The following is a 72,089-nucleotide window of genomic DNA, read 5'->3' as shown; positions in this document are numbered from 1 at the left end:
AATGCTATACATTCTACCAGTATCATGAATATCTAAAGAATTTTTCTAGATTTGGAATACTTCTTCTATTTTTAAAAACATACTTTCGATGTTGGAGAATTCATGACAAAATTGGGCAGGATAATGTCAAACCCTCTTAACTGCATTGATTTGGAAAATCTCCCAATGTTATTTTCGTAAGTATAGATTTATCAAATAAAAATACCTTGATTAGGTATGAGTAAAACTTGGAAACCTCTATTTGACATTCATAAAAACCATCTTAAGAACCGATTCCTTTCTCAGGTTTTTGTTGAGGTTCACAATTACAAAAGCTTGAAACTTGTCCTCCCGCTGAGATTAAATGCTATTTCTAAACGGAACACAAGAAGAATCACATATCTCGTGATCTCATGTTCTATTTAATGAGGGATTTTGTAATTGCTCAAGAACAATTGTAAGCTTCCGTAAAGAATGAAAAATGGCTTGAATCAACTCTTTTGAAGTTGATCGTTGAGGTGAACCTCTTGAAGAGAAGATTCAATCTTCTAAAAGAAAAGAGAAGACAGAAGAACCTGATTTCTGAAGAATATTCAGTAAACAATAAGAACACCACTAGAGATTAAGTTATTTGGTGTATAGATATCAGTTTTTGATTTCTTTCAATAATTGTATAAGGTCTATTTTGAATAAAACTATCTATTTATTTATGAATAAGATTATTATTCTATAATTTTTATTGTGATAGTTTTCGATTACATATCCTGTGCTTGAATGCTTTATATTATTGCTATGTATGTTACGGGATGTTTGATTTCGGTTTTCATAATCTTAATATTCGATCTCATATTGTGTGAGCCCTTATGGTTTGGGTGACTTTTTGGTTTAACAGGATTAAGTTCTAGCCCATGTTGGTAGGCTTTATCAAAGGATCATAAGGGGTTCTGATTGAAACTAATATGTGAAAAAGTCACAATTGTTGAATCATTTGGTTGAGCATAAAAGCATATGAGTTTCGGGGTTTCAACTTTTGCATCGCATTAGTTAAAACTGCTTTTCAACCTTTCTCTGGTAAAGGTTGGTCCTTGTTGTTGTTCTTTTGTCTTGCCAGAGGATGACAACACAATAGGGGGAGAGTTCTATGTGAACTTGCGCTTAATGATATATCTTTCTGGGGAGAAGAGGATGCGGAACTTGAGGTAACGAATTTGTTAGTTAATTTTTTGCCTGTTTATGAAAAGCCCGACTTTATTGCATATATTTATTGCTTTTGCTTAACAAAATTTCAGTACAATTGATGTTTATTCCATTATTTGTGTATGGATGTGTGTGTGATTCAGTTGTTTCCGGTTAAGAAAAACTATTGTTATCTTGCTTTATGGTTTGGTATCAATTGTTTAGGCTTACGAAATTTCGGTGCAATTGCGGTACTTTAATGTCTATGTTTGTTTCAATTGCTTCCGGTTGAGGTAAATAATTATGCAAGTTGATTTATTTGATTTGTATGAATTGTTTATGGATTAACAAAAAGGTTTTCGGGATCAATTGTTTAGTCCAGTTCGATTCCGGATAAGAGAAACTAAGTTGATTCTGATCTTAGTTAGACTTATCAAAGTGGAGGTTTCGGTTATTCAAGTCTAATCGAATGCCTTAACAAGAAATGCTAGTTAACTAACCTAGTACTTGTCTTGTTTAAAAGTGAAAGGCCTAAGTTATTATTTGAATAATTAGAACCTGATGAGAAAAATAGAGTTAATTCTGATCTTTATTTTGGTCTTATCGAACAAGCGATTGTATATGTACATTCGGTTTAGCAAAAGAACTAAGGTGCTTAGTCAATTTTTGATTTGCTAAACTATTGAGGAAAATTGCTTCGGACAATTGTTTCCGTGGTAACATATCAAAACAAAATTACTTTGTAATTTCGGTTTTGATATTGGTTATCGAAAATGGCGTGTGGAACCCTCATGCTTAACTCTTATAGGTTGCAAGTATTTTAATATTTGTAAGATCCTTTCGGTTTGTCTTTTATTTTCTCGTACCTTTGCCATTTACAAAAAGGGGGAGAAATATATGGAGTAAACAAGTGATTTGGTATCACTAAGGAAAGGACAATGATGCTTAAACATTATATCTAATGAAAGAGTAAAGCATAGACTAAGGGGGTAACATATCATATTGATACTTGTGGTTATCTTAACTACAAAGGGAATAACAAAGACATGCGGATTGAAAATCTACCTATCTTACCTTTAGGGGGAGTATTAGCTTTGTTATTTTAATGTCAACATCGACATTTATGGATTGAATGTATACAGGTTATTGTGTTGTTGAAACTTGGAATCAAGCGTATGTGTAATGAATTCTTGTAATTTGTTTATCCATATGATGTAAGAGTTTTGTCACTAAAATTGACAAAGGCGGAGATTGTTAGAGCATAGCTCAGTTGAACCTACCAAGCATTGGTATGTCAAGTTTGCTTGTCATATTTTAGTGAAACAAAACTCATTTAAAGAGTTGCTTGATTATATACTAGAGTCAACTTCGTATAGGTTAGCTAGAAAGTTACTAGTATGTGCGACTTACAAGTATTACGTGAAGACTTGAAGAATGTGGAGACGTAAAGCGCTACATCGGCGACATCATCCTTCCGCTTGAGGTTAGTAATATTTGACTTGAATTGTTTCATTCCTAATGTATCTTTCAAGTCGTGCATATTGAAAACACAACTGCGAAGCTCTGAATGATTATACCCTAGTTAGACATAGTATTAAGGAATTACAATACGAAGTATAACGTATATCTTTTGAACTTCGTACATAAGACATCGACATAATCGTATGAATGTTGTTGTGATTATGTATGGGTATGGGTGAAGATTTCGTCCTAGGAAACAATGTTTTAGATTCGTTTAAAGGAAGTACAATTCATAAACTTGTTTTATGAATCGAAAGGGAAATCGCTAGGTTTATTGGTATTGTTATTCATTGCAAATCTTTGGATTACCAACATGTGTGTTTAATATAACCGCTCATAACTTGTTTATGTATCTTGGTAAAACTATTCACAATGCCTAACTTTTGTAGTGGTATGACTTTTATTAGTGAAACCGGTCTTAAGTAATCACCTGAGATGGTATGATCGATACGTTGTAATTGGTATGACCAACTCTAGACATTAGGGAACCGATCCTAGTAAGAGGTGCAACCGATCACAAGCATTGGGAATCAATCCTTGTAAGATGTAGAACAAGTCTTAGTAATTGGTAACTGATCCTATGACTTGTGAAACCGAATACAAGTTAAATACCATAAATATGTGGTAACCGATCATAGTACCTAGTCAACCAATTTTTGGAAAGCTAGTGTGACCGATCCTAGTACCCACATGGAGGTAGAACCGAAACTTGTTTTGGTAGAACAGTGAAACCCAGTAATCGTGATTTGATAGGATAATCAATCACATAGTTCTTGGAAGTCAGATGAACCAATTCTAAACTTGTTTGGAAGTGTGGAAAATCGGTTCCAAGATTGTAAATATGAAAAAGGATTTACAAAGTAAAGATATCGACATACTTTGGAAATGTGCAATAACTCTTATCTTTTATTGTTCAAAGATATTCCTTAATAGCTAAAAGACAATTCCAGATCGAAATCAATTGAGAATCTTTTAATTAAGGTTTTTAGTTTTATATGCTTTTAATTTCCAGCAATTAAATGCATATCTTTAGAAAATAAAAATTAGTAATGTGCATTTACTAATTGGAGATTTTCTACTGAGATTTCGGTCAATATTTGGACAGTGCATTTCCAGGAATTATGAAAAACGTTTTTGCCTTTATTGCATATCTTTGAGAGTATTCGGTTTTGAAAATTCCTTGGTGTCCAAACTTCCTTGGTCTATAAATATTCAAGTTTGCATTTCTAGTAAACTAATCCTCAGAGCCAGCAAAACTACCTAGTTGTGTTGTTACTGGTGGAGCCGTCTATTCGGAGAGGAAATTACCCTAATTAGGCGAAATCTCTTACCACCACTCATTTTAAAGACTTATTTAGGATTGGGAAGCTTTACGAGTACCGTTGGTGGGAAACTAGATAATTGCAGTTTATTATTAGTTTTCGATTGATTTGATTGACTAACAGTGGTTGAACTTTGATTGCACCTAGTTTGTTTATGCTTGAGAATATTCTCTTATGCTATAAGATTCACTCAAACTAGATCGAAGTATCGACGGGGATCTTTAGACTGTTTGTAGATCTAAAGACGTCTTGTGATAATCCATTGTTAACAGACTCAGTTCTGTGTGTGATTGATCACAAGAGATTCAAGTCGTGTGTGTGCATGTGTTTATTGAAGATCTAAGAAGATTTGAAGACAAAGAAGATTTCTTATTTGAGTTCATAATCTTTGGTGTGCACAAAAGATTATGATCGGCTGGGGATCCAACTATAATCGGTTTATCTTTGTGATAACCTTGATTGATTAGTTGAGTAGATCGACATCAATACATTTCTTTGTGATTAACAGTATTGATTGCATAGTCTAGACAATTACTTTGGTAATTGTTAAGAGATTGATCTAAGAACCTGACAAAGGAGTTTATTGGGATAAACATAAGAGCCTTTTGTCAAACTCATATCACGTTGTTTGAAAAGAGTTATTACCGAACAGATTTGTTGTTCCTTTAATGTTTGGAATACGAACCAAAGGAATTGTTCCAAGTGCGTGATTTATTACAAGTTGGAGGCGCAGGGATACGAGGGAACTAGGTGAACTATAGGTTTATTTGCTTGGTCTCAACTATACGAAGTTGGTTTAGATTTTTTATAGCGGCTTAATTCTGAGAGTATTCAATTCTGGGCTAGGTCCCGGGGTTTTTCTGCATTTGCGGTTTCCTCGTTAACAAAATCTTGATATGCCATTTACTTTTAATTTCCGCATCATAATTTTTTTATTATAATTAAAGTAAATTTCACTTTGTACGTTAACAAGGCACTTGATATTGATCCCATTGGTTTCGGTTATTACCGTACCTTTTATCAAGTGATCACTTTGTTGTTGTATTATCTCGATTTCATATCCATAGATAATAACACAAAGTGTATTGGTTTTCTCCACTTGCCTTTGACATTTAATTCACGAGTTAGGCCAGTTCGGACTAATCCTATATCAAGTGGACACTGTGTTGAAATATTCCTTGAGTGATTGTTGCTCCAAGAGGTTTATACACAGTAGGTCTTGTATAGGTTGTGAACAAAATAAAAGACTGTGGTATGTTTGGGTACCCTCGTCTGTTTAGACAACAATACTATGGTGATATGTATCACTCCCCCATAGTCAATACTTTATCTCACATGAAAACCACTCCCCCTTACGTAATGATCCGAAAACCATATGTATTTGTAGTGTGAACTACACTTTAATTCTCCCCATTTTTGACAATAAAATTGGCAAAGGTACGAAAACTAGTGGGATCCTAATGAAATTTCCATAGAGACACTTCATGACCAATAGAAAGTACATATCAACTTTTTAGATGCAATCATATAGTCGCAACTAAATGCATTCATCAAGGAGTTTATAAAGATACAAGATAACCCCTATAATATTCCACAACCGCACTCCCCACAAAGATTTGGCAATTAAGCACAAGTTAAATTAAGAACTCTCCCCCATAAAATGTCATTCCCGAAAGAACAACAAGAGCGACCTTACTTTCACAACAAAAGAAGGATTTCTTTGGACATTAACAAATCACATGAAACATGAATTTGTATCCAAAAATCTCAATTAAATTAACCATAAGAGAACCTATTATTAATTTAATCGTAAATGATCACATAAGAGAACTTATGGAGCCGCACAATATTTTAATAAAAATATGGATCAGGGAAGATCAATACTGCGTAATAAACAAAGATTCATTCTATTCTTTATCACTATTTGCACAATGACATAATAGACTTAATCTTTGTAAACAAAAGTTCATCCATTCTTCCTTCAATATTTGCATAATGACATAAAAGGCTTAACTTTTGTTTGTCAAAAGTCCATTCAATCTTTTATCAGTACATGCATACCGACATATGAAAGACTTAACTTTTGACCACATATGGGACAATCATAGTTCACGGACGCAAACACACATATCTCATAGCAAATTGCAATATATGAAACCATAAAAATTAAATCTGCAAAATCATCTTCCAAATAAACTTTAGAATTTAAATAAATAAATCTAAAAACATTGCAAGATGAAAACTTCACAATAATGGCTATTCCAAACCCTAGTTATCCTTCTTAAAAACAAGAATGAATTCTCATAAGAAGTTTCCTAGACAAAAACAAAACAACTCTTAGAGAACATAAATCGAAAAGCATTAAGCATGGCCAGCAACCAGAGATTGAACATGGACGAGCTCATTTGTTGCTTTCTTCAGTTTTTTTTTCAGAAATTCAAGATTCCTTGTTGCAATTCCAAGTTGTTCACGTACGACCTCAAAAATCTCGAAGAAGATTTCCTACCAGTTGTGATGACATCTGAACTGGTAGTCTGTTTTCATGATCAACAACATGATAGCAGGTTATGGAAACAGGGTTCTCGTTAAATTCGATAGTCTTGCCATTCTCAACTTTGTCTTCCTTGTTGCATCCATCCATTGTGCACACAAAAATTCAGGTGAACTTTTTGACGTTTCGAAACGTGTATGTATCAAGGAGGAGCATGATACATATATTCCGTGCGGGTCAGGTGTACGTGCACTTGTGGTTACAAACTTGGTACACGACCAAGAGAGTAGTGGAGCCAAATTTAGAAGAAGTCTTGAAGAACTCAAGGACCCACTCTAAATAGATTGATGACATTCTTAGTTCAAAAGAACATAAAATAATTGTTGATAAACAACAAATGATTGGACAAGATAAGGCAATCAACAAGGAATTATTCTCAAGAGTGGACGATCAAAAACAATATTTTTTTCTCTCTCCTAAATTTTTTTGCTCTCTGGCGACTTTTTTAGGGTTTTTCTTTTTTTTCTTTCACTTTCACTTTTCTTGATCATGTCACGGTGATTCAAGATGGGGGATCAATCTGATCCATCCCAAAACAAGATGTTAACTTATGCAAATCGGTTAAAACACAAACAACATCTACCTACTACCTCAGTTGATTTGAGTACTTTACCAAACCCTACTAGGAAAGATGGCAAGCCTGCAGTTGTCTTACCTGAGGCGTTTTATTTGGAAGGATGCGAAACTTGGCAGTTCAGCCTTATTGGATGTTTGGATTTCAAGGGAATTAATTTCAATGACGTAAAGAAAACCCTAGAGCAACAATGACAGCTAGGTGATGGCCGAGTTCAGTTTGTTCCTGAATAGGGGTTTCTTTATAATCAAATTGAAATCTCAGGAAGATAAAAACAAGATTTTTGAAGCTGAATCATGGATGGTTGATGAACAAAATTAAGTTTAATGAAGTGGTACGCTAGTTTTGATGCTAACAGATAGATAACTTCTCACGCTACAGTATGGGTAAAGTTCCCTGGTTTACCTATGGAATTTTGGATCGAAAAAACATTGCTTGCTTTGGCAAAGTCTTTGGGTACTCCCATAGTGGTTGATAAACGGACATTGGCACATGAATATAGTTACTTTGTTTCGGTTCTGATTGACATCAATTTTGCTGAGCATGATACGGACTCAATTCATGTCACAGTGGGAGGGCTGGATTTTTGGCAAGCTATTGATTTACCTAAAAAGCCTAAGTTTTGTTCGAAGTGTAAGATCGTTGGTCATACTGATTCAGAATGCAAGCGCAAGCAAAAGAACAACAATAATTCTGGGCAGATACAGATTGAAGCTAATGTTCCAAAAGATACGCAGGTTAACAATAAGGTTAATGAAGGTGACTCTATCACTAACGATGTGAATGTTTGGCATGAAGCAAAACGTAAGAAAGGGAAGACAGCTCCAATAATTCATGTCATCCCTGAACCTGTCCGTAGTTTATCAAAGAATTCTGGCATACCAGGTCTGCATGCTGTTGTGCATGGCCAGCATGCGACTGTGCATGGCCGGAAGGATAATAATACTCTGGGGAATTCTATTGTGGAGGAAGGCGAGATTACATCAGAGAGTGGTCAAGTGTCTGTTGAGGAACAGATACAAGATGAATTAACACAATATGAAGCTGTATTTCGTTCTGCTCATGTTGAATTGGCAAGAACTAAACATAAGGCAGCAGCGTATGCAGCGTTAGTTTCTGGTGCTACAGGAAGTATGCCCAATCCTAAGTCAGTCGTGAATTCTGGAGCGAGGGATAGTAGGAATTTATTGACTGATAAGATTGATGTTAATTCTTCTAACACTCCTTTAACTGATGCTCTTTATGTTCGTGAAAGCATTGTTTCACCAAATCAGTTTGACGTGCTTAATGCGGAACTTGGTTTAATTGATGATGCAGATTTGGAAGATGGCTCTATTCCTTTTTTTGACGTTGTAGCTGGTAAGTGGACATCAAAAACTCCAGTTATACTTCACGAAACAATGTTCCTAGTGCTTCTCGAAATACTGGGATTGCAACTGTTAATTCTAAATCTGATCACAACTTGGATAAGGGAGGTAGGGCAGCGCCTTCTAAACCTAAGTCTGGTGATGGGGTTCTTAAAAAAGCTAATAGCAGGTCTGCGCAGCGAGTTAAGTTACCAAACACAAACCCAGTTATTTCCCAATGAGAGTCCTTTTTTGGAATATAAATGGGATTGTGCGAGATGAAGCACAATGTAAACTAAGAGAGTTAGTTAAGGAGCATAAACTTGATATCATAGGCATTGCTGAGCCTAGGGTGTCAGTTTCTTCATGATCTATTAGACGTTTTTTGTTGGATGGTTTTAATAATACAATAATTCATAGTTCTACGCAGAGTACAATTGGTAATCTGTGGGTTTTGTGGTCGCGAGATATTGATGAGCCAGTTGTTATAAATACTTCGCGACAGGCTATTACAATTGGTGTAGATGGTGTTATGATTTCTCTTGTTCATGCTAGCTCTGTGCAAGCTACTAGGAGGAACCTTTGGAGACAACTTAATATGGGTGATCAATAGATTCCTTGGTTGGTCATAGGTGATTTTAATTGTGTTATTCACAATGAGGAAAAGAAGGATGGTGTGCTTCCTAGAACAGTTGTGGTGAATGAATTTGGGGATTGGATGGATGATAATGATTTGTTTGAAGCTGATTTTTTGGGGTGCAAATTTACTTGGTCTAATATACAAACCGGTGCAAGAAGAATTATTAGCAAGTTGGACAGGGGAGTGATGAATCAATTTTGGTTAAACCGTTTTGAGAATTGGCGGTGTAAATCTCTTCCAAGGGAAGTTTCCGATCATTCTCCTCTCATTGGATACCCTTTTATTAACACTAGACCGCGAAGGGATCCTTTTCCTGTTCAAAAGATGTGGTTCTTACATGCTGATTTTTTGAGGATGGTGCGAGATAGTTGGAATGAGCCTTTGGTAGGCTCTCCAGCCTATATTTATCCTCAAAAATTGAAACGTCTTAAAGTGGATATGAAGTTGTGGAATCAAAATATGTTTGGCAATGTCAATATGCGCTTAAAACAGGCTCAACTTCGTCTTAAAGGAGCAATTCGGGTTACTGATGAAGACCTTACAGATTTGCATAAACTGAATTTGATGAAGGATGCTCAAGTTGAGGTCAACGAGATTCGTATGCAATATGCTACTATGTTAAAACAAAAATCCAGAAATAAATGGTTGGTGGAAGGAGCTAGCAATACAAATTTATTTCATAATAGCATTCGTATAAGGCGTAGTAACAATACTATTTCGGAGTTGGTTGATTCTAATGGGGTTACGTAGACTGATTGTGACCAGATTAGAGATCTTATGGTTGGTTATTTTGAGAACAAATTTAATGGGGATGAGTCAGTTCCGGTGGATTCTCTTTTTAACATTGAGCATGATATTCTTTATCATGATGAGAGAAATAGAATGGATCAATTACCTACCTTTGATGAGATTCATGCAGCTGTTTTTGGTTTGGATGTGGATAGTGCTCCTGGTCCAGACGGTTTCGCTGGTTTTTTCTATAGACATTGCTGGGAGATCATTCAGGAGGATTTGGTACGTGCAATTCTTTTTTGTTGGACAAATAAATTTATTCCTCATGGTGTTAATTCTAGTTTGCTGCTCCTTTTGCCTAAGGATAGGGGAGCAAATACTCTTCGTAACTTTAGGCCTATTGGTCTTAGTAATTCTTTTTTAAGATCTTTACTAAGATTCTGGCTACAAGGTTGGGGAGTGTTTTAGACAAATTAGTTTCTGAAGAGCAGGTGGCGTTTATGAAAGGTAGAAATATTCATGAGAATATTAGTCTTTCTTCATAAATGTTAATGAAATTCAAATCAAAAGCAAAGAAGTTAAAGTGGGTCTAAAATTAAATATTACGCAAGCCTTTGATACAGTGAGTTGGACCTTTGTTATGGATGTTTTTAGAAGATATGATTTTTCGTATTATTGGTGCAATTGGATTCTTCAGATTTTGCAATCACCTAGAATTTTTGTTCTTGTGAATGGTAGCCTTGAAGGTTTTTTCAACATTGATAGAGGTATTCGTCAAGGTGATCCTTTATCTCCTTTTATCTTTGTTTTAATTGAGGATGTTTTTAGCAGAAATATCACAAAATTGTTCTGTGAGGGTAATATGACAGCCATGGTCACTAGAAAAGGTATTTCTCCTACCCATTTATTTTTTGCGGATGATATTATGATTTTCTGCAAAGGTAACATGAAAAGTTTGAGAAGCTTGATGGCTCTTTTGAGTTCTTATCAAAGGGCTTCAGGTCAAACTGTTAGCCGGGAAAAGAGTAAACTTTATTATGGAGGAGGTTCTTTGAATAGGAGGACAACGATTTCTGATTTTTTGGGCATGAACGTTACTTCTTTTCCTGATCGGTATTTAGGAGTTAAGGTAATGCCAGGTGCGGTCAAATATCATCATATCAGCAATGTTGTAGACAAGATTAAGGAGCAATTAGCGGGCTGGAAGGGCAGTATGCTTTCTTTTCAAGATAGAGTGGTGCTTGTCAAGTCAGTTATTGCTAGTTATTCAATTCATAATATGGTTGTGTACAAATGGCCTTGTAAATTCATTCATCAATGTGAGGTTGTTATTCGTAACTTCTTGTGGTCAGGAGATTCTACGGTAAGTAAATATTTTATGGTGGCTTATGACAAGGTTTGTGCTCCTTATTCAGAAGGGGGACTTGGTATCACTCAAATGAGCGTAATGAATAAGGCCATGCTTATGAAGTTGTGTTGGAAGATTTGTAACTCCAAAAAGGTCTGGGCTAGATTTCTAAGTGCTAAATTCTTTACTAAGAATGGGCATTTGGTGCATTATACAAAATCTTCTATTTTTCCGGGTTTTCGTTGGGTTTATTCTGAAGTGGCTTTTAATTCAAAGGTGTTGATAGGTGATGGCAGGTCAACGTCTTTGTATTTTGATTCATTGTGGGGAGATACTTCTATTGCAGATATTTTGGGTCCAGATGACTTGGACAGGCAAGCTAGGGTCGCTGATATGATTGTGGACGTTGATTGGGTGTTCAAGGATCAAGCTTTGAATACGTTTTTGGCAGATGGAGTTGTTGTGGAGGACCTGCCAGTGCCGATGGGCGGTGAGGATTACACGGTTTGGACATTAGAAAATAAGGGGAAATTCACGGTGAGTTCGGCCAAAGAACTCATTTGTATGAGGCAGCCTAGCCTTGTTGGTGCTAACTTGTTATGGCGTCCAGCTATTCATCCTTCTCTTGCTGCGAGAAATTGGAAACTGCTACGTGGTGCTTGTGCTACTCTTGACAAGGTACGAAGTAGATTTAAATATCAAGTAGTTAATAAATGTTGCTTATGTAACAGAGAAGAGGAGACCTTGGATCATATTCTTTGGTCTTGTGATTTTACTGCTAAAGCATGGTTGTGGATTGCATATGTTTTTGGTATTTTCCCTCATCAAAATCTCATTACTTCTTATAAAGAAGCAAAGGGTAAGATCCGTATGTTTAAGGATTTATGGTTGCTGGCTATTTTGGTTGGTAGATCAGAGTTATGGATGACAAGGAATGGTTTTATCTATGGTAATCAAAAGGTCAATTGGAATTTCTTTCATAAGAAGGTTTTCAATCAAATCCATGATTACTCAAGGCGGTTGAAGGGGTTCATGTTTAACAACCAAGATGATTTGCGTGTTCTTGCCTACTTTAGAGTACAATATAGAAGAGTGAAGATTTATGATCCTAAGGAGTGCTATTGGTTTCCTCCGTTGGTTAATGAATTGCAATTATGTTGTGATGGTGCGTCTAGAGGGAATCCGGGAAGAGCTGGTGCAGGTGTGGTGGTTCGTGATTCCGATGCTAATGTTTTAGGAGCTATGAGTGTTGGTTTTGGAGTTCGTACTAATTATTTGGCGGAGCTCTTTTGTATTATAGTTGCCTTGGAGTGGGCGACTAAATTTGGGGTTGGTGATATTTGTATTCGTACAAATTCCATGGGAGTCGTGCAGGCCTATAGTAGTGATACTTTGGCAATTCCGTGGTTTCTTAGACAAAGGTGGATTGTGGTAAGAGCTAGATACAACAGAATTCGTTTTGTTCACACTTATAGAGAGACTAATTTTTCAGCGGATGTGATGGCCAAAAGAGGTTGTTTGTTAGAAGATGGTGAAGGAATTAGTTATGATAACAAACCAGACTTTATTCGTTCGGTTAAATTGCCAAATGTAATTTATTTCAGATTTGATTAATTTTTCTTTGTAAGTTTGCAAGTTTTTGGGGTGTTGTGCCTCTTTTCTTAAAAACTTAGTTGTAATACTCTTGCTATTTATTAATACATTTTGGATTTACCAAAAAAAATGGACGATCAAAAACATTACATCATGTAAAGTACTGGATCAAGGCTCAACAGTTTTATGATCATCATTACGCAAAGAGAAAAAAAACAGAAAAAAATAACAACGACTACTTTCTTAAGACAAAATATCTTCTTGAGAATTATGAGCATCCTTCCACAATTACAAGAAGGATGTTATATTGAGTAGTCAAGTTGTATTTTGATGAGCATTTTGCTCATCAAGAATATTGATTTCTTCTCTCTTTCCTTCATGAATATTTTCAGAAAAATCACTAGGATTATTTGATAGAGATTTAAACAGAGGAGAACAAGGGATACCTGAACCTGCTGCTTTCCTTGCCTTCTTAATACTCTGTTTGAGTCTGTTTATGCCGGTCTTGAGCTCTGAGACTCGATTATTGATATAAATGAAGTCTAGAGTAGACACTTTGGGTTCAAGGCCTTCTTCAGAGAGAGTAAAGGAACTTGAACCTTTTTTCTTTCTCATGTGCCTTTTTCATAGTAATTTAAGGAGTCAGTTGCCCATCTGACGTTCTTCCTACTACAATTAGGCGTTTTTAGTCTCAAAATCATAATCAAGAAATGACCCATCACAACATTTCTCTTGATTCCATATAATGCCTTTTACTCCAGCAAGATGAGACACAAGTTTAATTACTTCTTTAGACATCCATGCAAGAATGTTATGAATTTTTTCATTCCTCAGACGAAAACAACATCTTCGTTCAAGGTGTCCTTTATTTCCGCAATAAAAGCAGTTAAAGGAACTGTTCTTGACTGTTCTCATGCGAGTAGATTTCGAAGGTGCACAATCCTTGTTCCTAGGAACGTCAGCTGCTGGAAAAGGTTTTTCACATCCAGAGTTGTCATTAGCACTAACAAAATTGATCTTACTAGTACTTGGAGCGTATATTCTTTATAGCCCAGACCATGTGTGTCACGATGTTCTTTACATGATCCAAGCATAGAAGATAATTTTGTAGAGCTAGAATTGAATCTTTTCAGATTCTCTTCCAGTGATTTTACCTTATCAAGGGAAGCAGCGAGTTCAGTCTCCAAAAAAAATTCTCTAGCGAGAAGACTAGGTTCTCTGTCATTAAAACATTTTTGTTGAGAGTCATATCTTGTTGCAGATTTTGCAAGTCTTTCTTTCAACACAAAGAGATTTCGAAGAAGATTATCACATTCAGACCTTTTTGAGCGAACATCTTCTTCTCGATCTTTAACGGTAGATTGTAAGAGTTTACATCCACAATCATAACCTTTAAAGAGTTTTCTCAGCTTTCTGTTTTCTTGACAGAAAGGTGCCAAATATTTACTCAAGTAAGATGTTGACTTCTTTTCTTTCAAAGCATGGTCAAAGAGCTTGATATATTGAGAGGCTTCCTCACAATACTTTGTCCTTCTTATGAATCACTCTCATCTGAAAGATCATCCTTCATCAATAGATTTTTCCCAGTTGTAGGCAGATTCAGTCAAAGGACCAGAAACAGGAGATTTCTTAGATGTTTCAGGATTTTGAAACACATCAGAGTAACTCTGAACTGGTTCTGCGTTATCAGAGATATTACTGTCGTCCATAGAGTCAGATCGCTACAAACACAAACTTATAAGGTCTTAAACGTGTTTGCCTTCTCTGATACCAATTGAAAAAGTGGGGGTACAACAACCTCACCCAATATTTCGCTTAGCAATCTGTATGGACTAACTCCAATATACTTTTAAGAGAATCAACTAGACAATCAGACTCAATCTTAATAAAAAGTATATCAAAGAGTTATATATCAATTTCTCGATTGAATCCTCACTCAAACAAATAGAAATTTGCGAGCCTGATAGAATACAAGAAAAATAACTTGAACGATACCAAAGACCAATGTTCAAGGATCAATCAATTTCAATCAACAACCAAAGGTTAGATTTACCAATTGATCGATTCAACGCACAACCTGTGATATTTCAATTATATAACAAAATATAATGCGGAAAAGAAATAACACAGACACCAGAAGTTTTGTTAACGAGGAAACCGCAAATGCAGAAAAATCCCGGGACCTAGTCCAGATTGAACACACAGTGTATTAAGCCGCTACAAACACTAGCCTACTACAAACTAACTTCGGTGTGGACTTTAGTTGAACCCCAATCAATCTCACACTGATCCAACGTACAATTGCGCTCCTTACGTCTCTGATCCCAGCAAGATACTACATACTTGATTGCCTTAGCTGATCTCACCCACAACTAAGAGTTGCAACGACCCTAAGTCGAAGACTTTAATAAATAAATCTGTCGCACACAGAAAAGTCTACGTAATAGATAAATCTGTCTCCCATAGAAATTCCTACAAGTTGTGTTCCGTCTTTTGATAAATCAAGGTGAACAGAAACCAATTGATATACCGGACTTATATTCCCGAAGAACAGCCTAGAAATATCAATCACCTCACAATAATCTTAATCGACTGGCGAAACAAGATATTGTGGAATCACAAACGATCAGACGAAGATGTTTGTGACTACTTTTCTATCTTGTATATCGGAGAAATTAATCTCAAGCCAATCTTACGATTGTACTCAAATACGATAGAAACAACAAGATCAGATTATGCAACTACAGAGAAAATAGTTGGGTTTGGCTTCACAATCCCAATGAAGTCTTCAAGTCGTTAACCTACAGGGTCTCGAGAGAAACCTAAGGTTAAAGGAGAATCGAATCTATCTTATACAACTAGTATCACACAGGAGGTATGGGGATTAGGTTTCCCAGTTGCTAGAGTTCTCCTTTATATAGTATCCAAATAAGGGTTCTTAATCTAAGTTACCTTGGTAACAAAGCATTCAATATTCACCGTTAGATGAAAACCTGATTAGATTCAAGCTAATATCTTTGAACCGTTAGATCGAACTTAGCTTGTTATACACAAATGAAATGTAACTTCATTTAGGTTGAGTGACCGTACCTAAACGTGTATACTTAGTTGGTTCAACAATAGTTGAACAATGGTTAGCCATATGAGCACTTTCATACCAACCTTATTCATCTTCACCATAACTAGTGCAAATGACTCAAAAGAACTAGTTAGAGAGTTGTTCAATTGCTTAGATCTCATAGAAGTATACAAGACACAATCGAAAAAAAAACAATTTTGATTCACGGTAATCCATTCATGAACATTATAGCCACGGTTTGAAAAAATTGCATTCCTTAATTTATAAATGTCTTGGTTCACGAATAAACCGTTTTTAGAAAATAACCCACTTAAGTATGCATACCGGTACGCATACTTAAGTACCCGGATTGAGCTTGTTTTTGGTTCACAAACTCCAGCAGAAATTCACGGGATGTGAACTTCCGACAATACGCGTACAGGTAAGCAGATTTAGTTCCGGACATCCTAAACCAGTAAAGTACGCATACTTTGGTTCAAGGATTTTGGACTTACACAAGTATGAGTTCACATACAATGTTTATATCCATTCATGGTTAATATTCTAAACTCTCATTTCAATCATTGAAACTTTATTAGAGGATGTTATGTAGTTGTTATTCACAAACTATTTTTCATCAAAGTAATTTTCAAGTTATTGAAATGATCAACATGACTTTCGTCACGAGTAAAGATGAACTTGGCCAAAGCGAAAGCTTACCAACATACATTTCGAGAAATAGATAAGCGAGATAAACTCGGCTCGAAATAGCAAATGTGTATAATAAAATTCTATATAGCAATACGACTTTTGTCTCAATATAGGAGATAGAATAGGTAGACTTTTGAGTGATAGATAAGTTCAAGTCTCCACATACCTTTTTGTCGATGAAGTTCCACCAGTTCCTTAAGTAGTTCTTCATATTTGCATGATGAACGTCGTGGATTATAGAGCTCAACTACACTTACTATCCTAGTCCGAGACTTATCTATAAGTAGACTAGAAATCGAGACTTATAGTTTTGGCAACTAAACTTGACAAACAAGCTTGAGAACGCTCGCGAGTTCGACCGAGAAGTGCTCTATCATCCTTGAACTCAGTGGTAAGCCCATGGCCCTTTGCTAAATGGGGCATTGACATTGTGGGACCACTACATGTCGGACCTGGACAAATAAAGTACTTGATAATAGCATCGGACTACTTCACCAAGTGGGTTGAAGATGCAGCCTTAAGGCATATTCGGGATAGAGATGTATTTCGGTTCATCTTCCAGCATATCATCCGTCGCTTCGGAATTCCAACATCCATTGTGTCGGATAACGGGAAACAACTACAAGGAAATAATATAGATATGTTGTTCAACACTTACCAAATCAGGAAGAGTAAAGCTACACCTATTTACCCGCAGAGTAATGGGGAAGCTGAGATCACCAACAAGATGATAGCAGACAACCTGAAAAACAAATTGGACAGAAAATATGGCCAGTGGTGTGAAGAATTACACAACGTCCTATGGGCCTATCAAACAACCCGAAGGGAGGCAACATGTCTCTCACCCTTCATGCTTATATATGGAACTGAAGCAATTCTCTCGACTGAAGCGATGATACCCACTACAAGAACTGAAGCATGGAGACGAAATCTATCCTTGGATCTGATCCTTGATAAACTCGATGACTTGGGAGAAACAAGAGAAATGGCTCTATAAAAGATGGAAAACTACCAAAGACGACTACAACGTGAATACAACAAAACAATCTGACCGAGATAATTTCACCCGGGGCATTTGGTGTTGAAAGAACTACCCAAGTATGAGCAAGATAAGAAAGGTGGGAAACTGGCAACCAAATGGGGTGGGACATGCATTATTGTATCAAAAGTCAGAGAGGGTGCATACAAGATACTAAAAACCGACGGTACTCCGGAAGAGCGACCATGGAACGCTCAGCATTTGAAGCTATACCACCCATGAGGGGTGGAAGTGCGGGTATGATACTTCGTCATTTAAATCCTTTAATCATCCATGAGAGATAGATATGGAAAAATTACACAAGCGACTAATGGTCATTCGAACTTGGGGCGATGACAATGTGCAAGTGCCGAGGTGACTTGCAATCGAATGGTCGTTTCGAACTCGGGGCGATGGCAATGTGCAAGTGTCGAGGCGACTTACACTCGACAGACTATTCGAACTTGGGGCGATGGCAGTGTGCAAGTGCCTAGGTAGTCTAAGGGTTCTGGTGGTTGGAAACCAACAACCAAAGGTTACCAAGGCATGAGTTCCTAGTAACCGAGCGACCTAGAAACATCTACAGGTCGCTCCCATTCCAAGTGACCAGATTAACTTGATCCAAGGTAGCCAATCGATGGCATGCCAAAGATGATCAGGACGTAGGATCTAGAAAAGACCTTATACACCCCCATTGGACAAAAGTACCAATGATGAGATACCTCAATCGTGACATGGTATTGGGCCCGATGACCCTCCCTGTTGATTGTGTTCGACAGACACGGAATTTATATTAACATATAATTGAAATTATGATTGCAGAAAATCAAAGTGCTAAAGGTTATGAATGACCACGCATAAAAATAAAAACATGAAATTTTGTCGAAAACTATAGGTTCCCATGAAGAGGGCCTAGTCGGTGACGCAACACCCTAAGAAATAAACGATCCGAAATTTAAAGGTGTTCAAACGAAGTAAAAGTTACAGCCCGATAAGGGAGAAAATAGTGGCACAACACTACAAAAGACAGAAGTTATTCTTTGGGATTAGCCGAGCCCGAGCCAGAACTCTTCACAGTGAGCTTAGACTTCTTCACGCTTATGAACTCCTTCACACCTTCCTTGATCTTCTCAGCGATCTCCTTCTCGTGCTTCATCTTCTCTTCATCTAGTTGGCGAGTTAACTCAGTAGCAGCATCACTAAACTTGGCATTCAGGAGAACTTCATTCCATTTTAGATGGACAACCTGCTCCTCCAAAGCTTGTACCTTTCCTTGATCGGCTGCAGAAAACAGAAACACGAAACAATTATAACCCGAGAGAAGATATGACAGAATAACGCAAACACAAAGCAAAGCATGCTAAAGAACATGAAAGCGTGGATAAAAACAATTTTAAAGTCTCCTCTAAATTTAAAAGGGTAGTCTCATATATCTTGAGAACCATCTCATCATACTTCTGTTCGTTAAATTCATTTGAAAGGAAATGTTTCTTATGTTCACTCGAATACGCCTTATGACGATCATGGGCTATTTGAAGACCCTATAATTGAAGCCGAGTCCATTCTAAATCTCGGTTCATATGATCAAACTCATGAACTTTATCCCCCAATTGTTGAACAGTAACCTCGGCCTCATCTTTCAGGGGAAAGACGGTTCCGATCGGAGTGAAGATCCTTATTCTGCAGACGTAGTGAATTGCACTGACCCTCTAAATTCTCAGCCAGAAGAAGTCTATCAGTAACAACCCTTTGCAATCGGAACAACTCGGCGCGGAGGTTGTCTATCTATTCAGACACATACCCAAATATTTGATAGCGAAGCTCCTCAATTTCAAAGGACTAACAGTCGAGTTTATCATCTTTATTATAAATCTTCTGCTGAAGCGTAGCAACATGACCTTCTTCAGCCTTCAATTTCATGGACATACGACGATATTCGGAGGCAGAATCCTTTTCTAAGCTAGATATTTCAGATAGAAGACAATACTAGACTCAGGATATTGGCACTACAACATCAATAAATAACAAAAGAGTGAGACAAATACCTTGGGCTTCATTTAGCTTCCTCTCGAGTTCCCGAGATCACTCTTGCTCTCCTTGTAGTTGGGTCCAAAGACGGGTCATTTCCTGCAGCTCTTTCTGACGATTAGCAGCCTCGAGAATTCTCTGGTTCTCGTCCTAGAAAACACATCGGGTTAGGAGACAAATTGGGAAGAAATGAACATCTAGCTGGGGCAGTATAACTTATAACAAGATTGAGAGACTCCCTCATAGCAGGACCATACAGGGGCCCGACATTCAACATCTCGGTCACAGAGAGAGAACTAAAGCTAGAAGAGGCTAGAGCACCAAGTGAATCGCAAGAAGCGCCAGAGAATGTGAATACAGATCCCCCGGCTACGCCCTAGTTTGGAGCATTCCTCTCGATATTCTCCATCACCTCGTCTCCCCGAGAGGATTGACCGTTCCCATCGCTAGAAGGAATCTCGGGTTCTCTCTGCTCTTCTTCTCCACCACCCGATCCCTCAACCTCAGTATCCAAGCCTAAGAACTCATCGTTCTCACTATCATCATCCGACATTACCACAATCAAGTTGTAATATGGAAGAGAAGTCCCCTTGCCCGAAGAACATACCTTAGACGATTGGGGCAGAGACACGTTCTTCCTTGAGGCATCCTTACCACCCTTAGCTCCTTTACCACCTTTCTCGGATTGATCACATACAACGGCATATGGGATGTCAGAATTCTTCTTCTTGACCAATTCTTTTGGTATAAATTATGATAATGGAAGACGATCATCCGCATCCTCACCAACTTTCTCGGAATAGTCTCCTATAACATCCTCATCAGTCTTTGATTTCTGCAAAAACAACATCGTCAGACCCATTAAAGGCAACAAATAGGGGAAAGTACGCGTACTGAGAAACGAGCAGTTATATTTGTTACCTTCACCGGCTCTTCCTCAGGCCTGTTGCTAGAACCTCTCTTCCGAGTATCTTGAGACTTGGATTGAGTACCCTGAGTCTTAATCTACAAAAAAGAAAAGTGTTTGAAAAACATAATCACCCGGTACTTCATCACCCGATATAAAAGAACTGGAGAAGACCCGAAGCGATCAACGTAAGATAAGAGAAAATCACATACATGGTCCACATTGACCAATCAAAAACTGATAACGCTCGGTAGGAAAGAACTGAGGAGGAAGTTTTCCACTCAAGTTGGGATCCCGAATAACCAAGGAAACTCGATCCCAAGCAGAATCACTAGTATGACGAGCATGTTTGTTGGTGTTACTACCGCCCTCGGAATATTCATCCAACATTAACATTTCGAACCCACTGGTCGGAATCTTGAGGCGATGAGGATTGGCAGCAAAACTGGCAAGATTACCAAGAGAGGCAGTGCCGCTTCGGTAATTGGCGATAAAACTGGCAGAGGTATACTTACTCGTGTGAGAAGGATCGTATGTAGACCAGGGGGTGTTGGAGCATTCACCCCTCCCTCGCTTATCCCACTCGGCCATAAGGCGAAACGTGTTACTATTCCATTGGCCCAAGGCCCGAGGAGGTTGGATCTGAGACAGAACTTCATAGATGATCGGTCATCTCGGGTCATAGAGAGGAAAACGTAGCCCGAGTTCAAGTTGGCCCCTGGTAATAATAGTCGCTTCGGGAGAATGGCCGAACTCATCAAACTTCTCTTCTTTAGAAGACCTTTCTGGCCCGATATAAGCTGAAGATCATAGTCATTGAGATTGTAATCGTCCTTCAGTTGATCAATAAACTGAGCATAAGTAAGGTTCTTGTTGGATCTCTTATCAACCCTATACGCAAAAATAGAAGAATCATCAGAAAAGATCGAATCAAGACCACGATAATCGTGGAGGGAGGGACTATCAACAGAAAATAATGAATCTACGGGAATGTTATCTTCATCAAAAATTGTGTAACTTACGCACCTTTTCTCTGTCATGGATGGAGATTGTGAAGCCATTGAAGACAGTTGCAGAATAGGAGTGGGATGATGGTGGTGTTGGTGATGACGAAGGAGGTGAGAAGCAAAGATGGCGACGGTAGCAGAATAAAAGCAGTAAAAAAGCAAAGTAACAATGAAGAATTGAAAGGTGGGAAGAACGATTAAGGAAGGAGCAGAGTTGCAGAGATGGAGTAACAGAGAATGTTGGGCTTCAAATAGAGACGGGAATAAATAATGAAGTAAATAATCTAAGGGTTTATGATTTATCTCTTTATAGCCACGGCAGTTACAACCGGCGGAGGAGGTAGCAGGTAATAAAGATGAGATCGTGGGGACATGGCAGCGGTTAGGGAAGGCGAAGAAGTTTTCTTCCCATCGTGTTAAGCACACGAGTGGAAAGAACGGGCATAAATGTAGTAGCAATTAGTTGGCAGATGAAGGAATCACAATCTTGAGCTATGATGTATCGAAGAAGATAACAATGCGAAGCACGGAATCACTCTATCGGATCCGGTACAGTAAAAGAGAGTATCTGTTGTATGTGGAGCAGAAGACAACACGTGTAAATTAAAAGGCGTATTCAATGATCGGGTTTGAATCGAGATATAAGGCATTAAATGCACCGACAGAGCACGCGTAAAAGCAAAAGGGTCACGTCATGACAGGCTCGGGTATAGAGGATGATAGATTCAGATCGAGCAGAGTATTTTTTTTTTGGTAAGTCCAAAATTGTATTAATAAATGGTGAGAAAATACAAAAGATAGTTCTTAAGAAAATAGGCAAATAGCCCCAAAAACTTAAGAACTATTTAAACCGAAAATAAGGTACATTTGGAATTTCAATAGCAGTAAGGAAATTTGGCCTATTATCAAAATTCCAACCCTCTCCATCTTCAAGAAAACAACCCCTTTTTGCCATAGCATCCGCTGCAAAATTCGCTTCACGATATGTGTGAACAAAACGAACATTATTGTAACGGATCGGGCAGAGTAGCAATATCGGATTAATGGATATCGGGACCATTGTTATTATGTGAAGGAGAACTTAAGTCGAGAAGAGATAAATCGGGAGACTTATTCTTCAGAAGAGCATAGAGTCGGGAATTGAGTATCGGAAGAAGATATTGGTGATTACCCGAAAAGACCATCAAGACGGATAGAATGTGACTCACACTATAATCTCGTTGTATGAACATCTTAGCCTATAAATATAGACCCTTGTGATGAGAGAAAGGGCAGGTGATTTGTAAGTGAGTAAGGAGATAGACTAAATATTGTTGAGAGCTATCATCATTGTAACTTGAAAGAAGTAATAAGATCATCCTTTCACCCCCTTGGACGTAGGTAATCATGCCGAACCATGTACATCTTGTGTTATTATAAGTCTCTTTATTTGCTTATCTTTCTATCTCTTCATCTTGAATGTTAGATGTAGGATGTATAACTTCTTACAACTACACCGGTAAAAAAGGTGTAATCAAGGAAATTAACGCACTGATATGTATTTTTTCAGATATCAAACATGTTTTCTAACTGCGGGTGTGAGGTCTTTCTTGAGTTCCTCGCTGAAAAAGACACTCTACACTAATGTGAGTAATGTAGTGAAATAATCGCAAAAAAACGCAAAAGTTTGGAAGGATCTCGTACATACACTATAAAATAGATGTGCAATTTTTTATCATGCAACTCTAAGTCTAAACTTGCCAAGTACTTTAAATTCGATTATGTAAAGTATTACAATCAACACATCAAGGGTTGTTTGGCATGTTAACAATGGGGACAATTGGATGATGCATGTGTTGATTTTGTTGTTGTTGTTCAATTTGGTAAAAGAAGCTTGAGCAATCTAAAAGGAACATTATTTTTTAGGTTTACAAGAATAATATTATTGTGTGATGAAGAAAAATGGGCTTATAACGAGTGTGGACATCACACTCATTAACTCACAACCAACATGAATGTCATCCATGTTCATTTTTATCATCATGTTGGGGCGATGTATATATAATAGGTCCTAATACACATTTTTTACCACGCACTGTATTTTTGGATTCACAAGGTCATCGTTTAGGACAGTAAATTTTTCCGAGGCTAGCTAACCGCCCTATCTGAAACATAAAAGTACCAACTAAATTCGTGTATGTCCTAGAAAATATTTTTGCTTTTAATGTATGGTATATGTTTTCAAACTAACTTGCACAACATTTTTTGTGATAATTTTTTAGTTTTGTTACAAACGTGTCATAACACCAAAAAACTTCTAATATAAAAATGTGGAAATTGCGTAACACCAAAAGTTAGTTGAAACAAAATCAGACTAAAATATAATCCTTCGACTAACTTGAAAAGACGAGGGTACCCAAATATACCTCAAACTAAAAAAATTCCACCTATAAGTCCTTTCTCCGAAAGTGATTGTCTATGGACGGAGTCGAGACAATATAACAAATCGGTTCACACTTCGTGTGATCGTCTATGGATACGAGATCGAGACAATACAACAATGAAGTATGTTTACTTGATAAAAGGTTCGGACTTAACCAAACACAATAGGATTACTTATCAAGTAAATAGGTGTTAGATCATTGCTCGGTCGAACTCGCATGCGTTACTATCTCAAGCATATTTGTCAATGTTAGTGATCAAAACCATAAGTCTTGATTTCTAGTCTACTATAGCTAAGTCTCGGACTAGGATAGAAAGTGTAGTTGAGCTCAAGAACTCCATGGCAATCATCATACAAGACGAAGGACTACTCAAGGAACCGGTGGATCTTCATCGACTAAAAGGTATGTGGAGACTTGAACTTATCTATCACTCAAAAGTCTATCTACTCTATCTCCTATTTTGAGACAAAAGTCATTTTGCTGTATAGACTTTGATTATACACATTTGCTATTTTGAGCCGAGTTTATCTCGCATATCTATTTCTCGAAATATGTGTTAGTAAGCTTTTGCTTTGGCCAAGTTCATCTTTACCTAGTGACGAAAGTCATGTTACGTTTCAATCACTTTGAAAATTGCTTTGACGAAAAATGATTTGTGAATAACAATTTTATAACGTCCTCTAAGAATGTTTCAATGATTGAAATGAGAGTTTAGATTATACAACCAATGATGGATATAAGCATTGTGTGGCAACACATATATGTATAAGTCCTTTTCCTTGAACCGAAGTTTGTGAACTTTGTTGATCAAAAAAACCGTAACAAGAGCCGTGAACTCAATCCGTGAACTCAGTCTGCGAACCCAGTCCACGAACTGGCGGAAGTTCTCGACCCGATAAAATCTGCTGGAGTTTGAGAACTCCTTCCGGGAACTTAAGTCCGCGAACTAAGTCTGATAACTTAAGCTGGTTATGTCTAAAGACGATTGTTTGTGAAATTTTTATATTAACTAAGGAATGCTAAATGCAAACCGTGGCTATATAGTTCATGAAATGATTCGAGTGAATCAAATCGTTTTTGCTTCGATTGTGTCTTATGTAGTTACATAAGATTTCCTTGCAACTGAACAACTCTCTAACTAGTTCATTTGAGTCATTTGAACTAGTTATGGTGAAGAAGAACATGGTTGATATGAAAGTGCTCATATGGATAACCTTTGGTTAACTATTGTGGAACCAACAAATATTCATGTTTGGATACGATTACATAAACCCAAAATAGTACATTTCATTTGTGTGTAACAAGCTAAGTTTTCGATCCAACGGTTGAAAGATATTAGCTTGAATCTAATCAGGTTTTCATCTAACAGTGAATATTGAATGCTTTGTTACTGATGTGATCTCAATAATGTTGTAGTAATAGGTTCGTTGAGGCTTGTGAAAGCAAAAGATTCTAGACTTAATAAAACTTAAAAGTAAAGAAAACTTAGATCAAATTTGATTTCAAGATATTAGGAATAACGAAGACATTGATTCCACTATTACACATGAATAAATTATGGTAAATAATCCAAAACTCTAATTATCTTTTAAGTCCCTTATTTCTTAATTCACATATAATCAGGCAAATTTTCAGATATTAATTGTATCCCCTAAGCATAGATTATCTAAACAAAGTATAATCTATCTAATTGAATCACAACAAATGAAGAAAATTATGCAAACAACTAAAAACTCTGCGAAAGCAGTGATTGAGTGAATTATAAATTATAAATTAGAGAAAATAAATAATTACCAATTATTCATGCGTAAATAGCTTCCTCATTGCCTTGGTTGCGAGAGAATTAGCACATCATCATGTTGGAAACACGCTCGAAATTCATTTATGCTCAAAAATGGTTTACAAATGATGAATAAGGGAGAAATAATGAAATACCGGGTTTGTAACAATTATATTTGTTATAAACCGAATTGTTACAAAGTACGATAAAAGGTAACTGTCACAGACACTGTAGTTATACGACCCTCGATTGATTGTCGTTGTCACTGTTGAAGAACGACAATTTCTGTGCGTCTAAAGTTCTTCATTGCACCAGCAGAAAAGAATTTTCCTGCAAGTGATTATCTCGACTCTGTGATGCTCTGTAATCTCCCCAAACTCCCCCCATTCCTAAAACTCCTCAGAACTATATATAACCTCTCATGCACAAGAAATATCCTCCATAACTCCAAATAATTCTCCATTACTCGGAAGTAAAGAGAAAATAATATTCTGATATTTTCTTCCCTGAATTAACAATTCACGCGCTGACATGATGCATAAACACTCCAAACATGATAGTACACGTTGTAGGATTGATTCAACACGCTTCAGACACAAATAATCTTTCCAAATAACAAGAAATCCCGTGAATATCTCTCGCCTGAACGTGTTACCCTGTTTTCTTCTCGCGGAATATCCAGCCAAACTGAATCGAACCGAAGGCCTTTACCAAGCCTGTTAGACTAGTTCAAGTCATCCCAATGAATATCAGCCATTGAATCTCCTTCTAGCACACTAAAAAGTCCAACCCTAATTCTGCCTGCGTCTGAATTATTTTCCCGCCAATTTTGAAATTCAAAATGCAGATGATGACCTCCCCCTAACAGAGAGGGGGTGCGAATAGCAGTTGGCCAACTGAGGTGCCCCTTAGTAATTGAGGTACCCTTAACCAAAATGAGAGTCTGCATAGCACATGTCCTCCGGGGGTGCTCCGCATAATTTTTCGAGCCGAATTTTCCAACAATATTTATTTCCAAAAAATACCTACAAACACACAAAATACCATAATAAGGACGAAAATGAGTACTAACAATACGAAACATTAAGGACAAATTAGACACATAAATGTGTCTATCAAATACCCCCAAACTTATTATTTGCTAGTCCTCGAGCAAAACTAATAAAAAATAAAACCGATTTAATCTCGGGAGGGTTTACCAGAGGTGTACCCACAAAACCATGACTTCTAATTGGTCACAAGTATCCAAAGAGCTATGAGGACATACAAATTCTCAACCTATCTCCAAGTAACTAGAATGCCGGAGAAATTAAAGGTGCCAGCTCTAAAGCTGACTAAAGAAAAGGGGAGACACATCCGCAACACTGCTAGATAAAGAGATATCCGCTACGCAGCTAGATAAACATTGTAAGATGCGTCCGCTGATTTACAGCTGGATAAGATTAGGAGAGAGATAAAGATGAGAGGGACATCTTCTACACAGCTGGACTAATTACGTGTGATGAGTTGAACCAGTGCTGGAAATATCTTGTGCCAGATGGAAAGCGTACTAACAAAGCAACCAAATGTATCTTTCTTCGACTCTCTCATAGTGCTCAGTAGAAACAACGTCTTCTTCGGTCTTCAACTGTTGATGATAAACTAACGAAACACATAGAACCTTGACAATTAAATTAACTCTTCTCTTCGATTTCTTGCTTGACTTAAAAATTTCTACTTCCCTTATGGCCTTATTGAACAAAAAACTAATTATAGAACAAAAAGAACGTAATGATTTTTTTTTCTTTTTTTTTCCTTCATTTTTTTTTCCTTCATTTTTTATTATTATTTTTTTATTATTATTTTTTTTGGCATAAAAATTACAAGACAAAAATTTACATGGCCATGAGAGAAGGAATTTAAAAACTTGGATTTTCGCAACTTGTGATGTCTTGGTATCATGAATTCCAACAACTTATATCATTTTCTCTTATAACTTCTTGTAACTAAGTCTTCAACTTTGATTTTTGAATTATTCTTTTCTATTGTTGCTTCTAAACCTCAACCGTCTTCAACTTTCTTCATAGATTTTGATGTCGCTCCGCTTGTTGATGATGATAAGTTTCTACTGAGAGAGAGTCGTAATCCAGTAACTAAGACTACATTGTGAGGTTGCTTTGTCTTTCTGGCATTTCCTGACCTACTTGCCTTTCCATCATGGATGGTTAGGTCCATCACGGTTACCCTCTAAAAGGAACAAGTTTTCTCCTGAATTTCAAAGATCTCAATGTCTTTTTCTCTAATGTCTCAAAAGATTGTTATCTCTAGCATTCCAATTTCTATCTTTTCGGTGAGAAACAATATGTAAACTTAGCTACCGGATTCTATGTGACGCTAAAAGTTTCAAAAATGCGACTAAAAAGTTCTTCCCCACCCCCAAACTTAAATCTAACATTGTCCTCAATGTTCTAAAGATGAAATTAAAAGCATGAACAAGGAGAAACTGTTACCAATTGAAGCAAAATAGATAAGGAAAGATATTACCGCGTCGCATGAATATTGGGTTACCTCCCAAGAAGTGCTAAGTTTAAAGTCTTCAGCCAGACTAAGAAAGGATTAGTCACCTTATAGAATCATAAAGTAATAGCCAGAATAACTGCGGATCACCAAAACCAAATAGGGTATCACAAGTAAAAGGAATCTGCAACATGCCAAGAAAATTAACGGATAAAGTAGCCCTTGTCTAGTTTCTTGTTTAAGACAACTACATCTAGCTGTGGTTCAGGTTCAGGTTCTATAACTGGGTCTAGATAAAATATTTTCATGGACTGCATTTCCTCGTAGCTAAGGTCCGATTCAGGTATTAGAGTCTGTAAAAACTCAAGTAAAAACTTGGAAGCACATAATAATAACCTAAATAATTGCGAATCCTTTAAGTCAATCAGTTTTGACTCACACAATTGACCACGATGAAAGTAGTGGTCTTCCTTAAACAAATGTGTCGACCCTAATCTCCTAAAGTAATTAGGTTTAGTCTCAAAACTTAATAATTGACACATCCGAAACTTATACGTTCCCACAATTGGTTGAAAAATATTTGGTGGGAAAACAAAGTTAATTTGGGTACTATCGCCTGGGTAAACCACATCAACCAGAGGATGGGTTTCTAACAACTGAACTTCTTCCTGGACATTATTAGGTTCGAGAGATCTAGTATGAAGGTAATCTGGCACAATGGTTGAGGCACATATATCAATTCCCAAGTGAGGTACCTTTCTAAGAGTTAAAGCACATGGAGAATGATAATCACCCCCAAAATTAGAGTTTTCAGTGTCTCTAGAAAGACTAGTCACAACTTCCCTAATTTCTAGGTCATCGGATTCCTGGAAATGGTCAATTGATTCTTCTAAGTCAGGTTCATCCTCACTCATCTCTACGAGTTCACTTTCTTTGTCTAAAACTATTGTTTCTAAATAGCTAGACTCAAAATAAACTCGTTCCTCTAAACCTTCGTTGGCTTCGTGAAAAGGAAATACTACATCGTCTAAAATGGGGGTATTTCTAGTCAAATCCTCATCCTTTTGAATATGTGAATAACTATTAAATTATTTGGATTTGTACTAGAAACAACACTATCATTATAAAGCTCAATCGGAGTAACAAATTCCTGATCACTATGCCTACATATTTTATGCTCGTTAATACTATCCTCATCATAATCATCATTATAATAACATGAAAATGATCGAACCCCATTTAAATAAGTAGTATTACCAATTCTAACCTCGTCATCTTGATTATGTGAATAAAAACTATCCTTATTTTCAAGGGTGGTATTGGGAACACTATATTGGTATTTAAGACTATCTTGAGCAAATTTTTCTACAATCCTATTTGTACTCTTAGTAAATTGCTTGAGGGACTCTTCTAGAGACATCTTAGTTGACTGCTCTACGGACTCTTCTGGGAGCGGAATATTATAAGTCTCTTTCATAAATAATTGAAATTTCTGTGTTGACTCATTGAAACTCTTGAGAGACTCTTCTAGAGAAATAGAAGGATTGTTTTGCTCGTATGACCTGTGGGTATGTGGATAGGAATTGGGCTCACAATGGTATGGACCATAACCTTCAAAAGTTTCGCGTTCCCAATCACAATTCACACTATGGTCATAAAAATAAAAAAAATATATTATGACCAGCTGTGTAGCGGGTCTCTCTTTCTCTCTTATTATATGACCAGCTGTGTAGCGGGTCTTATTCTGTTTTGCTCGAGGACTAGCAAAATGTAAGTGTGGGGGAATTTGATAAGCACGCAAGTGCGACGCATTTTCACCCATAACTATATTATCTAGGCCTCATTTTATTACTAATAAAGTTGTTTTATGTCTTTTCAAGGAAATAAGCTCTTATGGAGAAAGTTGCTCGAAAAGTGGTTTTTGCACCCCGGAGGACACTTGCTAAACGGACCCCACCTTAATTACTAAGGGGCATCCACTTACTATTCGCACCCCATCAGAGGATAAGGGGAGGTCATCTTCAACAATTCAAATTCCAGGTTTTGGCGGGAAACTGGTCTCAGTGAAGAACAGATTAGGGTTCGGATTTTAGTCGAGTTTTAGAGAGATTAAATCCCTGCATTTTGTTGGGCTGCGTTCATTAAGACTAAAGAGGGTTTATATATGCAATGGATTCGATCAGTGTTGGCTGAAGAATCATGTTGGAGCAAAACAGGAAGATAAATATTCACGGGCAGTTTCAGGAAAATTTTGGATACGGATTTCAGGGTTGTTCGGGAAAGATTCAATCGCTGGATTCAGTTTTGTTGGACCTGGTAACACTAAACAGGATTGGTATAGGCATCGCATTCGAAAGAATTGGGATGGATAATTCAAATCAAATTGTTGCAGTGACTGGAAAAGTTAGGGTTCATGTTTTGGAGTTGTTAGAGGGAGACTCGATCGCTCAGATTAATTGGGTTTGTTCTTAATGTATAATCAGGGTTGGAGATAGCCTTTGATTCTACCAGAATTGGCTAGTATTTTTTTTTTTTTTTGTAGACCCGCTACACAGCTGGTCATAAAATGCATGAAAATTCCTGAAAAAGAAAAATAAAACGTTAACCACTCCCCCACACTTAAACATTACATTGTCCTTAATGTAATTGAGTCATCCAATGCAAAACTTAAGATGGGAAATCCATAAGATGCAAAAAAAAAGTAAACGAAAATATAAAAATAAAAATACACCTACTGGAATTTGCAAAAAGAATCCCCATAACCTAATAACCTGAAAACTTGGGGATCGACCCAAAATACAGTATTTACAGACGACAGCTTCACACTTATGTCATGAAAACGCTGAAACTATCAAAAACCAAGATTTACCCCTAAACCAAGTTTTTACTGCACAAGGAAGTGCGTAAAGAACAAAATATGGGGATTCTATTGAGAGTGGGGAATTATCAATCGACTCATGCACTGTATCAGGAATAGGCAAGTCCTCTGGGTATTTACATGCAAAGTACTCCAATAAAATTTTAGAAGCACACAATTTTAACCCTAAATTAGGTAACTTTTGGAAGTCTAGGGGTCTAGAAACAACCTCTAAGTTTTTATCTTGTGAGATAGATTCATCTATGGAATTAGGCAAATCATCTACACAACCATCAATAGGGTCATCTACAAATTTTGTCTGGAACAGAGAGTCACTACTAGACTAATCATCATCATCATTAAATAATTTTTGGCATTCCAGAATTCTCAATCTTTGTTCCAAACTAGGTGGTGTGTATTTGTAATACTTGTCATATATCATTAGTGGAGATTCTTCACTTACCTCATGTGGAGCAGAAACTCCATACCATTGCCTGCGCTTATATTCATCAAGCGTCATCTCAGATGAAGTTTCCTGATAATTTGACTTTCCACGCTTATATTCCGCCAGCGTCATCGTAGGTGACGTCTCCTCAGAAGAAGGCATCATCCTCAAAAAGTTCCTGAAAAGAAATACAAAAACAAACGCATAAAAAGGAAAAAAAAATCTAAAAGAAAAAGAAATACTATACAAAATAAAAAATAAACCTAAAAATTAATCTAAAAGCAAATCCGCGTCGGCAGCGCCAAAATGATGTGATCTCAATAATGTTATAGTAATAGGTTCGTTGAGGCTTGTGAAAGCAAAAGATTCTACACTTAATAAAACTTAAAACTAAAGAAAACTTAGATCAAAATTTGATTTCAAGATATTAGGAGTAACCAAGACACTGATTCCACTATTACACATGAATAAATTATGGTAAGTAATCCAAAACTCTAATTACCTTTTAAGTCCCTTATTTCTTAATTCACATATAATCAGGCAAATTCTCAAATATTAATTGTATCCCCTACGCATAGATTATCTAAACAAAGTATAACCTATCTAATTGAATCACAACAAATGAAGAAAATTATGCAAACAATTAAAAACTCTGCAAAAGAGTGATTGAGTGAATTATAAATTATAAATTAGAGAAAATAAATAATTACAAATTATTCATGCGTAAATAGCTTCCTCATTTCCTTGGTTGCGAGAGAATTAGCACATCATCATGTTGGAAACACGCTCGAAATTCATTTATGCTCAAAAATGGTTTACAAATGATGAATAAGGGAGAAATAATGAAAAACCGGGTTTGTAATAATTATATTTGTTACAAACCAAACTGTTACAAAGTACGATAAAAGGTAACTGTCACAGACACTGTAGTTATACGACCCTCGATTGATTGTCGTTGTCACTGTTGAAGAACGACAATTTCTGTGCGTCTAAAGTTCTTCATTGCACCAGCAGAAAAGAATTTTCCTGCAAGTGATTATCTCGACTCTGTGATGCTCTGTAATCTCCCCAAACTCCCCCCCCCATTCCTAAAACTCCTCAGAACTATATATATCCTCTCATGCACAAGAAATATCCTCCATAACTCCAAATAATTCTCCATTACTCGGAAGTAAAGAGAAAATAATATTCTGATATTTTCTTCCCTGAATTAAAAATTCACGCGCTGACATGATGCATAAACACTCCAAACATGATAGTACATGTTGTAGGATTGATTCAACACGCTTCAGACACAAATAATCTTTCCAAATAACAAGAAATCCCGTGAATATCTCTCGCCTGAACGTGTTACCCTGTTTTCTTCTCGCGGAATATCCAGCCAAACTGGGTCGAACCGAAGGCCTTTACCAAGCCTGTTAAGCTAGTTCAAGTCATACCAATGAATATCAGCCATTGAATCTCCTTCTATCACACTAAAAAGTCCAACCCTAATTCTGCCTGCGTCTGAATTATTTTCCCGCCAATTTTGAAATTCAAAATGCAGATGATGACCTCCCCCTAACAGAGAGGGGGTGCGAATATCAGTTGGCCAACTGAGGTGCCCCTTAGTAATTGAGGTACCCCTTAGCCAAAATGAGAGTCCGCATATCACATGTCCTCCGGGGGTGCTCCGCATAATTTTTCGAGCCGAATTTTCCAACAATATTTATTTCCAAAAAATACCTATAAACACACAAAACACCATAATAAGGACGAAAACGAGTACAAATAATACGAAACATTGAGGACAAATTAGACACATAAATGCGTCTATCAGTTACCAAGCTAACATTGATTGCAAACCCTGATTTGAAAGACTATATAATAGAGAACTCTATCAACTGGGAAACCTAATCCCCACACCTCTTGTGTGATACTAGTTGTATTATCTAGAGTCGATTCTCCTTTAACCTTTGGTTTCTTCTTAAAAAAGAGGTTAACGACTTAAAGACTTCATTGGGATTGTGAAGCCAGACCGATACTACTTTCTCGTAGTTGTGTGATCTGATCTTGCTGATTATATCGTTTTGAGTACAATCATAACGATTGGCTTGAGATCTTTATCTCCGATAGGCAAGATAGAAAAGTAGTCACAAACATCTTCGTCTCATCGTTTGTGATTCCACAATATCTTCTTTCGCCGCATTGATTAAGATTATTGTGAGGTGATTGATAATACTAGGTTGTTCTTCGGGAATATAAGTCCGGGTTAACAATTGGTTCATGTTCACCTTGATTTATCAAAAAACGGAAAAAAACTTGTAGGTTTATCTGTGGGAGACAGATTTATCTATTTAGTGGACTTTTCTGTGTGATACAAATTTTTTTTAATAAAGTCTTTGACTTTGGGTCGTAGCAACTCTTAGTTGTGGGTGAGATCAGCTAAGGTAACCAAGTGCATAGTATCCTGCTGGGATCAGAGACGTAAGGAGCGCAACTGTACCTTGAATCAGTGTGAGATTGATTGGGGTTCAACTACAGTCCAGACCGAAGTTAGTTTGTAGTAGGCTAGTGTCTGTAGCGGCTTAATACAGTGTGGTGTTCAATCTGGACTAGGTCCCGTGGTTTTTCTGCATTTGCGGTTTCCTCGTTAACAAAATTCTGGTGACTGTGTTATTTCTATTCCGCATTATATTTTGTTATATAATTGAAATATCACAGGTTGTGCGTTTGAATCAATCAATTGGAAATCCGACCTTTGGTTGTTTATTGAAATTGATTGATCCTTGAACATTGGTCTTTGGTACCGTGCAAGAGATTTCTCTTGTACTCATTTAGACTCGCAGATTTCTATTTGCTTGAGAAAGAATTGAATCAAGAAAGAGAGATATAACTCTTTGATATACTTTTTATAGATTGAGTCTTGTTGATTCTCTTAAAAGTATATTGGAGTTTGTCCATACAGATTGCTAAGCGAAATATTGGGTGTGGTTGGTGTACCCCCGCTTTTTTAATTGGTATCAGAGCAGGCAAACACATTTAAAGACCTTATCAGTCTGTGTTTGTAAGCGATCTGACTCTATGGACAAGAGTACTATCTCTGATAAACCCGTCACCAGAAATAAAAGTTCTGTCTCGTCTATTTCTCTTAAAGAGAAAGATTCTTCAATCTCAAATATAGACGAACCCTGTGTTCAAACTAGACAGACATGCTCCGACATGTGTTTTTCCGATTTCCCTTCAAAAGAGTCTTTCTCTCTAATTGAACGAGAAACAACTAAAGAGTGTGAACTTATGTTAAATTATGTCAAAGTTCAAGATGATCGGTTGAAACAACATGTCAAAATTCTTCTTGGAGAAATAAGAGACTATAATTCCAAAAACTCTGAAGCTTTGCCTTTATCTCTTCTTAAGGAATGTCTTGAAAGGGATATCTTGGAAATTAAACATCGCTTCAACAAGCTCTCAATTCAAGGATGTTTCAGAAAGTTCTCTATACCTTCGTCATTAACTACTACTGTGACCGAGGAAGATCCAGAAGAAAAATCAGTTTCTTCTTCTTGTGTAAAAGACGTGCCTATACCCTCTTGTCAAAAATGGTGCACATCACATGAAAAGAGGAAATCCTCACAGAGTGTTAAGATAGTATTTTCTAACGTTCAGAAAGTATGTCCTTTTTATGTTTCAAGAGGACCGGTCAGGAAAATGAGAAACTCTAGGTTGAGTAACAATTCCCTTGTTCATCTTCAACCCACCTTTGACGTAATATTCAAAAAGAAAACTGACTTTCATATGTCTAAACCAATTGGTTTCAGTACTCATCATGTGTATCCTACCAGGAAAGTCAGTTCTATGAGTGCTTTAAATGCTCTGACTCAGAACAAATGTCTCAACAATTTAAGAGAAGATCAGAATCTTTCCATCTTAAAAAGGGGAGTTAATGATACATTTGATGTGAACAAGATATCAGGAAAAAGCCGAATTCCTTCATGTAAGAATCAATTCTCTGAGTCATAAATCTGTAAGGATGAATTTTATGATTATCATTCACATCATAATGGTTTTCCTCCAACAGTTCGTAAGGAAAAGGATAACCAAGAGCAATGTCCATTTAATGAGCCAATGGCTCATGCTTGTGTTAAATAATCACAAGGTTGAAATCTCACTTGTGAAATCCTAATTGAGTGAGAATTGATTAGGTATACTTTAGTAAAGCGTCACTGATTATCTAGCTAATCTCTTATCGTTCTTAGATGGATCATTATGTAGCACCTTTACATAAGTATTTGTTGTAAGTCTGTCCTTGTTTTTCGTTTTTCTCTGGGCTCTGTTTTGAAAAATAAAAGCATGGACTTTTTCAATCAACAAAGTACTGTTTCCAAACATTCCTTTTGGAAGAAGTTTATGGACCCCCTTCTTACTGGTACACGTACGGTTTTTGGGTTCTCTCACGAACCAATCCTGTAAACCCTAGGTCTCTCGAAACTTGTTTATATACCCACCCTATTGAGTTGAATTTTTTTCACTCTAGGCTTTCTGTTGACAATGACTTCTCCTTCCTGCTCTTGGGATTTACTTGAAGACTGTTAATAATGCGGTATATTTCGAATTCGATAAAGAGAAGGGAACCTTTTTTGAAGTTAAAGGATCTTTTCCTCAATCTCCTGATTCCTATTCGGATATTGAGGAGGTTGAAGGGATTTCGTCTGAAGTAATTCTTGACTTCCTCAAAAACTTTGAGGATGCAAAACTGCAGCTTGTTGATATAATGAAGTGTCTTGATGTGGTAAGAACTGAGTTGAAAAAGGTTAATTCTGACCTTGTTCTCATGAACACCCGTATTAAAGAACTTCCCAATAAGGATATTCTCTCAAATGTTACAGAGGATGCTATCGTTCACAAGCTTCAAGACCTCAAAACTCATGAGGATTCTGAACCGTCTATTTGACTACAGTTCGTGTCCGGCTTTGACATAGGAGTCTGACTTTGTTTTAGCTTGTTATTTTTCTAGTAAATCTTCTATTTTCTTGTTTTGTTTAGAAGAATAACTAGAGTTTGGAATAGCCATTATTGTGATTACACATAGCTATGTCCAACGTTTTCATCTTCATGTTTTTAGATTTATTTGGTTTAAATTCTAAAATTGTTTGGAAGATGATTTTTGCAGTATTAATCTTTATGGTTTTATATATTGCAATTTGTTATGGGATGTATGTGTTTGCGTCCGTGAACCGTGATTGTCCCATACCTTGTCGAAATTTAAGTCCTTTATATGTCGATATGCATGTGTTGATAAAAGAAGGAATGGACTTTTGACAAATACAAAAGTTAAGCTTATTATGTCAATTATTGATGGAAGATAGGTTAAAATCTTTTGTTTTCAAGGATTATGTCTATTGTATGTCATTGTGCAAATGGTGATGGAAAATAGAATGAATCCTTGCTTATTCCACGGTATAAGGTCGATCTCCGATCCACAATTTTTGTGTACATACTGTGTTGTTCCATAAGGTATCTTATGTTGAGCACAATCGACTGAGTTATTTTTAACTTAGTTGTTGCTCCGTGAGGTACTTTATGTCGAGCATGTTCAACTAAATTAATCATTCTCATTTGGTTATTTAGTTGTTGCTCCGTAAGTTCTCTTATGTCGAGCATGACCAATTAAATTGATTACGTTTTGTGGTTAATTTGGTTGTGTATTCCGATTAGATTAATTATGGGTTCTCTTGTGATTAATCTAATTGTTTATTTTTGAGTCTCCATAAGTTCACTTATGTTGAGCATTTCCGATTAAATTAATCATGGGTTCTCTTGTGGTTAATTTAATTGAGTATTTTGGATTCAAATTCATACTTGTATGTGATTTGTTATGTCCAAAGAAATCCTTCTTTTCGTTTGAAATTAAGGTCGCTCTTGTTGTTCTTTCGGGAATGACATATTATGGGGGAGAGTTCTTAATTGAACTTGTGTTTAATTTCCAAACCTTTGTGGGGAGTGCGGCTGTGGAATATTATAGGGGTTATCTTGTATCTTTATAAACTCCTTGATGAATGCATTTAGCTTCGGCTATATGATTGCATCTAAATAAGATGATATGTACTTTCTTTTGGTCATGAAATGTCTCTTTCGAAATTTCATTAGGATCCCGTTTTCGTACCTTTGCCAATTTTATTGACAAAAAGGGGGAGAATTAATATGTAGTTCACACAACAAATACATATGGTTTTCGGATCATTATGTAAGGGGGAGTGGTTTCCATGTGAGATGGAGTATTTACTAAGGGGTAGTGATACATATCACCATTGTATTGTTGTCGAAGTTGTGATGCAATTGAACTTTGATACTCTATAATAATACTATGACACTGTATAACAATGATTGAGAACTCTTGTTTTCTCGTTGTTATAGCTACGGATTTTCAACAACGATGATGCTGAACTTACAACCTTTGGGATCATTGGAGTACTTGGAAGTGACGAATATTTCGAGTAATGTTGAAGATTAGGCATGTGGAATAGGAGCTACAAAAGTTAATTCATTTATTTTTGTATTCCATATGTATTGATAGTTTTGTCACTAAAATTGACAAAGGGGGAGATTATTAGAGCATTGCTCGGTTGAACTCGCATGTGTTGCTATCTCAAGCACGTTTGTCAATGTTAGTGATCAAAACTATAAGTATTGATTTCTAGTCTACTATAGCTAAGTCTTGGACTAGGATAGAAAGTGTAGTTGAGCTCAAGAACTCCATGGCAATCATCATAGAAGACGAAGGACTACTCAAGGAACTGGTGAATCTTCATCGACTAAAAGGTATGTGGAGACCTGAACTTATCTACCACTCAAAAGTCTATCTACTCTATCTCCTATTTTGAGACAAAAGTCGTTTTGCTATATAGACTTTGATTATACACATTTGCTATTTCGAGCCGAGTTTATCTCGCCTATCTATTTCTCGAAATATGTGTTGGTAAGCTTTTGCTTTGGCCAAGTTCATCTTTACCTAGTGACGAAAGTCATGTTGCATTTCAATCACTTTGAAAATTGCTTTGACGAAAAATGGTTTGTGAATAACAACTATATAACGTCCTCTAAGAATGTTTCAATGATTGAAATGAGAGTTTAGATTATATAACCAATGATGGATATAAGCATTGTGCGGCAACACATATATGTATAAGTCCTTTTTCCTTGAACCAAATTTTGCGAACTTTGTTGATCAAGAGAACCGGAACAAGAGCCGTGAACTCAGTCTGCAAACCCAGTCCGCGAACTGGCGAAATTTCTCGACCCGAGAAAATCTGCTTGAGTTTGAGAACTCCTTCCGGGAACTTAAGTCTGCGAACTTAAGATGGTTATATTAACTAAGGAATGCTAAATGCAAACTGTGGCTATATAGTTCATGAACTGATTCGAGCGAATCAAATTGTTTTTGCTTTGATTGTGTCTTATGTAGTTACATATGATTTCCTTGCAATTGAACAACTCTCTAACTAGTTCATTTGAGTCATTTGAACTAGTTATGGTGAAGAAGAACATGGTTGATATGAAACTGCTCATATGGCTAACCTTTGGTTAACTATTGTTGAACCAACAAATATTCATGTTTGGGTACGGTTACATAACCCCAAAATAGTACATTTTATTTGTGTATAACAAGCTAAGTTTTTGATCCAACGGTTGAAAGATATTAACTTGAATCTAATCAGGTTTTTATCTAAGGGTGAATATTGAATGCTTTGTTACCAAGCTAACATTGATTGCAAACCCTGATTTGAAAGACTATATAAGGGGGAACTCTAGCAACTGAGAAACATAATCCCCACACCTCCTGTGTGATACTAGTTGTACTAGCTAGAGTCGATTCTCCTTTAAACTTTGGTTTCTTCTTAAAAACCAGGTTAACGACTTAAAGACTTCATTGGGATTGTGAAGCCAGACCGATACTACTTTCTCGTAGTTGTGTGATCTGATCTTGCTGATTCTATCGTTTTGAGTACAATCATAATTATTGGCTTGAGATCTTTATCTCTGATAGGCAAGATATAAAAGTAGTCACAAACATCTTCTTCTCATCGTTTGTGATTCCACGATATCTTCTTTCGCCGCGTCGATTAAGATTTTTTTGAGGTGATTGATAATACTAGGCTGTTTTTCGGGAATATAAGTCTGGGTTATCAATTGGTTCCTGTTCACCTTGATTTATCAAAAGATGGAAAAAAACTTGTAAGTTTATCTGTGGGAGACAGATTTATCAATTATGTAGACTTTTCTGTGTGATACAGATTTGTTTATTAAAGTATTCGACTTTGGGTCATATCAACTCTTAGTTGTGGGTTAGATCAGCTAAGGGAATCAAGTATGTAGTATCCTGCTGAGATCAGAGACGTAAGAGCGCAAATGTACCTTGAATCAGTGTGAGATTGATTGGGGTTCAACTACAGCCTAAACTGAAGTTAGTTTATAGTAGGACAGTGTCTGTAGCGGCTTAATACAGGGTTTTCTGCATTTGCGTTTTCCTCGTTAATAAAATTCTGGTGTCTGTGTTATTTCTATTCCGCATTATATTTTGTTATATAATTGAAATATCACAGGTTGTGCGTTTGAATCAATCAATTGGAAATCCGACCTTTGGTTGTTGATTGAAATTGATTGATCCTTGAACATTGGTCTTTGGTACCGTTCAAGTGATTTCTCTTGTACTCATTTAGACTCGCAGATTTCTATTTTCTTGAGAAAGAATTGAATCAAGAAAGAGAGATATAACTCTTTGATATACTTTTTATAGATTGAGTCTTGTTAATTCTCTTAAAAGTATATTGGAGTTTGTCCATACAGATTGCTAAGCAAAATATTGGGTGTGGTTGGTGTACCCCCACTTTTTCAATAGGAATTAACGTTTGTGTAATTTACTTTAAATTATAATAACAATAATTACAATTGCCGAAAATAAAAGTAAATGACACAGCAAGATTTTGTTAACGAGGAAATCATAAATGCTGAAAACTCCCAGGACCTTGTCCAGAATTGAATACTCTCAGGATTAAGCCGCTATACAAAATCAAATCAACTTCGTATAGTTGAGACCAAGCAACTAAACCTATAGTTCACCTAGTTCCGTCTGTATTCCCACGCCTTCGACCTGTAATAAGTCACGTACTTGGAACAATTCCTTTGGTTCGTATTCCAAACAGTAAAGGAACAACAAATCTGTTTGGTATCAACTCTCTTCGACAAAGTGATATGAGTTCGACAAAGGCTCTTCTATTTATCTCAATAAACTCCTTCGTCAGGTTCTTAGATCTATCTTATTTATCAACCACCGAAGTAATTGTTAAGATTTTGGAATCAATACTTTTAATCACAAAGAATTGTATTGATGCCGATCTACACAACTAATCAATCTAATCTACCACAAGGATAAACCGATTATAGTTGGATCCTCTTTTACCGAAATAAGTATTGTGCATACCAAAGATTATGAATCCCAAATCAGAAATCTTCAAAGTCTTCTTTGTCTTTAAATCTTCTTAGATCTTCAATAAACACCTGCACACAATCAACTTGAATCTCTTGTGGTCAATCACGCACAGAATGGAGTCTGTTAACAATGGAAGATCTCCGTCGAAACTTCGATCTAGTTTGAGTGAATCTTATATCAGAAGAGAAGATTTTCAAGCATAAACAGACTAGGTGCAATCAAAGTTCAACCACTGTTAGTCAATCAAATCAATCGAAAACAAAAGATAAACCGCAATTATCTAGTTTCCCACCAACGGTACTAATAGAGCTACTTAATCCCAAAGAATACTTTATACTGAGCGGCCGTAAGAGATTTCGCTTAATTAGGTTACTCTCCTCTCCGAATAGGAGGCTTCACCAGTAGCAACACAACTGAGATAGTTCTTGCTGTACGAGGATTAGTTTGCTCGAAATGCAAACTTTCATATTTATAGACCAAGGAAGTTTGGACACCAATCCAAAACCTAAAATATTCTCAAGATATGCAATATATTCCAGATTAAGTTTCCATAATTCTTGGAAATGCTCTGTCCAAAATAATGACCGAAAATCTCTTGGAAAATCTCCAACTAGTAAATGCAAATTACTAATTTTCATTTTACGAAAATAAAATTAAAAACCTTAAATAAAAGATTCTCAATTTATTTTATTCGATCTGGGATTCTCTTCCTTTAGCTATTAAGGAATAACTTTGAACAATTAAAGATAAGCGTTACTTCACATGTTCAAAGTATGTCGATATCCTTACTTTGTAAGTGCTCTTTCATACTTCCAATCTTGAAACCGATTTGTCACACTTCCAAACAAGTTTAGAATTGGTTCATATGAATTTCAAGAACTACGTGATTGATCAAGAACACTCAATCACAAATGATGGGTTTCACGGTTCTACCAAAACAAGTTTCGGTTCTACCTCCATGTCAGTATTGTGCATAGTTACACTAGCTTTCCAAAATTCGGTTGACTAGGTACTAGGATCGGTTCCCCACATATATATGGTATCTAACTTGTACTTGCTGCACATGTCCATAGGATCGGTTCCCCTTTGCCTAAAAATGTGTTGCACATGTTCATAGGATCGGTTCCCCTTTCTGCTAAAAACTTGTTGCACCTCATACAAGGATCGATTCCCCTTTGTGATAGGTTGCACCTCTTACTAGGATCGATTTCTCTTTACCCAGAGTCGGTCATACCAATAACACAAAATCGATCATACCATCTCAGGTGATTATCTAAGATCGTTTTCACTAATAAAAGTCATACCAATACAGAAGTCACGCCTTTTTGAATAGTTTTACCAAGAACATAAACAAGTCATGAACGGTTATACTAATCACACATATTGGTAGTTTAAAAGATATGCAATGAATAACAATATCAATAACGCCCGGTGATTTCTCTTTCAATTCACAAAACAAGTTTATGAATTTACTTCCTTAAAACAAATGTAAAACATTGTTTCCTAGGATGAAATCTTCACCTTATACCCATACATAATCACAATAGCATTCAAATGATTATGTCGATGTCTTATCTACAGAGTTGAATGGTTAAGCAATAAACCTCGTATTGTATTCCTTAATACTATGTCTAACTAGAGTATAATCATTCATGCTTCGCAGTTTAGTTTTCAATATGCATGACTTGAAAGATACCTTTAGGGAATGAAATAGCTCAAGTCAAATATCACTAACCTCAAGTGGAAGGATGATGTTGTCGTTGTAGCTCCTTACTTCTTCACTTCTTCAAGTCTTCGCAATACTTATAATGTATCATATCCTAATACTTTCAAGCCAACCTATACGAAGTTGACTCTAGTACATAATCAAGCGACTCTTAAATGAGTTTTGGCTCACTAAAATATGACAATCATACTTGACATACCAATGCTTGGTGGGTTCAATCGAGCTATGCTCTAACAATCTCCCCCTTTGTCAATTTTAGTGACAAATCTCTTACATCATATGGATAAACAAATTACAAGAATTCATTACACATACGCTTGATTCCCGAATTCAACAACACAATAACCTGTATACATTCAATCCTTAAAAGCCGTTGTTGATATTATAATAACAAAGCTAATACTCCCCCTAAAGGTAAGATGAGTAGCTTTTATCAATCCGCACGTCTTTGTTATTTCCTTTGTAGTCCATATAACTACAAGTATATGATATGTTACTCCCCCTTAGTCTATGCTTTTACTCTTTCGTTAGATAAACGTTTAAGCACCAATGTCCTTTCCCTTAGTGATACCAATCAATATAAATAAATACCAATATCACTTGTTTACTTCATATATTTCTCCCCGTTTTTGTCACAAAATGAAAAAGAAACGAAAAAAATAAAGGACAAACCGAAAGGATCTTACAAATCTCAAAATAGACTTGCAAACCTATAAAGTTAAGCACGAGGGTTCCACGCACCATTTTTGATAACCAATATCAAAATCGAAACTATAAAGTAATTTGTTTTGACATGTTACCAAGGAAACAATTGCCCGAAGCAATTTGACCTAATAGTTTAGCAAACCAAAAATCAACTAAGCACCTTAGTTCCTTTGCTAAACCGACTGTACAAATACAATCGCTTGTTCGGTAAGACCAAAATAAAGATAACTATATTTTTCTCATAAAGTTCTAATTATCCGTATAACTTAGACCTTTAAATTTTAAACAAGACAAGTACTAGGTTAATTAACTAGCATTTCTTGTTAAGGCATTCGATTCGACTTGAATAACCGAAACCTCCACTTTGTAAGTCTAACTAAGATCAGAATTAACTTAGTTTCTCTTATCCGGAATCGAATTGGACTAAACAATTCATCCCATAAACCTTTTCTTTCGTTAAGCCATAAACAATTCATACAAACCAAATAAATCAACTTGCATAATTATTCACCTCAAACGGAAGCAATTGAAACAACATAGACATTAAAGCACGGCAATTGCATAGAAATTTTGTAAGCCTAAACAATTGATACCACACAATAAAGCAAGATAACAATAGTTTTTCTTAACCGGAACCAATTGAATCACACACACATCCATACACAAATAATGGAATAAAACATCAATTGTACCGAAATTTTGTTAAGCAAAAGCAATAAATATATGAAATAAAATCAGGCTTTTCTTAAACATGAAAACAATTAACTAACAAGATTGTTACCTCAAATTTTGCATCCACTTCTCCAATATGTTTGCATCTTCTTCCAGGGAGAATTGATATCGAAATGTCATTATGTTGTCATCCTTATGCAAAACAAAAGAGTAACAACAACCAACCTTTACCAGAGAAAGGCTGAAAACCGGTTTTTAACTATTTCAAGCAAAATTCTAAAACCCCAAACACATATGCTTTTATGCTAAACCAAAACCGATTCAACATATTGTGACTTTTCACATATTGTTTCTATCAGAACCCCTCATGATCCTTTGATAAAGCCTACCAACATGGGCTAGAACTTAATCCTGCTAAATCAAAAAGTCACCCAAACCATAAGGGTTCACAACATTATGAGATCGAATATCAAGGTTAGAAAACCGAAATCAAACATCCCATAAACATACATAGCAATGACATTTCAAAGATAATTTAAACCAAAAGAGGTACATAAACTGCATTAAAACCTTAAAACATCTTACTATTACACAGAGGTTCTTACTAGGCATACATCATTTAAAAGATTGTTTACCAGACAAACTCACAGTAATATACATAATATTATACAATAATAGTTGTAGGACCTAATCCGAGATATCCAAGTCAGTATCCTCTTCCGAAGAAGTATCTTGATACTTGTCTGAGATGCCACTCAAGGCTTCAGTAAGATATGGATGGATGTTTGTATAATGATCAATTTGTTCTACTATGCAATCATTCTTCCTCTGTAGCCTTTTCTTAAAAGTTTGTGGATCCCCTTCAACTCTTATAGGAGGAGGAGCATTGAAGACTTGTCCTCTCATTTTTTTGAGAATTCCTTCTCCTAATTTCTTTGGAATCTTTTCCCTTGCATTTGGCCAGACAATTCCAAAAGAGCTGCATATTCTTGTAGTCAAACAAGCAAAACCAGGAGTTCTTATTTTACCTCTTCGGATTGTGATCATTTGTCTGATCATTAAGCCACGAGATTTGAAAACTATATAAAGGAGAACTCTAGAAACTGGGAAACCTAATTCTCACACTTTTGTGTGTTACTATTTGCATAGCTAGAGTCAATTATCCTTTAACCTTAGGTTTCTCACCCTGTAGGTTAACGACTTGAAGACTTCATTGGGATTGTGAAGCCATACCCAACTATTTTCTCTGTAGTTGCGTGTTCTGATCTTACCCGATTCTATAGTCTGAGTACTATCTTCTCTAAGATTTGCCCGAGATTCAATCTTCGATAGGAAAGATAAAAAGTAATCACAAATACCTTCATCTCATCGTTTGTGATTCCACAATATCTAGTTTTGCTTCCATACGATTTAGATTACTGTGAGGTGATTGATAATATTAGGCTGTTCTTCGGGAATATAAGACCGGTTTATCAATTGGTTCATGTTCACCTTTATTTATCAAATGACGGAACAAAACTCATAGGTATTTCTGTGGGAGACAGATTTATGTGTTCCAACAGACTTTTTTGTGTGAGACAGATTTGTTTATCAAGTCTTCGACTTTGGGTCATAGCAACTCTTAGTTGTGGGTGAGATCAGCTAAGGGAATCAAGTGCGTAGTATCCTGCTGGGATCAGAGACGTAAGGAACGCAACTGTACCTTGAATCAGTGTGAGATTGATTAATACACTGTGGTGTTCAAACTGGACTAGGTCCTGGGGTTTTTCTGCATTTGCAGTTTTCCTCGTTAACAAAATTCTGGTGTCTGTGTCTGAAAAGACGAGGGTACCCAAATATACCTCTAGATAAAACTTTTCCTACCTATAAGTCCTTTCTCCGAAAGTGATTGTCTATGGAATGAGCCGAGACAATGCAACTAATCGGTTCACACTTTGTGTGATCGTCTATGGACACGAGATCGAGACAATACAACGAAGTATGTTTACTTGATAAAAAGGTTCGGACTTAATCAAACACAATAGGATTGCTTATCAAGTAAATAGAAATTAACGTTTGTGTAATTTACTTTAATTATAATAAAACAATTATGACGCGGAAAATAAAAGTAAATAACACAACAAGATTTTGTTAACGAGGAAACCGCAAATGCAGAAAAACCCCGGGACCTAGTCCAGATTTGAATACTCAATGAATTAAGACGCTACAAAAACTAAACCTGCAACTTCGTGTAAACACTACTAAGTAAACTAAAATCCTAGTTACTCAGCTTCAGAAGTATTCTTGTTTTGATAATATCTAGCAGAACCGAAGTTCTCAATAAATATTTGATACCCAATATCCTAGCAGAACAGACGTTCTCTTTAGGACTAGATCTAGTATATCTTATTAATGATTCACAACAACTTCTTCTTCAAATCTTCAAAGTCTTCAATCTTCTAATTAATCTTCAAAGTAACAACCTGCAAAAACAGACTTGATTCTTTATTGATTTGTCGCACAGAACAGAGTCTGTTAATAATGGCAAATCAATGAATCTATCTTACGGATCTAAAAAAACTTAGATTCGTAGAAACGTTAAATCCTTGATCTAGTTTGAGTGATCCTTATATCAGAAGAGAAGGTTCTCAAGAATAAACAAACTAGGTGCAATCAAAGATTCAACAACCGTCAATCAAATCAATAATCGAAAACTAAAATAACAATGCAATCATCTAGTTTCCCACCAATGGTACTAATAGAGCTTCTCAATCCCAAAGAAGACTTTAAACTGAGCGGTCGTAAGAGATTTCGCCTAATTAGGTTACTCTCCTCTCCGAACAGGCGGCTTCACCAATAACAACACAGCCGAGGAAGTTTGTTGTCACGAAGGATTAGTTTGCTCGAAATGCAAACTTCAAGTATTTATAGATCAAGGAAATTTGGATGCCAAGTAATTACCAAAACCGAAAATTCTCAGAGATGTGCAATAAACACATATTTTTGGTTTTGTTAATTTTTAGCATTAATATCCAAATAATATTACCGAAATCTTGATAACCAAATATTAGCTAGCATATAAAATACTTTACTAATATAAAATCAAGACATATGCTTATTAAATATCAAATGTGTTAAAAACACATTAATATATATAATTTCGAATTTTTATAATAAATGTGTTAAAAACACATTTTCGAAAAATTCCATATTAATACACAATATTATCATATTAATTCCTAATGTGTTAAAAACACATTTATGAAATTATCATAATAATATATTTTTGAATATTAATATAGTAAAAGCATATTTCCAAATATCACAAGATATTAGGAATATTCCAGTTTGAGTGTCAAGGAATATCTTTGAATAATTAATAAATAAGATTTATGCACATCTTCAAGTATGTCGACATCTTTACTTTGTAACATATTTCATATTTACAATCTTGAAATCGATTTGCCACACTTCCAAACAAGTTTAGAATTGGTTCATCTGACTTTTAAGAACTATGTGATTGATCAATAACACTCCATCACAAATCATGGGTTTAACTAACGGTTCTACCAAAACAAGTTTCGGTTGTACCTCCATGTGAGTACTGTGCGTAGTTATACTAGCTTTCCAAAATTCGGTTGACTAGGTACTAGGATCGGTTCCCCACATATATATGGTATCTAACTTGAATGTGTTGCACATGTCCATAGGATCGGTTCTCCTTTGCATAAAAACGTGTTGCACATGTCCATAGGGTCGGTTCCCCTTTCTGCTAAAAACTTGTTGCACCTCATACAAGGATTGATTCCCCTTTGTGATGTGTTGCACCTCTTACTAGGATCGGTTCCCCTTTACCCAGAGTCGGTCATACACAAATCACAAACTCGATCATACCATCTCAGGTGATTACTTAAGATCGGTTTCACTAATAAAAGTCATACCAATATATAAGTCAGGCTTTTGTGAATAGTTTTACCAAGAACACAAACAAGTCATGAGCGGTTATACTAAATCACACATATTGGTTGTTCACAAGATATGTAATGAATAACAATACCAATAACGCCTGGCGATTTCCTTTTCGATTCATAAACAAGTTTATAAACTTACTTCCTTAAAACACATGTAAAACATTGTTTCCTAGGATGAAATCCTCACCTCATACCCATACATAATCACAATAGCATTTAAACGATTATGTTGATGTCTTATCTGCAAAGTTTAATGGTTAAGCAATAAACCTCGTATTGTATTCTTTAACTCTTCGATCATATTAATATAGCTTCCATGTTATGTTTTCAATTTAAAAGATCTAAAAGACACGGCATAGAAATGGAACAAGTCAAGTCGTAGTTACTAACCTCAAGCTGAAGGATAATGTCTTTGTTGTCTTCAATCCATCTTCAGATCTTTGTGAGTAACTGGAGCACAATACTTCTATCATTTCTAGTCTAACCTATTGAAGTTGACTGTAGTTTACATATTAAACGACTCTAGTTTTGGAACTAAATATGACAACCAATCTTGACATACCAACCCTTGGTGGGTTCAATCGAGCAGTGCTCTAACAATCTCCCCCTTTGTCAATTTAGTGACAAAACCCTATTACATATGGAGATAAACGAATTACAAACATAACTCATTTTACATACGCTAAATTCACATTTCAACAGCACAATAACCTGGAGACATTCAAAAAAAATGTCGTTGTTGACATTATAATAACAAAGCTAATACTCCCCCCCAAAGGTAAGATATGTAGATTTTATCAATCCGCATGTCTTTGTTATTTCCTTTGTAATGATATGTTACTCCCCCTTAGTCTACGCTTCACTCTTTCGTTAGATAAACGTTTACGCACCAATGTCCTTTTCCTTAGTGATACCAATCAATATAAAATCAATACCAGTATCACTTGTTTACTCCATATATTTCTCCCCCTTTTTGTCACAAAATGACAAAAAAACGAAAAAATAAAAGACAAACCGAAAAAAATCTTACAAATCTCAAAATAGACTTGTAACCTGTAGAGTTAAGCACGAGGATTCCACACACCATTTATGATAACCAATATCAAAACCAAAACTACAAAGTAATTTGTTTTGATATGTTACCAAGGAAACGATTGCCCGAAGTAATTTTCCCTAGTAGTTTAGCAAACCAAAAATCAACTAAGCACCTTAGTTCCTTTGCTAAACCGATCGTACAGATACAACCGCTTTGTTTGATAAGACCAAAATAAAGATAACTCTATTTTTCTCATCAGGTTCTAATTATCCATATAACTTAGACCTTTCAATTTTAAACAAGACAAGTACTAGGTTAGTTAACTAGCATTTCTTGTTAAGGCATTCGATTAGACTTGAATAACCGAATCCTACACTTTGATAAGTCTAACTAAGATCAGAAATAACTTAGTTTCTCTTATCCGGAATCGAATTGGACTAAACAATTGATCCCGAAACCACTTTTGTTAAGCCATAAACAATTCATACAAACCAAATAAATCAACTTGCATAATTATTTATCTCAATCGGAAGCAATTGAATCAACGTAGACAATGAAGCACCGCAATTGCATCGTAAATTTTGTAAGCCTAAACAATTGATACCAAACAATAAAGCAAGATAACAATAGTTTTTCTTAACCGGAAACAATTGAATCACACACACACATCCATACACACATAATCGAAATCTTGTTAAGCAAAAGAAATAGATATAAAATAAAATCAGGCTTTTCTTAAACAGGAAAACGATTAACTAACAAACTCGTTACCTCAAGTTCCACATCCTCTTCACTTCAATGTTTTGTCATCCTTTCGCAAAGACATAAGAACAGCAAAAGCAACCTTTACCAGAGAAAGGTTGAAGTGGTTTTAACTATTACGTGCCAATAGTAATAAGCTAATACCAAAAACTCATATGTATACTATATACACAACTTATGAAAAATAAATTGATAATAGTATAATCGTGACACACATATGGGATTAATTGTCATCATCTTTTTATGATTATTTGATTAAGTAACCCAAAAGGTTAGATATGAAATTCGCTAAATCAAAAGTCACAAAAATCATAAAAAGGTAACCGATATGAGACCTAATTATCTCATATAACGATGACAACATGGATCTACATTCATTTGATCAAGAACATTTAGCACAATATTCTGAATGTCATGAGTATTGAAACTTATCATTCGAGTGTCATCATTGTGACTATCCTTTGATACTTTCCTGGTTGTCTTTAAAGAAGACTTTGGACTCCATTTAAAAATAGGTTTTACAGGAGCAACTTTGTTCTTCCTATTATTTCCTCCTGAAATCCAAGATGAATTTCTTGAGGAAACATTAGGGTAACTGAAATGTGGAAAACTTTGAGAGTTAGCCTTTCTCCAATTTGGAACATCAGATTTGGTCTTTACAAAGTTATCTCTCCTTTTATTGTTTGAGCGATAATGAGAAAAATTTGTAGAAGCCTGACCAGCAAACTTTGAACTATCATTACAATAATTCTTTGGCTAATTTTTAGGACAATTGTGTCCTGATTTAGCATGAGAAGCATTATTGAGTTCAGCCAATTTTGCGGAAACGCGTGCATCTATGGCTTTCTCATTCCTTTTAGGGAATCTGCACCCCCTTTCCAAGTGTCCTTTATTTCCACAATAAGAGCAATGCTTAGTAACACACGAAACATGAGGCTTAGTGTTACCTTGTTGTGGATACTCTTTCATTAGAGTCTGACGGATTTTACGTTTTCCGTCTTTTGCTGAAGATGAAGGTGTTACATAATTTCTTTTATGGAATAGCAATCTTTTGTTGCACCTTTTGAAGCAATTTCTTCAACAGAGTCTTTAGGTTTTACAAACTTTGTCTCATGTTTAGTATTCAAAGTTTGTTTACCTTTGTAGCCCAATCCTCACGTGTCACGAGGAACTCTAGTTGACTTCGACATTGAGTCAAGTTGTTTTGTACTACTATCGAACTTTTTCAACTCCGCTTTTAGATCCATATTCTCTTTTTCCAATGTTATTATTTTTTCGAGAGCACTATCTAGATCAACCTTAAATTTATCAATGTGAACTTTATAATCTAAAGAAATTTCAGATTCGATAGAATTACTTACCTCGGTGTTCTTTAGGTTCTCCAACTCTGTATATAGTTTCCTTTCTCGATCATGTCTTTCTTTGATTTGCTCTCTGTAACTTCTCATGCCTCCAAGATAATTAATATCGCTCATTGCTGATAATCTCTATATCCTCATACAGATCATCAAGTTCCTTTTTCAATCTTTCATTCTCTTTACGAAGATCACAGTCGAGTGCCTTTGCCTCTGGAGCTTCTCGATCATCACTTTTTTGTTTTCTGTATTCTTCCAAGACTTCAAGATAAGTTTGACCATTGCTTACACGTTCTATATCCTTCTATAGAATATCAAGTTCCCTTTTAAGACTTTCATTCTCTTTGTAAAGTTTATCACATTCAAGTGCCTTTGATTCTAAAGTTACTTCATTATCCTTTTCAGGTGTGCATTCAACATGAAAAGCTTTGTTCTCTTGATCCTTCGAACAATTAGAGCTATCAGAATTATTATTTTCTCTATTCTCTACACATTTCTATGATTTTTGAGAAGGAGAAGAACTCATTTTCTTTTGTTTTAATAACTTTCTAAATTGTCGTGCAGTCATATCAACACTACAATTCTCAGTTTTTGTATCTGAAGAACAAGTCTTAGTTACAGCTTTAAGGGTAATACCCTCTTCATTCTTTAATTGGTATTCAAGGTCAAAGATCTTTAGTTTACCAACTAGAGCGCTTCTAGATAGTGTGGAAAGATCATTTGCTTCCATGATAACATGATTTTTAGATTCGTATCTTGTTGGTAAAGACCTTAGAGTTTTACACACAATATCTTTATCTGAAATAGTTTTTCCTAAAGCGTAAATGGCATTCACTATTTTAGAAAGTTTTTGACCAACTCATCAAAGGTATCGTCTTCATCCATACGAAGGTTTTCCCATTTAGAAGATAGGGTTTGAAGCATAGCTTCTTTTTCAGAGGCATTCCCTTCAAATACGATATTAGGAATATGCCAGGCCTCATTTGATGTTTTACACCTGGTTACATGATGATGGAGGTGTAGATGGGGAAAAACGATTTGCTGGTTTTTCAGGGAATTGAAGAGACGAGCATGTTGTCGAGACTCCTCAGCCGAGAAAACTGTTCAACCTCATACAGATGCACTGTAAAGGGAGTGCTTAGATTCGAGAGATCAATCCGTAGGACTCCGGCCTAAACCAAGTCAATGGTCGTTACAGAGTCAATTCGGTCGCAAAGAGGGAGATGGGTTGATCTATAGGAGGGAAGCTGAGAATTGTGTGGGATCAATAATGATCAAGGATTGGGGATGTGTTGAAGGTTTCTACAATTTTCTGTGAACTGATGAGTTCGAATAAGTTCTGGGAGATTGACGAATTCTTGAGAGTAATTGCTCGAGAAATTCTGTGCAGACGAATGTTGATGTCCTTCAATCATGGGTTCAAAGACTTATTTATATTGTCAGAATAGTAAACCTTTGATCCTAGTAAGTGTGACGGTTTCATGAGTGGAAGAGTGGGAAAGTGGGAGATCGTGGTAAATCCGTGTCGTATGGAGACTTGGGTGATCGTCCACCCTTTACTTTGCTAACTCCTTCAACCGTTGCACGACTTACTCACATTTCTCATAGTGGATGAATCCACGTGCCGTAGGCCGCCAGACCAAAACCCTAATTGATATCCCCCATGTGACATGATTGATGTCTCACGAATCGTGGAGTTTGCATGACAGACGTGTGCTAATTAGTCAGTTTTTGACTGGTTAGACAGTGAGTCTAAGTTCTATTGAAATGAGCATGAGTGACGAATGCTCAGTGACTCATGGATTGAACATGTTAGACGTTCTTAGATATTGCTCGTCTGAGAAAATATTGTAAATTCGAGCAACTGAGCAAGTATTGCTCAGTTCGACGAATTACTGATAAATTACTGAATATTGATAGTTGGATCAATATTCAAGCAACTGAGCAAGTATTGCTCAATTCGACGAATTATTGATAAATTGTTGAACATTGATAGTTGGATCAGCAACTGAGCAAGTATTGCTCAATTCGACGAATTATTTATTGGTGACGTGACCCAATAAAATATTAATCAAAATATTGGTAGACTAACGAATACTATATAATTAATTCAGATGTTGATCGTTGGATCAACATAAATTTATTAGTGTTTGAACTTGCTCAGAATGATGAATTCGTGGAGCGTTTGTTCGAAACCCTAATTTTTGATCAATTGTTCGTCAATTGATGAATTATTGAAAACAGTTCATGAGTGAGAGATGGACCGACCACATGGTATGATGGACGTCCATGTGGTTCCCAAGTGCTCAAGTGAGCGTGCACCAGAGTCCTGAGTTGACCCGTTGGTGAAAGAATAATGATTAAATGCCAGTTTCATCATTTATTGTAATAGTGCTCGATTGAGCATTAGGTGATAAAACCTAATTATAGAAAAGTGAGGGACCGAACAAGAGGGCATAAAACCGGACCTTGGTGGTCGTGGGATCAGCAGATGGTCGTTTGAGCAAATTCCTAGTTGGTTGGAAAGAGTTTGGACCCAATATAAGCAATTGAGCAAATTAGGTCAAAATTATGAATAAGTGCGGGACCAGATCCTTGCAAGCCTTAGGGCCGGTCTTGGTCGGGAAAGGAAGCATGCCCTTGTCCCCACAATGTCCGTGTCTCAGTTCTGAGAGTTTCGGTATTTTTCTGATGTGCGTTTGAGCAATATTGTGGATTTTCAGAAGAGTTTGGTCTTGACTGAAATTCTTAATTTTTTGCTCGAATGAGCGTGTGTGCTCATTTGATCAATATTTTGCGAATATTAAAATGAGGATATTTTAATATTCGTATTATTGTGAATAGCCTAGTCGGTCGTGTGATCATGTTGACTTTTGGCTATTTCGTGGTTTTAGCAATATTTGAGAAAACATGAAGAAACCATGATTTTTGCTCAAACTGGGGAGTTTCATGAGATGAGAGAAATAATAATTATGAAAGATTAGGGATTGTAAGGTGTGGGACCGGCCACGGCTAGGGCATGGCCGCCCGGCTAGGTTGCCCGGTCCCGCAACACCTTTTCCTATTTTATATTATTATTTTTCATGAAACGTTAAACTATGGGAAAACCATGAGTTTTGTTGAAACGGAGAAGTTTCATGAGATTAGGGAAATAATAATCATGAAAGGACAAGGGATTGGAAGGTGTGGGACCGGCCATGGCCAGGGCATGGCTGGCAGGCCAGGTTGCCCGGTCCCGCGACACCTATCCCTATTTTATATTATTTTTCTCATGAAACCATGAAAATATGGAGAAACCGTGAGTCTTACTCAAACAAGAAAAGTTGCTAGAATGAAGGAGTTTTTCATGAGTTCATGAAAATAACAAAATAAGGAAAATAATGGAAGAGGCATGGGACCGGCCACGGCCGGCCAGCCGGTGGGCCCGACCCATGTGCGCCTCTTTTTTATTATTTTAATATTATTTTTTTTCTCTCCTGTTTTGTGTAGGATTCCTCGTTTGTCCATATTTTCGAATGCTCGTTCGTGCATTCGGATGGTCGGTCGTGCATTATTGTCGAGTACACTTACACCATTTTATTGGGGCTTACTCAGTGATAGTCCAGATGCCCGGTTGTTGAGTATTTATTACTAATTTATGAAATTCGGTGGAGAATGATTCATGAAACTGAGTAATAAAGGTAAGTAGATCAATTCATAGGATCAGACGTGGATTCAACCATGAATTCAGAATAATAAAATGAGCATTACCATTCCATGGGATCGTGGATTCGACCATAGAATCACCGTAATGTGGTCTTTGACTCTTTGATCAAAGAGTCATTAGATGGCCAGGATTCACAGGAGAGGGTCATCACGCGGTCGGGATCGTCCTGATTTCGTTTGACTTGGACGGCAAGGAATGATAGGCTGGGTGGTCACGAGGAATGCCTTTTATAGCTAGGTTTCGGTCCCAAGAGTTTTACCATGTAAAAATCAGCTCCCAATTATAGCTAGGATTCGTAAAAATTGTTTGAAATTTATAATTTTTCTGGGTTTAGCAAATTCTAGGTTTTTTCACTTCTCTATCTAATCCATTAATGGTCGACCTAAGTGGTGTTGCATGGTTGAAAGATCATGATATTGCTGAAACCAATTCAAACCAGAGGCTCTTCTCCAATTCAGGGTTAGTTTGCGTTCTTTTTAATTTGCTATTGATTTCTGTTTCTTTTTCTTTTTGCAGGTGATTATACATGGATAGTCAAAACTTGCGGTTCATCTCTAGATTGTCGGGTTTTATTTGTTATCCTGCATTAGGGTTGTTATTTACTTACCTAATCTTATAAAGACGAAGAACTAATTTTTATATTTCTCGGATCGGGTTGATATCTTGAAGCTAAAGAGTTCATGTGATTGAGTTTTTGTCTCACTTTCCTGTGGTCACAGAGACTACCAAGTACCAAGTTTATCACTGGAGAAGATTGCTGCGATTCAAACATGACGGTAAGAATTTCTTTGAAATATATCTTTTTGTATTTTGTTAACCAACAATCAAAAACGACCTTTCAAAATTATTACACATGTCATTGAATTTATCATCCAAATAAGAGGAAAAACATATTTTAAGGGACTCAACATGTGGAATACTGGATATTCAGGTATTGCAGTCTTATCCCATGTATCTAGCTTCCACGAATCTCACTTATGGGTTCTCTAATACCTTGCTCCATGAGTTGTGTCGTCCATGTGAAAGATATATCTCTGCAGAACAAAGTGCACAGAACCGACATCAGATGAACCATCATCAGTGTATAATTTTGCATCAAGTTTTCTCTTTGTTGGTATTTTTATTAGTATATTAAACTTCTCAATGTATGTTTTCCGCAATGCAGTACATACTTTTTTTTACAGTAAATTAAAAACAAAAGGAAATTAAACTTCTCAATTTACTATTGATTTTGTTAATCGAAAGTTTAATAAGTCGATTTTCTAATTTTCTTACTCCAGCAGTTCTGATAGCAACAGGTACAACTGCCAAATCTAGGAGCATCAAGGTGGGTAGTTGTTTCGAATATTTACGGACAACATTGTATCAGGTATAATATCTCTACTATTAATTCTGCATCAAGGGTCTTTATCAGTCTAGATGCACTAGAGGTCTATGATCTGAGAAAAGAGCAAGTAGACGTATTCCATATATTGGTAGATAGGCGTTATTGTTTGTGAAATGAAAACATTCATATATCTAAGTGGTGTCCATTTTTTGGGCAGGCTTAAGTTCGAAAACAGTGAAATTGAAGTGGTTAATATGGGACAGCAGGTTGATCCTAATGAGAAAAGGATGACTATTTTGCAACCACAGATTCTTTCATGGAAGATTTAAGGAGGTAAAAGTAAACGTACCTAATTTAAGGAGGTAAAAGTGATCGTACCTAATGGACTACGCATTTTTTGGAATATTGTGTGAATTAATTATTGTTATTGTCATGTCTAATAGCGTACTTTGTCAACTCTGCTATTGTCATTTTTTGGGTATACAGGCATGGTTGATGCATTCTCTAAAACAGTTCGGAATGAGGGACTTGGAGTATTATATTAAGTTTGGTACTTGACTAACAAGAAAATTTGATTTGAGATGCAACTGCGCTGCTTATTGAAAATGTAAGCAGTTCGATATTAGTCATCTCTGATGGTCTTCCAGTAACAATAACTGTATCCTCCGGTTGCATCCTCCACGTTATCCTCCGGTTGCATCCTCCACGTTATCTCGAAGATTTGGTCTCCAACTCATTGCATGTAATTTCTAGAAAAGACCTATACATTTCGGCACCATTGACTTATCTGGGTTTTCTTTTAATTTCTTTCATTCTCGCATTCTTGGTTGACGGCAGGTTTCTGGGAACTTGCCCTGCGGATGGGGTAGACATGCAGACTGTCAAATTCCTAGATATGTCTGGAAACTTTCCTCACGGATGGGATATATATGCTTAGTTCAGTTTGTCAGGGGTAAATCAGAAGGACTGTTGGAGAAGTTATTTTCCTAAGCCATGTTATTAACCGTTTGTGTTTTTATCCCTAATATTACAGGAAAGGTGTTACATTTAAGACAATTTGCTAGATTTATAGACCTCAAATTTTCTATGTCATGCGCTCTCAAATATTTGTAAATTGCATTGAATTAGAATGATTTGCATACTCATTGTCCTCTAATTCACCCATTTGTAGTGGATAATGGCTCAGTTTTGGAAATCGCATCTAAAGCCACACAACATCAGTTCAATGCACGAGAGAGTGCTAGGATCTTCACATCCATGTGCCTCTTTAACTGACCACTATGATCCAGGTGAAGATTATTTTTTTACACTGAAGATTTTAGAGAATTTAACTCACTAACCATGTTCTCTCTTTATCTGCTTCAAAAGTTACTCTTTTTAACAGAAGTGATAGATATAAAAGCCCTATTATTGGGATTGTAATTAGTATATAGTATTGAACTTTGCTGCATATTTGAGAAATTTTCATTGTTAAGTATTGTTAATTTGATTGTACTTTAATTTGTATAGGATGCAATAGAGATGATTGCTTGCAGTTCACCAATCTTGATCCCAGTTTATTAGAGGTAATTGATTTCCCCTTTGTATTGTGTTAGTTTGAAGCTCAAGTTCATTGTAGAATGTTTTGAGTTTTGATGTAATAGTGATAGATAAATCGTATATGGAAGAATGGAAAAAACAATTTTGATGATATTATGATAACAATGACTTACTTTAAAAAAGAATAGATCGCTTAAACAAGAAAATGTGTATCTATTATTCGGATTGCTATAAGGGGGCTACATTTTCAGATTGGATGGTCTAAAATAAATTGCTACACATTTAATTACCAGCTGGCTTCTATTGTCGGCTTTGTGTCCTCGATGAAATAAAAATCCAGCTGGTAGTATAACGTGAGCAGAAAATTCCAGAAGTCGCTGCGTTGTGATATTTGCAGCAAGCAATATAAGTTTGCAATAGAATTTAAAGTTCACGTGAGCTTAGATGACCACAATCACAGAAAGGTAAATAACTTCCCTTAATGTCTTTTTCAGTTTACTTTCCATGCTAGAATATTAGTTTTTATCACTAAATTGTACTTTTCGATTGTGCATATATGCATCTATTTGGCTTAAACGGATACTTCACTTTATATTTATAGTATGCTTGCACCAGTTCGAAGAAATTAGAAATAGCCCCGTCCATCAGAGTTGAAGTACAGGTTTTGAGAACTAAATATCTGGACATGAATAGAAATGACAGTAGAGATTGTCTCAGAGGAGAATAGGAAGAAATGACTTGCTATATTGGTAATTGAAAATGTGGACTATACTTCCATTAATTACATTATATTGAACCATGTCTTTACTAGCTATTTGACTCGGTTGCTTTACTAATGAAGTAGACATCTACTGTCCGTGGACAACTTCATGCTCACTGCATGCCAATTGCTCAATTGATTTAAGTTATATTATTAACAATAGTCAACAAAAAACTTGCTGAGATTGCTTGAGAAGATCCCAAACACGCAAGGAAATGGTGTATTCCCTTAGTCATAGTCCTTCTACTTTATGTTTTTAATTTTTTGTAACTGAAAATGTTCTTCTACATGATTCAATGAAAGCTACGTTATAAATGTTTTCTTACAAGTGATTCCCTACAATACAACACGGCAGTACTGTGCAAGCTTTTGGTCAAATATGAGATACTATCAATACTATCAAATTACTTGGTCTTTCTATTCATTATCAAGTCAAACTTTTAAAGTGACCACTAAAATTTTGACTACTATGACATGATTACCGAACGACTAAAATTTTGTGCAAGGATACTGATTGGATGACTAAATTAAAATAATGATTAGTATTAGGGGGTAATCGATTATCAGTTATTAATTAACGGGTGCAAGATCGAGATGATCTTAGTTAGTTAGCCTTTCCACCTGATTTTGGAAATTGGAATGTTCAAGGTACAAGTTTGATGATTTTTGGTAATATCACAAATTTTATCGTGATTTTTTGATATCTCATATTTTATGATGTATTAGTTTATCAATATATTCATTTTTAGCCATCAAGTTTTAGCATACCTGCTGCGGAGACTCAGTGAGTGCTTTTCGCTGAAGTTCTTGAGAGAACAATTAGTGGGGGTCATTAGTTATCTGTTAGATTTTTTTTTTTTTTTTTGAAGAATCACGCGGCACCATCTGAGGTAGGTTCTTCTTGCTTTTTTTTTTATATGCTTTGTTAGGTTTTATAGTAGTGTATGTATCATCATAAAATTGCCAGGTTACAAGAAATGTAGCCAAGTTACTCTACCAGCATGATTGGGGTAAGGTCATGCATATACAGGCTATACAGCAGGTCATGACATGCTTATGCCATATATACGTACATTTAAATTTTAACACCCAACCAAGTTTCAGGAAACATGTCGATCGTTCCAACCGATAAAAGAGCCACACCGACGCTAGCCATAGTTTTAGGACATTATTGCCATATAATTAAAAGTCTTGGCTACTCGGGTCAAGCAATATTGTAGTACTACTGAACAAGCTGACAACATTTCCTCGCTCTACATACACTATTTGTGCTTTTAAGTTTAAAGCTCAGGCTTACTAATAAGCTTAAAGCTCAAAGCTAAGACCTGATTGCTTTGACAATTCCTAATAAGCTTAAAGCTCAGGTCTACATTGGACTTGCTATGGAGCCTGTTTCTAAATGTTGCAACAATCTGTTACTGTTAAGTTGTTAGATGTGAATAGTCTCAGTTCAGTAATTTACTACTTGAGTAAAGAATTCTGATTATGTGCTTATGTTGTGCATTTGTACGTTTACGCTTATGCATGAACTGGTCGAAGAGATTACTTAAAACTGAGAGCATTCCCTCATTCTTGCATTTGCCGTTTTCTAGGTCAGCCTTTTTAAATGAGGAATAAAGATCACTTGCACTGAGGTTTTACTGGCACTAGGTGTGAGGACCTCTAAAAAATCGTTGTCGTTAGGTTTAATGACATTATTTGTGTTTGTCACTGTGTTTTATTTAATTTTGAACTTCGATTTTATACATTTGCAGTTAAATACGGAACGCAAATTACCAAATAATTCTATTAATATTTTCGGGAGATGGTATTTGATGCAGAGTTTAAGTCTGTTTTCCACACCTAGATGGCAAAGAAGAATCTTTTTGTCAAAAGCGCACCCCAAGTTTGGGAGTAATATGTGCTACGGATTCTATATAGTTTTGATTTAATGGGTTCCGTGATTATGGAATTATATTAGTTTGGATTTAATGTTCAAGGCAGTTTATATGGTATACGTTGTATTTTCATTTGGATTGTCTTCGTTCTAACCACGGATTGGTGATTTTTTGAAGAGTTTATAGCTAAAGGAGTTGGTTAACCGATAAAGTATCTAACTTGATGATGGTTTTTATACTTCTATTCTATATTTCATGGTTTAATTAATTATGGTCGCACTAAATAAATTTCTACAATTCCAGATGTTGTTGAGCATTTGGAGCGGGCAACCATCGACAAAGACCCCTCCTAAAACTGTAAGTGGATCGATCGATTGTGAAATATGTAGGCCAACTCTCTAGATTTGTAATCCAAGGCAAGGTCATATGGCCCGGCTAATTTGGATCGACCAATCAAAGGATGGGCTGCAGGCCCGAGATAACATGCGGGCTCAAGTGCTCAACTCATATAAGGTAGGCCCGTCCATATCCGGCTATTATGATCCAACTAATTAAACACGCTACTGTGGCCCGACTAACTAACTATAATATGATACAACCAACTAAATATGTGGGCACTATATCTTCCTTTAAATTTTCTCTACGACCGGGGTTGTAGGCTCCGATCCGGCTATTATGATAAAATTAATTAAACACGCTACTGTGACCCGACTAACTAACACACTATAATATGATACGACCAACTAAATATGTGGGCGCTATGTCTACCTTTAAGTTTTCTCCACGGCCCCAGCCTTATCTGTATACTGTGATCCAACTAATTAAACACGGTACTGTGATCCGACTAACTAATACACTATGATATGACACGACAAAGTAAATAATGGGACCGTTCTACTATGACCCGACTAAATAAATATGCTCCCGACTATTATGAACAGGACCAACTAACACAGTAAGTTTAATGTGGGTCGTAGGCCGGCCCTATCCGGCTACTATGATCTGATGTGTGTCGTAAGTGCAACAAATTAATCAAGATATTTCCCACTAATTAAATTGTAATACAGTGGTAGTAAGAAATCGTTCCCACGAAAGCTGTGTAATTGATATGTTATTTGATCAGCAAAAATATAATAAAAGGAAAACATAAAGGGGGATTGTTTGATTAAAATAAAATAAAAAGAATAACAATTAAAAGAAAGATGATCAAAGAATCATTCGTCGATTTTTCTATGCTTATATATCTTAAAATATAATATAGCTAAACAACATCTAAAATTTATATTAATTAAATATTTAATACCTAAACAATAATAGAATTGAACATTAACTGAAATACACGAATGAATTCTAGAAGTTTCATTAAACATTAGAAACTTGATATAATCTTTCAAGAGAATTTATCAACGTGCAACTGCTCAATAAATTTGTAAGCAATCAAATTGGTTACATATACTAAATCAAATTATTAAAAAAACAAGTAACAACGTATTAGAATCTTATCTGCTAAAAAATACTGTTTACCAAACTTAGCAGACTTATACCATTTTTTTTACCAAATTGATGCTTTAGTATCACGTTGTTGTAGCTCTTAAGCTCCATTACATGTCTTTTGTTAAGTAAAAAGACTAGCATATTGTACTTTGAAAGTAGATTACTAGCAATTTAATCTTTCATGGAGTTGGCCAAATTTGAGCACTTCTGTTTGGTAGAGAAAAAAGACATCTCATTTGTGGCTCTCTTTTCGTTAACTAAACTAAGTTGCTTCCTAAAATAGTCTTCCTATTTTCACTGGGATCATCCGGTTGTGGCGTGCCGGTCATTGTGACTCAGTTGTCCTCGGATTTGAACCTGTGTAAATTTATGTTGTGGTTTTAGCAATCAAAAAAACATGGTACTATTTTTTTGTTCTGGGCACTTACTTCTTCTTGAATTCATTGATATACCTCCAGATTGATTAATACTCTTAGAGGCATTGGTAGGTGTCAATGCAAGTGCACCTGTTGCAAGGGATAGTAGTCTATTAGGTAACAAAAAAATGCAATTGTCGGCACATGTCTTCGTTAATTAGAAACGGACCACTAACCTTGAAACTCGATTACAAACTCTCCAGTAATGATAACAATTATTGGAGTATTGATGAAATTAAATCAAGTGATTGATTTTTTTTTTCTGGAAATGAGTGCCTAAATGCAGACTGATTTGATTAGTACTTATATTATCAGGTGTTTACTAATTTTATAAAATTATGAGTATACCCTGGAATGAGAAAGAAATAAATTATGTAAATTGACACTAACATGGGAGGTTGAGCCGGGGCCGTAAGGCCCCGGTGATACCTAGTCACTGTAATAAAAAAGGTGGCGTTTGTCTCCTTGATCAAAGAGTCAATCGGTGGACAGGATTCGCCGGAGAGGGTCATCTTGCGGTCGGGATCATCCGGATTTCGTTTGACTTGGACGGATGGGAACGAAAGGGGGCCACCCTTATTTAAAACGATGGGAGAAAAAAAAGCAAATAAAACGAGATTTACCGTATGGAACCAGCGAGAGAGGTTTTTTCTTCTTTGTTTCTTTGGCTAAGTTACCTGCAATCCCATACTGAGAAGAAAAGCAAAACAAGTGTATGATCGAACTTCTCTTTTGAAGATACGAGATGTGAAGAACAAAGATGAGAAGAAAGATGGAGACTATGTTAGTAAACACAAATTCTAGGGTTTGCTCTCTTAAACTTTGGCTTATCTCATGTTCTTAATTTGATTTTTTCACGTGTTATGCTTGCTCAATTTGTCTTTTGATTGAGAAATTTATTTAATAGGTGAATGTTGTGATCCTCTTATTTTGATGGTTGTGTTCTACTTATTAAGATCTAATCAAGCTTGACCAGGAATTCTCAATTCTGCTATTACCCGTTTGAATATACTATTCGTTTTTTGGGTTTAGTATCAATAATACAAACCAACAAATTTTACGCCTATAAATTTTTTGTTTTTCTACGATACCTAATATATTTTGTGATTTGTTTTTGTGGTTTCAGAAACGAGTATCCGAGAAGGGTGCAGCTATGGATGAACTTCTGTCTCAATGGTTAGGTTAGGTGTGTATCCATTCATCTCCTTTTTGTTTTTACGATCCTTGACAGTGAAACGGTGATATATGTGCTCTACGTGGTCCTCTGATCTGTTTAGTTATGCCTCATTGAATGTAAATTGTAATGCTGTAATGGTTTAATGCAGTCTTTACTCCAAACTGAAGTTCATGTGATGCAGTCTTTGCTTAATAGATTTATTCGTGTGTTTGCATCTGTCAGGATTTGTGGCAGAAATATACCCTAACCATAACCTCATGCATGCCCATATGCGAGACTGCCTAATTTAATCTAATTTAAGTTTTTGACAACTAAAACCTTTGCGTATTTCAAAAATCTTTTTATTGATTAGTTTGGTATTAGAGATTGTATAGCATTTTGTGAACAAAGTGGAGGTGGGAGTCTGTATATAGTCATCAAAAATCCACAACACTTTATGTATTAGAGGTTGTATAGCATTAACGTTAGCCGCGTCATTGTTGCGATATATCTGATTATAGAAATACCATTCTTACTCTCTGTTTTTTTTGTAGAAAACAGATTATTAGGACATCCTATGTCATTTGTTATCCACTTTATTAGGACATCCTATGTCATTCGTTTTCCACTTTTAAATGTTGTGGTTGATTACCAGTTTACGCATAATTCCTGAAACAGTGAGGAACCAGGAACCCAAACAAAAAAATTACAAACTGATCCAACAGACTAAATCAAATCTTGAATGGCTTTTTTTTGTGTGGGTTTTGTTGCATAGATTGTTTTCCTCTAATGTTTTCAGTAGTACCTAACTATATTGTGAATTGATGGAGTTCCCACTTTACTAAATTTTTGATTCTCTTTACTTTTCATCGGTTGATATAGAAATTTTGGTGAAGAAATTCCCATTGTTTGCTATAGTTGTTTAGTCAGATGCATTACGATGAAAAACTTAGGCCGAAAGGGTTCCTTCTTCCTTATCTCCTTCATGGATTTTAAAATATTTTCAGACAAGTATTTTTATAAGCGTGGAGAGTCTGGATTCTGGAAACAACCATCGCATGACGGATGAACTGTCTTACTACTTGACTTTTGATGCAGGGTGTTCTATAAGTCTAGACCATGTCAAGCTTATAAAGTTGATGAAAGTAACCCGGGGTCAGATCTTGCTGGGGAGACTGCCCAACACTGGCAACACCATCTATTGAAGACATTCCTTCCCAACACGTACCTCACCCCGATCAGTTATGCAACAACCACAAACTAATGTTTTTCTTCATTTCAAGAGCATATTAGGTTGTGCCTAATTTTTCTTTTAGGTGTGTTAACATGTGTAACCACTCTACCGTGCCAGTACAGTTAATTTGTTCACAGTGGGTTCCATATTAAAACGGTAGAAATTGGGAAGTCACATTGTTATGGTGAGTCTCCCTTTCTATTTCGCATTTTATGATTATTCATATCCATCTTTAGTTGTATGTTGCATATGCTGCAAGCCTGCAACAATATTTGACAGATTATTAAAGGCAGTATGTTAGACTATTTGTTTTGGTTGTTATTTGAATTTAACTTATTATTTTTTAAGAATTTACGAATTCCTGGCTTTTTGGTGTTCTTCCCTGGAAACTTAAAGTGCACTATCTATAACAATGATTGTTGTTAGAAAATCAAATAACCCTTTTTGGGTTCTTTTCCGCTGGTGCTTTTACTGTTTGCTGGGATGATCAGTTCCTTGATAATTTTTCTTAGGATAATACTCTGCTGTTTACCATAGTGTCCAATGTATGGCGGTGACATTAATCACCACACTATGGTAGACGTTTTTGCTTAAGAACTCTGTTACATACGTTCAGGTGTGATCCCAGCAGCTCAGGCCACCAGTCGCAGTTCAGTCCAGGTCTTCCACCTGCTCGCTGCAACCAGGACAAGCAAGCACTTGAATCAGCGAGTCCATCACCTGTTCAACCCACTACCACCAACTGCTTGGGTTGTTGGTTTGGTTTGCATTTTAGTTGTTTTTTTAGGTGGTTTCCTCTTCATCACCTGCTTCAACAAAACTTTCAACGTATGGTCTTTGCAGGTATTTTATATAACCCTTTAATGGGTACTTACGATCACTCTTATCAGCATATGTTAAAAAAATAGTAACTTTCGTGTACAACGAGTCGGTCACTATTTGTACATATATTTACTGGCCTATTTTTTGATAATATATATTTATGAGTATGAGGCTTAGTTGTTGTTGTTATATATATTTTTTAAGTACGAGGCAGCTGGCCCACATCGATTTCCTTGACGACAGGTTAAGCTTTGCCAAATTTCCTTTGGATTTTCACCGTATAAGTTTTGATATTCTGATTTTATGTTGATTATTCAATATGGGTTTTGATTAATCGGATGCAGATTTTAATAGTTGATGAAATAAACAAGGATGTGGAGATAAGGATGTACTGGGTTCACCGGAAGAGAAGGTGAGAGGTGATACTATTGTTGCAGCATGCGCTTTGGTCTGTAACTATTGTTATCCAGTCGAACTGTATTATTTGGTTATGTTTTATGTTGTTCTAATCACTATTTTATTTTACATTTAAGATGTTTGTTATGTTTATGGTTTTGTTGAGGTTATAGTTCTTGATACATTACAGTAATCACATAGTACTTGAACCATAGATTTGATAGTTAATGTTTGTCTTTCTTGCAGTTCTTAATATTTTTCCTTTTGTGGTTGCAGTTTGGAGACATATACCAAAATAGCTTCACTGTTATCCACCGATGCCAAGCGTACAGTTTTGGGTTACAGGAAATTGTTCTCGAAAAAGATTCTTACAAATAATCGATATCAACATATTTTAACCTTCTTCATGAAGGTATTATTTTTGTTTAGTTTTTTTTTTTGTTTAGTTTTGATGTTATATGATGTTAATGTACCGAATATTCATGAGTTTGTTTTGCTTTACTTTTACTAGGTTCTATTCAAGTGGTTCTTCTAATAAAGTTGGTTTTATTTCTGTGAAGCGTTTTAAAAATAGCAGGTGGTATATTTACTTAACAACTTCCCACGAAAGTTATTGTAAGGATAAAAGCACTCGAATTCCTTTGTTCCAAGTTCCACTTATCTGCATTTTCTCTGAGTCATTTTCCTGAACTATCTATATTAGTACGTGGATTTTCACGGCAAGTAGTTGGTTGTGATATTCATGCAAACTTGAATTATAATATGTATATCGCATCTCCTAAATTAATCTTCGAGGCTTCCCTTTATGGTATATATATATATCTCAACAAATCCTATTGAAGTCGTTTCTTATGTGTTGAGTGATTGGTGATTAAATGCCATGGTTGTTTCTGAAATTTTTGTAGGCCATCTTCTGGATAAAAAGAAGAGTGAGAAAGAGAACGAGAGTATAGATGTAGTTCTTTCAAGGTTTGGTCTTACTTTGTGTTTGTGAAGGAAGAAATTAAGAGTTTCTTATCCATTTTAGTGATTGTAAATCGGAACTTTTTTTATGCAGGTTGATGGAATTTCGTTCCACCTGAGTATCCATCTACGATTATAAAAGTGGAGAATGCCTTAAAATGGGAGCATGAATAATTCCTTCAACGAAGGTTCGTTTTATAGATGCTTCAACTTTGGTCTAGCAAATCTCATGTCTTTGTGTTTCATCGAAGGTAGATATGTCAGTTTAGAATCTCAAAGTGGTTGTAAACTTAGAATATTTTGAACATGGCGTATCTCCTATTCACATTCATCATATTAAACAGAATGATGATAACATGCCTTATTTCCACCGATATGTTAAATGACAATACGATGATATCTATAGTCATCGTCATGAAATTTAGCCTTTTCCAGGGATTTTATATGTTCGTATATTTTTTGTCATGCATTATTGTGTTCAGCACTCTCCTCAGTAACTTAGGTTTAGTTTTCAATCCTGTGGTGCCTTATGATCTATCTGACAAGGTGTGGCTTGAAGTGATCCACAACTGAAATGACAACCATAATTTACATTGTTGTCTTATTTTGTCAATCTTTATGATTTTTTCTGATAATATTATCTGAATCTTGGGTAATATTGCATTTGCCTATTCTTCTTGCGGACCCGAGAGTACGAATCTGTTTTGACGTAGTGTTCAGTTGAAATCTTGGAAACTGTTTCATCTACATGTTGATTAATTACGGATGTGCTTAAGTATGTGATTCAATTGAAATGTTGTTGGTTTATGTTTTAGTTGCCCCCGCTTTAGTATATTTCAAATAGTATTAGAGATGCTCAAAAATGTTTGGATATATACCAAAAGGAATGGAGTGCTGAAACTAATTCTCTCTGACTTTTTTACTGTTGCTATTTATTGTCTTCGTTACTTTATTTTAGGTGGGGTTATGAGGGTTGTCATCTGATTTAATTCATATATATAGATTTTCATCTTTAAGGCTTGACGAAGTCCACTCTAAATTGGGGAATACACTTCTAAACATGTATTTCAATATTCTTTGTATTAATGTTGAAGAAGAAACATTGAACATGCCTTTTCCATGTCTTTCGCATATGTGGTTATCGTGTTAACATGCATCACTAAGGCTAATTCAAACGCAGAAATCCGACGAGAGAGGATATACAACTGTGAATTGTTGGCGAACTTTGGATAATTGAGTTCTCTATAAAGACAATTGTAAATTGTTGCATAGGAATCGAATTACAAGATGTCAAGGTATTTTACCCAAATCCATTGCTAGAAAATCATGTGTATGTCGGGCAGTATCCATTGCAAGGTAATCCTCAATTTCAGTCAACTTCTTATGTGTACTATTTGATTTGGCAGAATTACAATTTGGTTTTGTTTTAATTTCTCCTAATGTCGGACAATATCTTTTTGATGTGGGCGATGTTACTCAACAGGTGCATTTCTAACAAAAAAAACAAGTTTTTAATTTATGCTTTCGGTTTTGATTTTTGTATCACGTTTTCTAATTCATTTTTCTGTTATTTTGTGTGTTTGAGTACATTGTCCAAGCAAAGAGTGGTTATCCTAGATAGATACAATTTGGTAGTGGTTGGTGATGGTGATTATGGTGTTGTTTTAAACCTGATGGAGAGCTAGGCGCTCGCCTAGGCGCACGAGTCGCCCAAGGGTCGCCTAGATAATAAAACGCCCTATTTGCTAAAGTGTTAACAAAAAAATTTCTTAATTTTTCCTTGGAGGCTAGGGCGCAAAAATGTTAGGGTCATTTCCTAACATAACCTAGCACACCATATGCATGCTCAGTTCTAAATTCAGGTGTGTACTTCTGTTGGTCTTGCAGCCCCTTCATGGCCTCGCTGCTACAACGACCACGACATAACATAACTGCATTTAGGTAGTGTGCTTTTGTTTAATATTCTTGCACTTGAGGCCTTTAATATTAGACAACTACATACTAACCCAATTTTGTTATGTTACATGAGTATTTTCGCATCGCCATAACAACCCAAGCTTCCACGTGAATCTGAAAGACGAACTATTTTCCTGGATGCGATTACACTATCGTGGTTTGTAGAAAGAGCATGCATATGCAAAGGTCAAGCCACTACGTAAAGTAAAATTATAAACTGCATGGTATACTTGATATTATATTGACTTTTGATGCTTTTGCTTGGTGTCTCAATGATCTGTGGCTGTAGTTGCAATTTATAATTTATACTTGGTAGGAGTTTGGTATATCGCTTATATCCTACTTCAATGCGATCAATGTTTATTCATCTTCTTCATTCAGTTTTTCTTCTCTTATTGTTTCCCCATTATTCTGATGAAACCCTTCCGATTATAACTATGAATACTTGCAGCAACTGCTTTATTTATCACAGTGGCGCATTGTACTGAGCCTTGCTTATCAGTTTAGTAGTAATGGCCGCAGGCCAGGTTACTTGATTGTGTATTGGGGTGCATAATTTTAGTTATTTTGTAGGTTATCTGTCATGTGCTATGTTGTATGGGTTGAAAAGAATATTCAAATGAGTAGAACATTTGTGACGTATATTAATGCTAATGTTATTGTTACCTATTAACAGTTATAATAGCACAATTTACCACAGAATTTTATAGGTTTTTATTGCGTTCAAAATTATGGAAGAAAAGTTGCTCAAGTATTTCTAAAATGGGTTGCTTCGAACGGTGTGTCAATCAAAATCCTTAAGAATCATTTGTTTCCGTGAAATTAGATCTGTATTCGTAGATGATGTTCCAAAAGGAACGATTTAAACCTAGGGTGGGTAATTTTTATAATTTTCTTTGTTAGTTTTATCGTGTTTACTGTTTTCAGAATTTCAAGATTACTCAACATGGTTATTTGTATAATTGCATCATGTCATTTTTATGGGATTGTTAGAGCTTAAGGGTCAGATGACATTATACTTTCAAAAATTGTTTGTAGACGTCCTGCTAATCATTGTTAGTATATCACTGGTAGAACATAATAATAAATGGGGTTATTTCATTGGTGCTTTGTAAATAGAATTCTTTTAGATTAAAGGTAAAATACTTAACAATGAGTTTTATTTACATGCAATTTTTGGATTGATTGTGAAGAAATTTTATATAACTATTCATTATTCAATCTGTGTGTCAAAGTGAACTCATATAGAATAGCAAGAAAATTATGTCAAGAACCACAAAGGCCTGTTATGGTAAAAGATGGAAAATTTGGAGAAGCAGATAGTATTTTAATTAATTTGATCAGTTGTTTATGACTAATTTAAAAGGTATTAACCAAAAATTAAAGTTTGATAAGAAAAGTTAACAAAAATTCTAAACGTACCGAGCAACTAAACAAAATTAAAACCGCATCTCTCACAGCTCCTCTCATGGTGGGGCCTAAAAGTGGCCCCCTATTAATATCCATAAGGTGGGTCCCAGGTCATTGTGAGGGGTTGTTTTAATTCTGGGTCCCAGGTAATTGTGAGGGGTTGTTTTAATTCTGTTTTTGTGCTCGGTTTGTTTAGAAGCGCTGAAAAGTTAAACATACCTAAATGTGTGCCACTTCGAATAAATGGCAAAAGGTTGAACATTCACCTGCGAAGCGATGATACAACGATTGGTTGGGAACAAAAAGTGGTATTATATGGCATGCAACATATGCAGTAAAAAAGGTTGAATACGACGAAAATGAGGAACCTCGGTATAATAAGTGCAAAAATATTTTTGAAGAGGATGGTAAAAATGAATAATGTATTTTTCTTAAATATATAAATTGATGGAAAATACATCAAGACTTACTAACCACTTAGAACATATATAGGTACAAATTGAATTTGTCTCTAAAAGACGACAAAGATATTGCAATACTCACAATGATAGGAAAGACAACATAAAAGTTGATGAAATGAACTACGAAATAACATGTAGATAACCTGGAACAATGCAATGAGGTAACGGCATATTAGTATGGAAAATTAACTCAATACGTGTACTGTGAACTCACCACATTATTTATTTCCAAATACAGATTAACAAGGAAGAAGAGGCACACGGGTGGTTCAACCGAATCAAGGACCACACCTTTGTTTTCAAATTCGTGATCTATGAGTACAATATAAATAACCAATCTGAAAATTCTACGGTCCAAAAACTATTCAAGACAAAATGAGAGTCAGGGGATTCAAGATGTTGACACATAATACCATGTAGCTTTGCAAGTGTTTGTTATTAAAACACTTTTTATTTTCAAATACAAAAGCTCTTTTTCTCTATATGGACCCCTCTTACATGTAAAGTATGCTTTCTTTATAGGGTCGACGACGCGAAAGGAATGTCACACATACTACCACAGATAATGACAAGAAGACATCTAAGAGGTGTAGAAAACGTGCATTAAGTAACGGCAAAGAAGCAATCAAGCAAAACAGGCAAATTACATTAGCCAAAAGTATTGGGCACATACTGAAAAAGAAAGTAAACTCCGATGATGAAGAGTAGGCGACCAATAATTTTCTGAAAACTAATCTGAAGAAATAATGGATTGGTTTAGATATAACTATTTCTTATAAAAATATTACTATTAGAAGATTCAATTACTCTTTCCAGTACTAGCTTCTACATTAAGATAACAGCTGCATTGTTTTTGAGTTGTTTAAAAATTAGGATTATTGTGCTATTGGAAAACTCAATAGATTGTAAGTGTGTGTTTCTTTTTTTTTAAGATTATTGATGTTATTCCCCCGAACCCTGAAGTGCAGTATTTACAATAATGATGTTTATGGAAAATCGCACATCTTTTTTGTTTTTATTTTTTGGGTGTTGATTATTACAAATTGCTGGGACAATCAGTTTCTTGACAATTTAGATTAGGAAAATATTTAAATGTTTACCACAGTGTCAATAGTTCGAAGGCAGCTTAGACCACGATGTGGTAAAGTCTTTTGCTTAACAACTACATCATATTAGTTCAGGTGTGATCCCAGAACTTAGTTTGGATACTCAATCTTATATCACTTATAATATAAGGTAGGTTTCAAAGTTAATATCTCAAACTGTTGACGAACTTGGGATGTAGCAAGGTATTCATCTCAGTTTGCATGAGTAAGAACAAGTTACAGAGTCAATACTTCCAATAACAAATCATACTTACTGTGGTGGAAAAGAAATTTTCACAATAA

At 35.9% G+C, this 72,089-nt stretch overlaps 1 protein-coding gene across 11 annotated transcripts; it reads left to right on the top strand.

Annotated features, from left to right (window-relative positions):
• The first annotated feature begins 55,166 nt into the window (after window positions 1-55,166).
• Window positions 55,167-64,650, top strand: LOC113345724. 11 transcript variants are annotated; one of them, XR_003358283.1, is made up of 6 exons: window positions 55,167-55,666; window positions 55,822-56,259; window positions 56,435-56,959; window positions 57,055-57,506; window positions 57,727-57,782; window positions 60,697-60,780. XR_003358283.1 is itself a non-coding variant. In XM_026589408.1 (6 exons), the coding sequence occupies exons 1-5, from the start codon at window positions 57,211-57,213 to the stop codon at window positions 63,487-63,489; spliced, it is 333 nt and encodes a 110-aa protein (XP_026445193.1). In that variant the 5' UTR covers window positions 56,973-57,210; the 3' UTR covers window positions 64,558-64,650. The 11 variants fall into 11 exon arrangements, 1 of the variants encoding a protein (XP_026445193.1); XR_003358279.1 differs by lacking the exon at window positions 60,697-60,780 and having other exon boundaries at window positions 55,167-55,349; window positions 55,610-55,666; window positions 56,171-56,259; window positions 57,727-58,848; XR_003358275.1 differs by lacking the exon at window positions 60,697-60,780 and having other exon boundaries at window positions 55,167-55,349; window positions 55,610-55,666; window positions 57,727-58,848.
• Window positions 64,651-72,089: the final 7,439 nt, after the last annotated feature.

The sequence above is a fragment of the Papaver somniferum genome, unplaced genomic scaffold, assembly GCF_003573695.1.
Source record: "Papaver somniferum cultivar HN1 unplaced genomic scaffold, ASM357369v1 unplaced-scaffold_83, whole genome shotgun sequence".
Taxonomy (NCBI): Eukaryota; Viridiplantae; Streptophyta; class Magnoliopsida; order Ranunculales; family Papaveraceae; genus Papaver; species Papaver somniferum.
The sequence above is the reverse complement of the archived record's forward strand: the minus strand, read 5'-3'. Positions and strand labels throughout refer to the sequence as shown.

Excerpts from the sequence above, each read along its gene's own strand:
- LOC113345724 (XM_026589408.1), top strand. The coding sequence starts at position 57,211 with ATGTTATTAACCGTTTGTGTTTTTATCCCTAATATTACAGGAAAG. Across the intron at positions 57,507-57,726 it reads AACTGACCACTATGATCCAG|GATGCAATAGAGATGATTGC; the intron begins GTGAAGATTATT and ends TAATTTGTATAG. Across the intron at positions 57,783-60,696 it reads TTGATCCCAGTTTATTAGAG|ATGTTGTTGAGCATTTGGAG; the intron begins GTAATTGATTTC and ends CTACAATTCCAG.